We start from the raw sequence: 72089 nt of genomic DNA, 5'->3' as shown, positions 1-72089 counted from the left end.
GTAAGATGACATAGTACAAAGAACACTGTTTTTGAAATGAAGGGCCCTGGGTTTGAATCTCCATTTTGTCACTATGTGATCTTGGGACAGTCATTTAACTAACAGATAGCTTCAGTTTCTTCCTCTAGAAAATGAAGCAGTTGGATTAGACAACCACCAAGGTACATTTTCACTCTAAATTTAACAATTTTGTTTTAATTGCCAAGCATACATGGTAAGGTTTATGAGAGATTCTGAATTAAATTCTTAAAAGAAAAAAAAACTTTTTTGGACTCTGCTATACTTTTGACAATTGAATGCAATACTCATCAAATATCTTCTTGGGAGCTGTCAAATTATTTAAATGAGAGCACAGCTGACATTTTCAGATGATCGTGCTCAATAAATACTTGAAAAGAGTATTTTCAAGGTGTCTGCTTTGATGGACACCATTCAGACTTTTCAAAATAAAGGTTTTGAGTGCTTTAGTTTTGGAATGACTTCCCGTAGTTCAATATAGAGATTTAAAATGTGCTAAACTACTTGGAAGAAGAGTGTCAAAAAAAGTTTTGCACTTCACTACAAACAGACACACATACTCAACAAAGTACTCTCGTGACATTTGAAAGGCACTGATGGTGGATAATAACTATTCATAATATACTTAGAAACTTTCAGTTCTTCATTGTTCTTTATGTATCTAATTATTCTAGGTATTGTCATGTCAAAAAAAAGTTTCGTGTGACATATGTTGTTCCCTTTTTAAAACTACAAAGTCAGAACGTACTGTCGCTTCTTAAAATGCTCTCTACTTTTATTGTGAAATTGAGACTTGAAAAAGTTATTTTATCCAGCAATAGAAACTTCATCATCTCCAAACTGGAGGTGTTTTTTTAATCTTAATTTTTAGAATATAGCTATTATGTTTGTCTGCCCATCTATTCATCCATCCTTCCATCCATCCATCCATCCATTAACTCATTCAATACATTCAACAAACATTTACTGAGCAATTATACCACAGAAGTATGTGGAGGTATACACTATAGGAAATTATAAAGAAAAATAAAACAATCCTTGACCTCAGCTCACAATTTACTAAGATAAAAAGTTCAGTCAATTGTTTTCCAAATCTAATTATCTGTCAACATCAAACATAATAGTGAAATAATGGAGTGAACTTTGCAGTTTTCAATGTTTAGCTTAATGTAAACATTGCCAAAGACTATACTTTATTCAAAGAAAAAAAAAACCTTTATATGCTATACTCTTTTAAAAAAGTCAAAAACAAGAAGACTTTTTTTTTTTGCCTACTATAAGAAGATCCAAGGACCACATTAAATTAATAATTAATCATTTCATAAATCAATCTACCTGTGCAAGCTTAAACAATTTTTTTTTAATCTCAGAGTTTCAGTTTCTTCTACAGTATCCCAAAAAGTCTTAGGGCAAGTTTAAATTTTAGTATTATAAATCTGCACAAGAATTTTCTGAATACCCTGTATAATAGGAAGAAGTTGGATTAGGCGATATAAAAGGGTCTTTTCAACACTAACATCTATCATTCTAATACCCACACAGATGCACATCATTTGGAGAGATATCTAGACTTTAGTTCATGTCTTGCTCTAATCATCCTATAAAATTATATCTTCAAACATAAAATACTTTGGGGCTTAAATATTGAGATAGAATGGTACAAGATGATAAGATATGAAAAAAAAACTGAATTTAACCAACCTCAGATTATTTATCTGCTTTTACTATAAGTCATAACCTCTGTGAGTCTTAAGCTCCATCTATAAAATGGAGATAATAATTCTTGTATTACCTATTTCATAAGATTATTATAAGGATCAAATGAGTTATATCCATAAGGGGGCTTTATAAATTGTAAGGCACTACATAATATTAACCAATCAACAAGCTTTTTTTAAGTACCTAGTCTGTGTTAGGCACAGTAGGAACTAAGAATACAAAAAGAGTCTGCCCTTAAGGAGCTTTCATACTTTTAGCTATTACTGTTGTTTCCCTGATAAACTGTTCATGTATTAGATTCAAAGACTGAAAACCTAGACTGGGCTCTAGAGATCCTATCATTCAACCCCCTCATTTTACAGATGATACATTCACCCAAGGTCCAATAACACGACTAGTATTCCCACCCAAGCTTTCTATTCCATGTTTATCTTTTGAAAATGATAGAATTCGGTTATGGAATATTATTGTCCTATAAGAAATGATAAGGAGGATGATTTCAGAGATACCTGGGGAGACTTACATGAACTGATGCTAAGTGAAATGAGCAGAACCAGGAGATCATTATACATGACAACAAGATTATACAATGATCAATTCTGATGGACATGCCTGTCATAAACAATGAGGTGATTCAGACCAGTTCCAATGATCTTTTGATGAAAAAGAGCCATCTAAACCCAGAGAGAAGACCATGGGAACTGAGTGTGGGACTACAACATAACATTTTCACTCTTTTTGTTATTGTTTGCTAGCATTTTATTTTCTTTCTAATTTTTTTCCTTTTTGATCTGATCTTTGTTGTGCAGCAAGATAATTGTACAAATATGTTTACATATACTGGATTTAACACAAATTTTAACATGTATAACATATATTGGATTACTTGCCATCTAGGTGAGGGGATGGGTGGAAGGAGATGAAAAGTTGGAACACAAGGCTATGCAAGAGTCACTGTTGAAAAATTATCCGTGTATATGTTTTGAAAATAAAAAGCTTTAATAATAATAAAAAAGAAAATTATAGAATTCAGTGTGATGCCAAATTTGTGCCTTGTATATAACTGAATAGCTGTTTTCTAAATAAAATAGTAATAGTAATAGAGTAATAGTAATAGTAATCTCCTTCACTGTACCCAAAATGACTCAATATAACCAAATATCAGACAGCATAAAGAACAATGAATTTAGAGTCAGAAGCCCAAGTTCCAATTTCTGCTATGCACTACTTAATAAGTGGGCAAATAATATAATAACAATAATAATGATGGCACTGACAGCATTTACATAGCACCTTAGGATTTGCAAAGAACTTGTAAAATATTATTTAATTTGATTTTTATAACAACCTTGGGAGGTATATTAACCTTTCTAAATCTCAGTTTCCTCATCTGAAAAAAATGAAGGTGTTGTAGCAAATGACCTTTCAGATCCTTTCCATTTCCAAATCTATGATCCAGTGTTCCTATGAAACCCTAAACCCTGGTGAGTCAGGGAGGAGATAGTTTGGATAAAGTTCTTTATCAGTCAACATGAGCCAAGTTCCAACTATGTGTAGAGCCTACACCCATCTGTCCTGGGAGCCTCCCAGGAAGACTAGTAAAATAAAAATTAACTTTATTAGAAGAGAGATGAGAGTGTGTATGTTTGTATGTCTATGTGACAGAAGACTTGGGTTTGAATTACAGCTGAGCTACTTATTGTGTGGCTATGAACAAGTTACTTAATCACTTTCTGTTCTCCAGTTCCCTCATCTATTAAATAAGAATAATAATCTTTGTATATTATCTACTTCAAGGGGTTGTGAGGAAAATTGTAATGCACTACCCCAATGTGAACTATCAATTCCACTAAAAAAAATTGTTGTTATGTATTGAAAGTATAAAAGAATAAAAAGTTTTGTCAGAGATAAATTTCAACATATAATATACAACTACATTTTATCACTTTTCAGTGATGTAACTAATGAAAATATCCATTTAAATTTTTATTTAGTTTAATATTATTTCATTTTATATGGTTATGTAATTGTTATATAACAAAGTAAACTTCTACCAAAGTGTGACCATTATGCCAAGTGACAGGGTTTTCAGGTTTTCAAAGGGCTTTAATAGTATTGTCTCATCATCATAACAGCTTTGTAAGGTAGAGCTATTATTCCCTTATTATCAATGAGGAAACTGAGGCAGATAAAGAGTGAGTGAGTTGCCTAGGATCATAGATGACAAATGTCTGAAGCATTTCCTTCCCCCGAGTCAAGCTCTCTATCCCCTGTACCACTTACCTACCATTAGGAGAGCTAAACTCTGGGAAGATCTACAACCTTGGACAGTCTTTAAAGAGAGCCCCAGTGTTGGACTATTTGTCTAGGCCCCAGGAACCAGCCTCACTAATTTGGAAAGTGGGTTATCCCTCCTTGGAAATCCCCAAGCAGAGGCTTGCTGGACAAGCACTTGCCAGTTATGTTGCAGCAGGGACGCCTTTCTTCTTGAGTTAGATGGCTACTCGGGTCCCTTCTAACTCTCCAATTCTGAGATATTTTTACCAGGAATTTGGCCAGCATAGAATGTAGTTTCTCAGCCACTGCACCTCGTGACAATTTATGTGGTAGAATTGAAAAAGCCCTGGCTGTAAGTACAATTCCAATCTCTGATGCTTATTACCTATGTATGGGCGTTTGGGCACTTAATCTCCATGGGCCTCGGCTTCCTGATCTATAAAATTCAGGGATTGGACTGCATAGCCTGTATGGTCTCTTCTAAATTCTAAATCTGTAATTCTATGATTTATTACAGCATGAAGAATCTTGAAAACTATAATAATGGTTAGAATACCCAAACAGAGAAAATCATGGATCCCTGAAGTAGCAAAGTAAATACAACTCTTATCATTTCAGATGAAGAGAAATTAAGAATTACTGTGCAATACTGAAATCTAGTAGGATGTGCCTTCCTTGCCCTTCCTTTCCAACCAAGTCTTTCTTTTCTTTCACTCACGAATCTTCTTCAGATCTTACTAGTCTGGACAGTAAATAAACTTCTGGAGTGTTTGTTTTCTTTGTCACAAACTTTTTGTCTTCTCTAATTGGGATTTGGTAGGGAAAAAAACAGGAAACCAATTTCAATAAAATTAAAGGGGAATCTTGTACCCCCGATCTTGTTGACTCTAGAATTTCTATCACCTTTGGACTCCTAAAATGCTAGATCTGGAAAGAATCTTAGAGATCTATGCCAACTTACTTATTTTACCAAGGACACTGTGGCCCAGAGTTAGTAGCAGAACTGGAAATATCTGCCTCCCAGCTCAGAAACCATTTCACTATTTAAGGCTGACTTCTGATGTGATTTATTGTATAAACCTTTATACAATTGTTCGAAGAGAATTAGAATCATTTCCTAATTCTGGCTTGAGATTCAGGGTATTGTGGAGCTCTTTATTGAATTTCTTCCCCGATGCATTAATCGCACATTTTGTCTAGTTAATAAGTTCTCTTGGCCACTGGCATAAGGTAGCCATTGCCAAAAGGGTGGGGAGAAAGGCAAGTGAACCCTGAAGAGGACAACTTGTTCAGAGTTGTACAAATCATTTCACATTTGTGAGTGAAAACAACTGCTTCAGTTCTAAATGGTGTTGGGTCCTTGAAAACACCTTTCCCTCTCTGGAATTAGTTCTCAACTCATGACTAAGGGGAAGGCGCCTTTACCTCCTATTTCTAATAGTTACAAACTGGGTATGGTCAATTAGATCCTTTCTGACGAGCCTAAAGGGCAATAGCATCCTCAGCTTAGCATCCTCCTTCTGGCCCCTCCACTGAAAGGGTAGTTGAAAACTTAGACAAGTTCTGATTGCCACGTGGAGCCCTGTGAGCTGACTAATGGGACCCCCCAGTCCCTTTTCTCCCCATCCAGGAGCATAGGTTTCAGACTGTCTGGTTCATGTTTTTAAATGAAAATGCACTTATAATTTGTCTGGCTTCTTAATTTCTTCTCAGATGAAATGACAGCCTCCTCTGCTCTTCGCCTCTGTGTTCACTTTTATTATTTCTATTTCTTTATTTTTCCACCTCACCCACTCCTTTCTGTTCTTCAGCTTCCCGGCTGCATTCTATTGTCACTTAAGCATTCCCTTACTGTCTACTTGGCAACCCACCATTAGGCACTTATTTTATTACTTCGTTTCCTACTTTTGATTTTGTGATTCATTTCTAACCTTTATTGCCTGAAATCTAACCCCTCTGCTACCTATCCTTTCCTTTCTAACCCCCTCACCTGTTAACTTTTAGATTATTACTGTATTTCATTAAAACACGGAATTTATAATATCTATCATCAGTTTGAACATTTTCCTACTTTGAAGTATACACTCTTATTTTTTCCCCATGTAGCAAGAGAAAAGGGATTTGAGGGTGAGAGGAGAAAGACTGGATATGCAAGAGGGGAAAAAAATGCTAGAAATCTGTCCTACCGGCAGATATTGAACCCAATGTAGAAATTAACATTAGATTCTATTTGACTGCCCACAGGGACACAATCAATAGAAAGGTAATTATAGGTCACATTATTGGGGGTTCAAAGGAGACCCCCAAAAGGTTAGGGTTCCAGATAAGTGTCACAAGGTGTCGCAAAAGAATGTGCAGTCTCCCATCCATCTCCAAGTCAAGAGGTAAAGTTTATAATAACTGTAATGCCCATTAAAGTGGGATAAATTCCAAAAGAATTTAGCAAAGAACCAGGAGCAAGAAGATAAATTTATAGGAAAAAGAGAGATCAGATGCTTCATGTCACTGATATGCTAATTTTATGACTTAGAGGTACAAGTGGTCTGGTATGCACTTTTATTATTGTCTCAGAAACAAGTTCACATTGACCAAGGGATGGTTATCAGAAAGCTAGCATTGTTTGTGGAACTACAGCACTTCCAAAACCAGGTGATCTTAGGGTTAAGGTCAGATAGCCTTAGGGATATTGTTACTTGCTCCCAAGGAGCTACATACCATCAACATTTACATTTTCAAAGCATGACACAAGATGGCTTTCTTGATTTAGAATCTAACTGAAAAGTTGAGGAAGAATTAAAAACTTCATAATTTGCAGTTAACCTCACTTTAGAAAAACTCAGGATAAAAAAAAAGTTACATAAAAATTAAGGACTCCTTACTTATTATTGTGAAAAACTGACTGACTTGCCCCAAAGAGTTCCTGAAGGTGAAGAAATTCTTCCAAAGTTTATATATCACACTCTCCTGGTACGCTTACTTGTCAAAGGTACCTGGAGGAAAGGAACATAGAGCGAAATAAATAATGTTTGTGACAAGAGGTTGACAATTGAAGCTCATACCTGTCTAAATTTATCTAATTGGATACAAAAATAAATATGATAGAATAGAGAAAAATTCTTTTTACTCTAAACCTTTTAAAAACACTATTATATAAGTGTGCCTTACTCAAATTGCAACTGGTCAGGGAAGCTCAAACTTAGTTTAAGATCCTGTGAAAAAACATTCTTGTATCTTTACCTAGGCATTATTATCTAGAATAGCTATTGTACCTTTAGTAATTATGCTGACAATTTAGTCATAAAAACCTTTCTTGGAACTGTTTCCATAGAACCAAGATGAACACTTTGATAATGATAAGGCACATGGACATACTTGAAGTGTGTTCCTTTCATCAGTTCTACTAGTTTAACTTCTACTGCCTGTCTCTTTCCTTGAACTAATTTCTTAGGAAACTAAATTCTGCACCATATTTTCCCTGCATTAGCAAAAGAAATGGAGAGCTAATTGTTTTTGTTAAGTTGGTAATTTAGGCACCTCATGGCAATGAATGCATAGCAACTGCAGAAGAGAATAGGATCCATTAGTCTTAAATAAAGGGGGTTTGGTCTTTTGGAAAATAACAGTAAATATAAAGTTATTATAATTCTATGCTCCAAAAAAAAAAACCCAATCTGGTATATGAATTTCTAAGAAAAAAAAAAAAGGCAAGCTATTAGGAAAAAGTCATAGAAAATTCTTAGCGAGATTTTAGGTGTCAGGTCATCCAACAAAGAGCCGAATATACAATAGCTACTGGCGCTTTCCCCTCTGTATCTGTGCAGATGATGTTCTGTGATGTGCATGGCTAATGGAGGTTTCATTTGCTACGGCTGAGCATTTGGCAAGCAGGCTGGGGTGTGTGGGAGGCGCAGTGGATAGAGCAGGCGGTTTGGAACAAGAAAGACTCACAGCCAGCCTCAGATACTCACTGCATGATCCTGTCAAGTCACTTAACCCTAATTTTTGGGGGTGGGGCTGAGGCATTTGGGGTTAAGTGATTTGTCCAGGGTCACACAGCCAGGCAGTGTTAAGTGTCTGAGGCACATTTGCACTCAAGTCCTCCTGACAGCAGGGCTGGTGCTCTGTCCACTGCACCATCTAGCGGCCCTTATAACTCTTCATTTGTTCTTGAGCTGGAGAAGGAAATGACGAATTACTCCCAGTATCTCTCTCAAGAAAACCCTAAGTGGGTTCATGCAGATCTGGACATGACTGGAAAAATGACTTAACAGCAATAATGATTTGGAAGATGAGGGATTAAGAATAATATGTGTGATGGTGATTATTCCTGGGGGCAGGGGCAGATACATTTTGGTAATAGCCTACTTAGTACTACTTGCTATAACAATTTCTAAGCTTTCATAGGATCGTAAGTTTAGAACTTTAAAAAGAACATGGGCTGGAATCTTAAATATGACTACATGATTAACATTACATTTTACTTTAAAAACAAAACTTTAAATATAAATATTATCTATAAATATGTATGCATACATGGACGTGGCTCTCTTCAACAATGAGATGATTGAGGCCAGTTCCCATGATCCTGTGATGAAGAGAGTCATCTGCACCCAGAGAGAGGCCTGTGGGAACTGAGCGTGGTTCACAACTTAGCATTTTCACTCTTTTTGTTGTTGTTTGCTTGCATTTTATTTTCTTTCTCATTTTTTTCCTGTTTGGTTTAATTTTTCTTGGGCAGAAAGATAATTGTATAAATATGTACGCATATAACATATATTTTTTTTTACCATGTCTAATATATATTGAATTACTTGCCATGGGGGGAGGTGGGAATTGGAACACAAGATTTTTCAAGGGTTATGTTGAAAACTTATCCATGCATATGTTTTGAAAATAAAAAGCTTTAATTAATAAAAAGAAAGTCTTCTGGCCTTAGAATAGTCCTACAAACATTACTGTCAGGTAGATAATCTGTGAGTCAGTAATAACCAAGTTCCTGAGACAATAGTGAATAAAACCACCTCTTAAACCTATCTGAAAGCCATAAAATTAGGAAATAAGTAACATGAAACTCTGACCAATTTTGCCCAATAAATCTATCTCATGATCGTAGGTCCCTTGTTAATTTCTTTAGGAATTTAGCCTACTGCAATTGGCATTATAATTACAATAAACTTTGCCCCCCCCCCCGATTAGGAAATGGGTTCAAACCTACAAATTCTTTTGAGACACCTCACGACACTGGTCTGTGAGCCCAAACTTTTGGGATCCCCTTCCCAACCTCACCAATAGTACACAGGAATCTCCTTCATAAGACCCTTGACCATCTAGTCTCCAAACACAGTAACAGGAGGCTCATCATCTCTAGAAGCAGCTCATCTATTGCTCAGCTGTTAGAGATAGAGTCCTTAGATCCTAGAATCACAGATTTAAAGCTGGAAGGAACAATTGCAAATGCTAAGACGTGAAAGAAATAAAGCCTAATGCATATCTGAGGTGTCAGCAGATAGACCAGTGTGTCAGAACAGGAAGATTCTAAGGAGGTGTATGTACCAGAGGGAAACAGAATCGGGGAAGTTAGCTTGGTAACAGATTGCCGAACATCCTGAATGACAAGTGCAGAAGTTTACACTTCACAGGCAATGGCTTGAAGGTTTCCTGGAGGAATGATAGAAGCAAAATGATGTTTAAGGAAGACTAACTACTAATGGATTTCAGAGGGAAGGAGTTGTGGGCAGGAATCACCTAAGAGTCATTTGCAGATTTTACTTGTGTATCTTACGGCAAGTTACTTTTTTTAAAAGCCCATTTAAAAGAAGCTCAGTGTCTCTGTGAATAAAGTGCTGGGCTTGGGGTCAGGAAGATACATCTTTCTACTGTGTGCCCTAAGCAAACCATTTAATCCTGCTTGCCTCAGTTTCCTCATCTGCAACATTGAGCTGGCAAAGGAAATGACAAATCACGCCACTATCTCTTTTTAGAAAGCTCCGAGTGTGGTGGGGAAGATTCATAAACAACTGAGCAGCAACAAATTTTCTCATCTGTAAATTAAAGGGGTTGGAGTTGATGTGAAAGTCCATTTCAGTTGTAGGTCTATGATGATATGGTTTAGAAAAGGGGAGAGTGGGAATAGAAAGAAAGGAAGGAAGAGAAGGAGGAAGGAAGGGAGGGAAGAAGGAAAGAAGGAAGAAAGGAAGAAGGAAGGGAGGGAAGGAGGGAGGGAGAAAAGAAGAAGGGAATAAAGGGAAGGAGGGAGGGAGGGAAAAAGGGAGGGAGAGAGGGAGGGAAGAAGGGAGAGAGAGAAAGGAAAGAAAGAAGGAAGGGAAGGAAGGAAGGAAGGAAGGAAGGAAGGAAGGAAGGAAGGAAGGAAGGAAGGAAGGAAGGAAGGAAGGAAGGAAGGAAGGAAGGAAAGGAAGGAAGGAAGGAAGGAGAGGAAGGAAGGAAGGAAAGGAAGGAAGGAAGGAAAGGAAGGAAGAAAGGAAGGAAAGGAAGAAAGGAAGGAAAAGGAAGGAAGGAAGGAAGGAAAGGAAGGAAGGAAGGAAGGAAGGAAGGAAGGAAGGAAGGAAGGAAGGAAGGAAGGAAGGAAAGAAGGGCTGTCTTCTTTGTACCATTTAGAATTTCTGCAATAAATGTTTTTTTCCCCACCCATAGAAGGATGATCTGATTTTACATGACTGGATCACAGTATTGAGAGGTGTGTTAATGCAGTGATCTGGCCTTGGGGTTCCTGTCCTACCTCTGATACATCTTGTCTATACTGATCAGATCAGTCTTGGGGCCCCTGACAATGTAGGCTCTTGTTGCTCCCAGGCCACTCTAGAAGCACAATCAATTGCACTATAGTTGCTAATCTTCAGAGGTTAAAGTCATTCCCTACACCAATAAAATCACATTTCTGGAAGATGTGATGATCAGTCCAGTATTTCCTGAGATCTTGATGAAGTTTGTGTTTTGGTAAAAATGGAATGATTCAGTGCTTAAAATAATGGTCAACTTGAAAAATAATGATCAAGTTAACAGTTGTTTGCCTTCTAATATTCAATTCTTCTATTTTGTTCTGTTATTCAGTTAAAATGACAATAGTATGCCATTTCAGGACAATTCAAGTATAGTAATTCATGGTTTGTCCCAAGTTTGGACATTCTGGAAAGTATACTATTATACCATGCAATTAATTACTGTTAGAAAGCCAAAAGAATAATAGAAGATGCAGCAGCAGCAGTAGTAACAGAACAGTAGTGGATAATATTTATATACCACTTTAAAATGCGCAAAGCACTCTACAAATATTATCTTATTTGATCTTTACAACAAATGTGGGGAGGAAGCTGCTATTATTAGGCCCGTTTTATACCTGGGAAAACTGAGGCAGAGAATATATGAATTTGTCCAGGGACACCTAGCTATTAAGAATCTAAGACTGAATTCGAACTCAAGTCTTCCTCATTTTGCATCTAGGGCTCCCTCCAAGGTGCCACCCTCCTCAGAAAGTAATGAATGTGTGATAAAAAGGGGAATCTTGCAGCCCAGCAAGATCTGATCATCATGATTCTTTTTATTAACCTTTTCCAAACTGTGGAATGCAATACAGTATGGTGGAAAGATCATTTGTAATCCCTGACTCAACTGTGGGACTTTATGTGAGTACTTTAATATTTCTGAACTTTAGTTTCTTCATATAAAAATAGATGTAAGGGAGATTATTTATATTCTCAAGTTCCTTAATTCGTTAAAAAATTTTATAATTCTACTATCCTCTCTTGGCTTATAGATACAAGCCAGCATCTTTACATTTTATTTTCCATCCCATCCTAGTTTAGCACAAAAAGATGATTTTAGTGCACATTTAGTGCCCACTATGTAATTTACTTTTGAACCTGTTCCATTTAGGGAGAGAAAACAGAGTTATTTTTTTCAAACTATTCTTTTAAAATGTCATGTTTACTCAATGGAGTAAATGAAGCCAAACTCTGGGAATTTTCTAATAGTGTTATAAACACACATGTATTTAACCAATTTCTTTAATAGTTACATAAGGTAAAAATGGAGCAGAAAAGTAAAATTATCAAATAATTTTTTCATGAATTAGCTGTGAAGAAAGTAATTTTTCCTTTCTGGGTCTGTTTCCTCATTTGTAAAATGAAGAGGTTAGACTACATTATTGTAAGGTACCTGACCAGCTCTAACTGTTCATGAAAATGTACTTGTTGGATATGTGCTTGGTGTTAGAGGATCCTGATGTCATAAAATAAGTTATGAACAAAGTAGAAATAAAAGAAAATGTTTTCATAGTTTCTCTTAAATCTCTTTATCTCTTTGTGCTTAAGTGAAAATGAGCTGCCCCCCCCATAAAGATACTAAATTCTTCACTGTTGTTCTGATACAACACAATCATTCTTGTGACACCAGAAACAGACTTTTAGCTATAGCTTTTAGATGTTCATTTATACTTTTATATAATTCTAAGTTTATTCTTTCTAAAAGTGGATATAAAATTTTTAATTAATATTGACTTCAAGCATATCTAGTTGAGAAAATTTGAATTTGCCCAACAAATAACATTAATTAACTAGACCTTTGGGGAATTCTGTTATAAAAAGCCAGTCAGTTATACTATGGTCCTGATCAAATCATTTAACTTCTTTGGGACTCAATTTCCTCATCTGTAAAATGGGAATAATAATGTCCATAGTAAGGAATTTACAGGGTTGCCATAGGGATAGTACTTGGTAAATTAAAAAGAACAATAAAAATGGATGTTATTATTGTTAGTAAATTTAAGATTATTTAGTTTCCACACATTTTATTTACACACATCTTTTCAAGGATATATCTGTGGAAAGCTTGCATGTTTTCAAATGCCCATCCTTCTCTTCCCCACAGGAAAATTAACATTGAAACTATTATTATTATTATTATTATTATTAATATTATTAATATTATATTATATAATTATATAATATTACATTGCACATAATATAATATATAATATTATTAATCTCATTGATATAGTGCTTTTCAGTTTAAAAAACATCTTCCTTACAATGCAATGAAATAGTATATTATCATCTCCATTTTCAGATTATAATATATTAAATTTCTATATTGGTTTTTAATATTAACAACATGCTTTCTTTCCAACTCTGTAAAAGATGATCATATATCATTATTCCCATTTTACAAATGAGCAAACTAAATAAGACTTATGCAAAGTTAGATGGTTAGTGAATGGTTAAAACAAGATTTGAACACATTTTCTAACTGAAAAAACAATGAGCTTTCCCCCCCTTCACTTCAATAATTCTCTATTTAGCAATAAATTAGATCTGATTTAGCAATTGTGCTTAATTTAGTCTTTCACCTAAAATAGAAAATTATGGCATTTTATCTGCTTTGTATGAGATTGAATTGTTTTATAAAAATAAAACTAGCCAGAATATTTCATTTTTTCCCTTTTGTCTGTCTAGTTATAAAAATATAGGTAAAATCCTAACATTCTAGATATAGCCCTTTAGATTTAGAGCTCATATTTTTGAGGGACCAGTTCCTATGGAATTTAATTTTGTTTTTAATAAATTGACTCCCACAAATAATAGGAAGATTATAGAGGATATAAATAAGCAATAAAGTTGGAAAGGATCCCATCCCACACCTCCAGCCCAGGTAATCCTTCTCTGCAGTCCTGATTCTCCCAGATTTAATCTCTCCAAAGAGAAGCTTCCATTTCTTTGCTCTGTCCCTTTCTCTGGAGTCCCTGGAGTCCCTTTACATCAGTTCTAATTCTCTCAACCTTGCTGAACTTTTGGTTAAATAAGATATGTTCTCTCTGTAACTCAAAGTTCAAAGTTTAATAATCAGTAGAATGAACTTGCCCAATGAGCAATTAGCACATTCTAAAATAAATCTTCCTTAGAGACCCACCCAATGGTTAAAAGGGTGATTCAAGAAGTAGTAAAATTTACGCATTAGTTTGGGTTAACTAGGGTAATTCTGTGGTCTCCCAAGAAATTAAACATCAACGAGGGTCAAGAAACAAACTATATTCACTTGTTTTAAACTTTGGTTTTTTTGTGAGGTTTTTTTTATTATGTCATCATGCCTTTTTCGTCACTGAGAATTTAAACAGTCACAAAGAAGGAAACATTGACTCAAGCAACAATATTTACTATCATTATTGAGATCCAATGTCCCATGCAAAATAGGCTTCTAATCCTACAACAATTCAAAAGCTACATGGGAAACAGTTTTTACACTTAGGAACAATTGAATGTTTAAGGAATTAGATTTTGGTTTAATATAAGAAATATTTCCCTAACAATCAGAACTACCCAAACTTGGAGGGCTACCTTGGAGAGGGAAATGAGTTCCCCATTATTGGAGTTATTCAAAAAACAGCAGGATTTTGGATTCCCAAAGATTCAACAGAAGGGATTCATTACCTAGGTAAGGACTTAAACTAAATGAGCTCCTCAATCCTTTCCAACTCTATGATCTCCAATGAGATCTCTAAGATTCTATGAATCTCTAAGATTCCAAGATACTTTTGTCCCTTTTGCTAGAATTAGAGAGTTGGCCTTAATAAGGAAAAATCTGGGCTCATACAACTTCTGGTGTGAGAAGCTTAAAAAAAAGAGTGCTTAAATCGTTGGCTGTTTTATGGTAACTTTTGACTTTTTAATTATAAGAGAAACAAGGCTGTCCCCCCCTTCCACTTTTGTAAAAAGATGCCTACAGAGTACTAAAACTGGAATCCCAAGAAGAAATTTCAGGAAATAATCTGCTAAATAAACAATGTCTCATCTCTACTTCAAGTAAAGAACATCTGTATTCTATATCTTTAAAGACAAAAGTGGATGATAGGAATCTGGAGAGAGTTGTTGCCCTGATCTTGAGTCTTGCTACTTCTCCATTATTTTTGATATTTTCTTCTGTGTGGATGTTAAGTATGGAAGATAATTGTCCTTCATCTTTACAGAAACTGGAACCAAGAGAGTTTAAACATTTTGCTAAATGGCTTTCTGTGAAGACTGATGAAGAGATTATTTTTAACTGACATCCACAAAATTTAAACATACTGATTACTTTGGGGAAATCTAACTTTAAAATTTATGCAAATCTATCAAAGAACTTCTTGGGGGAACTTAATTGTCATTAATAGTACATTCACACAAAACAGGTAGCATTTATATATAAAAATATATATGTATATATATATATATATACATGTTTACAAAATTTTTTACACATGTCATCTCATTTAATTCTAACAACAACCTTGTGGAGTAGATGCTATTACTATACAGAAATAAAAACAAATGAGAGACATCAGGTGACTTGGCCAGGATTATATAGCTATGGCTGAAGTAGGATTTGAATTTAAATTTTCCTGACTTCAGGACCTTCAACCCAGATGCTACCTAGGGAAAAAAAAATACATATTGCAAAGGATCAGCAAGGTTAGAACTTTCCATGTTCCCAAACTGGGCTGTTTTTGCAATCTGAGGTAAACTGAAGCAACCTGTTCAAGGAGAGGGAAAAATTTAAATGGACAGAAAAGAGCATTATAGAGATTAAACAAGGTTCAGAAAAGAAAAATGGGGAAAGACAAGATCTAGCTAGAAGAGAATAATAATGTAATACTAGTTACATAATCATGTCTCAGATATGCAGATGATACCACTTGGATGGCAGACAGTGAAGAGGAATTAAGAAGTCTCTTAAAAGAGGGTATAAAAGCTGCCTTGAAGCTTAACATAAAACAAACAAACAAAACTAAAATCCTATCAACCGATATTAGCACTTCCTGGAAAATATAGGAAGAAGAAATAGAAGTCTTTATATTTTTATATTCTTAGGATCAAAGTTCCCTGCAGCCATAAAATCAAAAGATGCTTGTTGCCTCTCTCTCTCTCTCTCTCTCTCTCTCTCTCTCTCTCTCTCTCTCTCTCTCTCTCTCTCTCTCTCTCTCTGAATAAAACAAAACTACAGCACATCTGGACAGAATACTAAAAAGCAGAGATATCACCTTGTATGTATGGTCAAAGCTACGGTTTTTCTAGTAGTAATACATGGCTATAAGAGGTGGGCTCAAGAGAAACCTGAGTGCTGCAGAATTGACATTTTTGAATTGTAGTGCTGGAGAAGGCTTTTAAGGGTCCCTTGGACAGTAAATCAGTCAAAACTTAAAGAAATTAATTCAGGCTATTCACTGGAACCTTTGGTCACATAATGAGAAGATGGGACTCACTAGAAAATATTCATGATGTCAGAGAATGAGAGGAATAGATAGTGTCATGGAAACAATGAACATGAACTTGGATAGACTTTGAGAAATGACAAAACACAGGAGGGCCTGGAGTGCTATAGTCCACAGGGTCATAAAACATCAGATATGACTGAACAATTGAACAAGAGTTGTAAAATCCCAGTTAGGCTAGGATTCCAATTCTACCAATTCCACCTTCTGGTTCAAAATATTATGGGCATTGTCTTGGCTCCTTTGTAAAGCAGGTAGAGCTAGAATGACTGATATGATGTCACCACTGGGCAAGAAGAAGACTTATAGAAAAACTGTGTATTTCAATAATTCCAAACTGCTTCCTGATAAACAAACACACCTCTTTAAAAATAATAGTCTTGAGTCTCTATGGGAAGAATATGATTTCTGAAGAATCAAAATTGTGGAATACCTAAAGGACGATAAAGCATTGGAAAACACAGTAACATTTCATCAACAATGACTTGCAGGCCTGAAGTGATGTAAAAAACATCCCAAAGGAAATGGTAGCACTCTGAAAGATTGATTAGAGAAGAGTCCTATTTAGGAGGACATTGCAATTGAGAAGGTGCTATTTGTCCAAGTGGAAAAAAGATTGATGGAAGAATTCGATGATCTGAAATAAAAATCTTTTTCTAAAGTATAGATTATCAAGAATCACCTAAAACTATTCAAAATCACTAACAAATAGGGGAAAATCAAATTGAAGCAATCTTGTGGTATCACCTAAGTTAGCAAAGATGAGAAAACTCATTGTGAGAGGAATTGTAAAAAAAAAAAAAAAAAAAAAAAAGAGGCAATTTCTAAAATTGTTCTTAACCTTTGATCTAGGGATTCTACTAGTAGAACTAAATTCTTAGGAGATCATCAAAAAACAAGAATATGCCTCATGTATAAAATATTCATGGTCACATTTTTAATATTTAAAAAAGAGCTAGAAATGAAATATCTGTCCATACTTGAGAAATGGTTGAGCTACCGATTTGAGTGTACTTTAATAATACTGTGCTCTAAAATATTATTAATATGAATTCAGAGAACTTAGGAAGACTTGTAGGAAGTAATACAGAACCAAGAAAGCAGAGCCAAAAGAACAACGTACATAATGATTACAACAATGTAAATAAAGTCATTGCTGAGAGCCAACAAAACCAGGATCAAGTACAAGGGTCAGTGATAGAATCACACTGTCAAATTTAAAGGACACACCAGTCCTTTCTGTTAATTATTGAAAAACTTTTTCAGGGAAATGTACTCCATAAAGGGGGGGGGGTAATTTGGGTGCTTTCTGTGAAGTGTCTGTTGGTATCAAAACAAAATTCATCCATATACCCTTTTTAACATAGGTGACAGTAACTGAATTAATAAAAATTATCTGTCAACTCTGAACTTATGTTAAATAAGGTATCTGATTTGGAATAAAAACTCCTACTAATGATCACATGATTCCATGAAGGATTTCTTGGATATGGACTGGAAATGCACAGAATGAGAAAGGATGGATGAACTAATTGAAGGAGAGCCCACCTGAGACTGAAGTAAATCAGGGTACTTTTATATATGAGAAAACAAGTCATTTATATTTGAAAGGCCACACAATTAGTGAAATTTGATCTCATCTCTTTTGGAATTCAAATCCAACATGCTATCAACTCTGTTCAATCATGCTATTTGTCTCAGCCAGAAAGGAACGAATTAAGTGCTCAGAATGTCCCAGGCAGCTGAGGAGCTCTGAGGATACAATCAAAAAAGCAAAGATAATTCCTGCTCTCAAATCTTTTATATTCTAATAAAACAGAATGATGACCATGGAGAAATATTTTGGTTTGGAAAATTATGGGGATGAGGGAAGGAGATTAACATGCCCTTTGCAGGAAAAATGGTAGGGATGATTTGATCAAGATAAGCAGAGTGAAATATCAAAAAATACCTCTCACCTTAAGAAGTCTGTTTCTTTATCCCATCACATTCTTTCTCAACACTTATGTTGGATTTTAATAAGGATATATAATATCATGATATCATATAGTTTTATATGATAATATATGAGATATAATATAATGAATAATTACAGTGATAGTTACCATGTCAAGATCTAATTGATATTTTCAATCTGAGGCTTATTGATCAAAGGGATTCCTCTCATGTCAAAAACTGAAGTGATTTTCCCCCCCTCCAAGTCATCATTAGAAATTCCAGAAAACATGTAAGTGTAAAATGTAAATACTGACAGAAATTTAACCACAAATGCATGACTGGTACAATAATAATGCCAGAATTGCATGGCAAGATAGCATTTGGGTGATGATGACTGTAAAATTGTAGAGATTATTATAATTTTTTTAATTGAAGCTTCCCACTTTTAAAAGATATGCAAGGACAATTTTTCACCCCCTCTCCTAGATGGCAAGCAACCCAATATATGTTAAACATGGTAAAAATATATGTTAAATCCAATATATGCATATATATTTATACAACCATTCTTCTGTACAAGAAAAGTCAGATCAAAAAGTAAAATAAAATGAAAGAAAATAAAATTTAAGCAAACCATAGCAAAAGAAGAGAAAATGCTATGTTGTGTTCCATACTCAGTTCCCACAGTGCTCCCTTGGGGTGTTAGATGGTTCTCTTCATCATATAGCACTTGGAACTGGCCTGAATCATCTCATTGTTGAAAAGAGCCATGTCCCTCAGAATTGATGTCTTGTTGCAATGTACTATGATCTCCTGGTTCTCCTCATTCACTCAGCATCAGTTCATGTAAATTTCTTCAGGCATCTCTGAAATCATCCTGCTGGTTCTTTCTTACACAACAATAATATTCCATAGCATTCATATACCACAACTTATTCAGCCATTCTCCAACTGATGGACATCCACTCACTTTCCATTTTCTGGCCACTACAAAAAGGGCTGCCACAAACATTTTTGCACATGTAGGTCCCTTTCCCTCCTTTAAGATCTCTTTGGGATCTTAGAAGGGACTGTAGAAACTATTGGATCAAAGGGTATGAACAGTTTGATAACTTTTTGAGCCTAGTTCCAAATTGCTCTCCAGAATGGTTGAATACATTCACAACTCTACCAACAATGCATCAATGTCCCAGTTTTCCCGCATCCCCTCCAACATTCATCATTATCTTTTCCTATCATCTTGGCCAATCTGAGAAGTGTGTAGTGGTATCCCAGAGTTGTCTTAATTTGCATTTCTCTGATTTAGTGATTTAGAGCACCTTTTCATATGACTAAAAATGGTTTTAATTTCTTCATCTGAAAATTTTTCATATCCTTTGACCATTTGTCAATTGGAGAATGGCTTGATTCTTACAAATTTGAGTCAATTCTCCATATATTTTAGAAATGAGGCTTTTATCAGAACCCATGAATGTAAAAATGTTTTCCCAGTTTATTGCTTCCCTTCTGATCTTGTCTGCATTAGTCTTGTTTCTACAAAAACTTTTTAACTTAATATAATCGAAATTGTCTATCTGGTGTTCAATTTTGAGTTCCAGTTCTTCTTTAATCACACATTCCTTCCTTTTCCACAGATCTGAGAGGTAAACTATCCTGTTCTTCTGATTTGCTTATAATATCACTCTTTATGTATAAATCATGAACCCATTTCAACTGTATCTTGGTATGTGCTGTTAGGTGTGGGTCAATGCCTAGTTTCTGCCATACCAGTTTCCAATTTCCCAGCAGTTTCTTGTCAAATAGTGAATTCTTATATCAAAATCTTGGGTCTTTGGATTTGTCAAACATTAGATTACTATAGTCAATGGCTATTTTGTCCTGTGATTCTAACCTATTCCACTGATCAACTACTCTATTTTTTAGCCAGTACCAAATGGTTTTGATGACCACTGCTTTATAATACAGTTTTAGGTCTGGTATAGCTAGGCCACTTTCATTTGCATTTTTTTTCATTAATTCCTTTGAAATTCTTGACCTTTTGCTCTTCCAGATGAACTTTGTTATTTTTTCTAGATCTGTAAAATCATTTCTTGGGAGTTTGATTGGTATGGTACTTAATAAGTAGATTTATTTAGATAGCATTGTCATTTTTTATTATATTAGCTCATCCTACCCATGAGCACTTGATATTTTTCCAATTGATTAGATCTGACTTTATTTGTATGAAAAGTGTTTTGTAGTTGTGTCATATAGTTCCTGACTTTGCCTTGGCAGATAGACTCCTAAATATTTTATATTATCAACAATTAATTTAAATGGAATTTTTCTCTGTATCTCTTGCTGCTGGACTTTGTTGGTAATATACAAAAATGCTGATGATTCATGTGGATTTATTTTGTATACTGCAACTCTGCTAAAGTTGTGAATTGTTTCTAGTAGTTGAAAAGCAAATAATTTGTTCAGGCCTGGCATTCCTCCTATACTTCAAACATCTCTTTTAAAATGAATGTGTGTACACTGAACTACTTCACTGTTCAGAACACATAATGTCATTCACTCCTGCAATTTCTGGTTGGTATAGAAGAATATTTCTTTTTCTTTCATATGTGAATGGTTTTTCCTGGTTATTTTCAGAATTTTTTGTTTGCCATTGTAACTGTTCGATTTAACCACAGTGTGTCTTAGAATTTATAGCACAGATTTTTTTATCTTTTGAAGGGAGGGCATTTTTTTCAACTGGTATTTTATTTTCTGTATTTAGAAGTTCTGGCAGCTTTTTTGCATTATTTCTTGTATTATATTGTTCAGGTTTTTTGACCTGTCATTTCTTCAACAATACTTATAATCCTGAAATTGTCTTTATATCTCCTGTCTTCAAGAACAATATGTTTTATTTGTATTGAGATCATGTTTTCTTTTAATCATTGGTGTGTTTTTTTTCCTTCTTTTCTGTCAGATTTTACTTTTGTGTATTTGCATTCTCTATCAATTATTTTCTCTTTCTTTTATGGTACTTACCACATGGGTTCAAGATTTCCTATTCTGATATTTGTTTTTGTTGTGCAGGACATAAATTCTGCTTTCACTATTCTTATTTCTCTTTTAAATGCTTTATTAAAATCTTGTGCTTCCCTGCTCTCTTGGGTGCCCAGAGGTTCATTTTCCTTTCTTGCCTGAGACAAGATTGTGGCAATGCTCTGGGCTGCAACAAGATCAGCCAGAGAACTAGGGAAAGAATCTTAGCTGTGTGTAGGGAGGTGTGGGACACACTGCCAAACCTGAAGGAAAGAGCCCACATCTTGTTAGGGCCAGTTCTGTCCCCTCAGAAGTCACTTGGGGCAGAACCTGAGACTGGTAAATTATGAATTGCCCAGCATGAGAGTTTTCTGAATCAGTTTTAGAGACCATCTCTCAGAGAAATTGTAATCAAAGGGGAAAAAAATAAGAAAGTGAACAACAGAGGAATATAAAGGAAAAAGCCAAATAATCAAAGACACCAGCAGGAAGAAAATCCCATTAAAAATATTCAGCATAAATATATGAACTAATAGGAAAGATATTATCAATCTAAATTTTGTTCACAAAAAACATTCCTGAAACATAAAATTTTATATAAAGTCAAAACAAGGAACTAGCAAAATCTGTTATACTCAAGTTGAACTCAAAAAAGCAGGGATAGCAATCGATCTAAGACAATGCAATTACAAAAAATAAATTATTAAAATAAATAAGAAGGTAAACTACACCAAGTTAAGAGGTACCATGTACAATAATATAAATATTTTTTCTTTAATATAAGTAATTTACATATATGCATCAAAAGGCAATGTGTATAAATACTTAAAGGAAAAGCTAAATAAGTTACAGGGAAAATAGGACATAAACTATAATATCTGGGGAAATGAATACACCCCTTTCTGACAGAAAAACAATAGAAAAATAAAGAAAGAAGGAAAGAAAGAAAGAAAAAAAGGAAAGGAAAGGAAAGGAAGGAAGGAAGGAAGGAAAGAAGGAAGGAAGGAAGGAAGGAAGAAAGGAAGGAAGGAAGGAAGGAAGGAAGGAAGGAAGGAAGGAAGGAAGGAAGAAAGGAAGGAAGGAAAGAAGGAAGGAAGGAAGGAAAGAAGATACTAAGGATCTGAATAAGATTTTGAAAAATTCAAATGCTGGCTGTCCAGTGGTTATTTTATAAAAATAGAAAGAAAGGTGCTTATTATCAGCAATTTTGGTAAATTTACAAAAAAATTAGGCATTAGTTAGGGCAGGCATTTTGACTCTGTGGACAGTAAAACAAATTTCATGATATTTAGCCTAAGCAGTCCTTAAGGAAAATTTACATATCTAAACATCATATCAACAAAAATATCAACAAAACAGAGAAAGAACAGATTAATGTATTGTGAATGAAACTAAAAAAGCTAGACCACCATAAAAACTCCACCAAGATAGAAACAATGAAAATCAAAGGAGACTAACAAAATGGAAAGCAAAACTCCATCAAACTAATGAATTAAAGTGGAGTTGCTTTGGGATAGGTTGTCAAAGGTAATGAATGGAATAGATCAATCATTAGCTAATTTGATTTTTAATTAAGAAAAACCACATTACCAATATCTAAAGTCAAAAAAAGGAGAATTCAGATGAAAGGAAGAAAAACTAAAGGAAATTAATGGAAATTATGTTGCCTGACTAAATGCAAATAAAACTGAAAACTTAAATGGATGAATCTTTTTAAAAATATAAAATGCTAAGATTATCAAAACAAGAAATAGTGAATATAAATAACCCAACTGCAGGAAAAAAACTGAATAATAAATAAAGTAAGTCTCAAGGAAGAAACTTGGACCTAGATAGATTTTCAAGGGCATTTTATTAAACATTTAGAGAATAGTTTCAGCACATAAACTGTTCACAAAAAAATAGGAAAAGAAAGGGTCCTATTTTTTTCCTTCTATGAAATATATATTGCTTTGATACTTAAACTAGAAAGTGTCAAAACAAAGAAAACCATAAAGCAATATTTCTAATGAATATTGATGCAAAAAATGTTAAATAAAATAAAGAGGCTAGAACATACCATAAAGAATGACAAGTTTAGTTCAATATTAGAAAACTTATAGACATAAAATACCATATTAATAATACAAAAATAATATGATTGTATTGACTGTTGCAGTAAAAGCTTTTAATAAAATATAAAATGCATTTCTATTTAAATAAACACTAGAAAATAAGAAGAGATTTTATTTAATATACTAAGTAGGAACTATATAAAAACAAGAGCTAGAATTTTATAAAGTGGGAATAAACTAGAAACCCTTTAACAAGATGAGGAATAAAGCAAGGGTATCCATTATCACTACTATTACTTGACATCATCTTAGAAATGTGAGCTAAAGAATAAGACAAGAAAAAACTGATGGAATCAACATAAAGCTCTCTCTTTTTTGCAGATGGCACCATGGTTTACTAAGAACTCTAATGAGTTAACCAAAATTATCTAAAACCTTAGCAAAACCTTTGGATTTAAGTAAATTCACAAAAATAATCAACATTTTTCTATATTAACAACAAAATTTAGGAGGAAGAAATAAAAATTCTATTTAAATTAAATAGAAAATATTTGAGAGTCTACTTATACTTCCTTAATTCATCTGGAAGAATGAAAGGTCAAAAAGCTGAAGGGAAATGATAAACAGAAAAGGTAACTATTAATACTATAGTTCAAACTTGAAAGCAGTTATTATCAAAATGATTCGGTGTAGTTTAAAAATAGAAAAATTTATCTGAGAACGGGACAGATTAATTAATGTGGAGAAGCAAACATTTCAGTGAGCTAGAAAAAAAGTATAATAAAATTTATCTGAGATACAAAAGGTTAAGTATCTTAAGGGAAATTTGTTTAAAAGTGGAAGGGAAAGAAATACTACTTACCAGATTTTAAACTGTACTGTGAAGAAATAATCAGAATGATTTTGGTAGTAGTACATAAGTCTATCAATGGGGTTACTTAATATGCTGAAAGATTGACCTACTACCTTAGTGTCTGATTAATTCAAAGACCCAAGTTACTAAGGTAAGTTTTTACTATTTGACAAAAACTGCTGGGCAAACTAGAAAGCATTCTGGCACAAAGTGGTCTCTGACCAATACCTCATATGAAATACCAAAATATGCTGCAAATGGTTACATGACTTGAATACAAAAAGCTACATCACAAACAAAGAAAAAAAAATTCTTTCCGCTGTAGAAGTAGAACAGTTAATAACCAAAGAATAAATAGGATCATCGAAAATAAAATGGAAGCCTTGAGAAAATAAAAAAATGTTTAAGTTTTGCATAAAATCAATGAGACTAAAATTAGAAATCATGAACTGAGGGAAAAACTAAACCTCTGCTGGATACTTCTCTCACAAAGGTCTCATTTTCAATATAAAGAATTGATCCAATAAGAACTAGTCCCCACTTGACAAACGATCAAAGGGTTTGAACAGGCACTTTTCAAAAGAAGCAAAAGATATCAACAACCATATGAAAAAAAGTGCTCCGAATTTCTAATAATTATATAAATGACAATGAAACTCTGAGATTTCACCTTAGATCTATCAAATCAGCAAAGATGATAACAGTAACAACAAAAAGGAAAATGAGAAATGTTGGAGGAGCTGTGGGAAAACCTGCATACTGACAGACTTTGATGGAGCTGTGAATTGGTAAAACATACTGGAAAACAATTTGGAATTAGGTCCTAAAGTCATTATATTCCCCATACACTCTGACTCAATGATACAATCATTAGGTGTATGCCCTCCAAAAATAAAAGGAAAATGACCCATGTGTACAAAAATTATCATAGCTGCTTCCTTTGTTATGTCAAATTACTAGAAAGGGGGGACAAAATCAAATGGGAAGAAGCTGGAGAAATTATGGCACACGAATATGGTAGGATCCTATTATTCTAAGACAAGCTTTTACAGATTTAAAGAGTTCTATGTCCAGCAGAAACAATCCATGATTCCAGATAACTAATAATAATGATGTCATATCCTGACAGAAATTATTGACTCAGTGCAGAATGAGACATATTTCTTAATGTGGACAACACAGGAATTTGTTTTGAGTGACCATGGTCTGTTAACAAAGTTTTTGTTTCATTTTTCTTTGCTTTTAATTAAGTAGGAATGACAGGAACAGATAAAGGCTTTTTAGTTGAAAAAAATTAAATAAAATCACCATTTGTGTAAGAATAGATTGGAAAAATGAAAGAATATGTTATTTATTTTTTATTCCAAACATAAGCAATTGCTTCAACTAAATTTACATGGGGATGACTGCAGGTTCCTTTAATCCAAAGCTTCTTTTTTTTTTTTTTTTTTTTTTATTTAATAGCCTTTTATTTACAGGATATATACATGGGTAACTTTACAGCATTAACAATTGCCAAACCTCTTGTTCCAATTTTTCACCTCTTACCCCCCCTACCCCCTCCCCTAAATGGCAGGATGACCAGTAGATGTTAAATATATTAAAATATAACTTAGATACACAATAAGTATACATGACCAAAACATTATTTTGCTGTACAAAAAGAATCAGACTCTGAATTATTGTACAATTAGCTTGTGAAGGAAATCAAAAATGCAGGTGTGCATAAATATAGGGATTGGGAATTCAATGTAATGGTTTTTAGTCATCTCCCAGAGTTCTTTTTCTGGGCATAGCTAGTTCAGTTCATTACTGCTCCATTAGAAATGATTTGGTTGATCTCGTTGCTGAGGATGGCCTGGTCCATCAGAACTGGTCATCATATAGTATTGTTGTTGAAGTATATAATGATCTCCTGGTCCTGCTCATTTCACTCAGCATCAGTTCGTGTAAGTCTCTCCAGGCCTTTCTGAAATCATCCTGTTGGTCATTTCTTACAGAACAGTAATATTCCATAATATTCATATACCACAATTTATTCAGCCATTCTCCAACTGATGGACATCCATTCAGTTTCCAGTTTCTAGCCACTACAAAAAGGGCTGCCACAAACATTCGTGCACATACAGGTCCCTTTCCCTTCTTTATAATCTCTTTGGGATATAATCCCAGTAGTAACACTGCTGGATCAAAGGGTATGCACAGTTTGATAACTTTTTGAGCATAGTTCCAAACTACTCTCCAAAATGGTTGGATTCGTTCACAACTCCACCAACAATGCATCAATGTCCCAGTTTTCCGCATCCCTCCAACAATCATCATTATTTTTCCTGTCATCTTAGCCAATCTGACAGGTGTGTAGTGGTATCTTAGAGTTGTCTTAATTTGCATTTCTCTGATTAATAATGACTTGGAGCATCTTTTCATATGACTAGAAATAGTTTCAATTTCTTCATCTGAGAATTGTCTGTTCATATCCTTTGACCATTTTTCAATTGGAGAATGGCTTGATTTTTATAAATTAGAGTTAATTCTCTATATATTTTGGAAATGAGGCCTTTATCAGAACCTTTGACTGTAAAAATATTTTCCCAGTTTATTGCTTCCCTTCTAATCTTGTCTGCATTAGTTTTGTTTGTACAAAAGCTTTTCAGTTTGGTATAATCGAAATTTTCTATTTTGTGATCAGTAATGATCTCTAGTTCTGTTTGGTCATAAAGACCTTCCCTTCCACAGGTCTGAGAGGTAAACTATCCTATGTTCCTCTAATTTATTAATAATTTCATTCTTTATGCCTAGGTCATGAACCCATTTTGACCTTTATCTTGGTGTACTGGCGTTAAGTATGGATCAATGCCTAGTTTCTGCCATATTAGTTTCCAATTTTCCAGCAATTTTTATCAAACAGTAAGTTCTTATCCCAAAAGCTGGGATCTTTGGGTTTGTCAAAGACTAGGTTGCTATATTTGTTGACTGTTTTATCCCTTGAACCTAATCTATTCCACTGATCAACTAATCTATTCCTTAGCCAATACCAAATAGTTTTGGTAACTGCTGCTCTATAATATAATTTTAGATCTGGTACAGCTAAGCCACCATCATTTGATTTTTTTTTCATTAATTCCCTTGAAATTCTTGACCTTTTGTTTTTCCATATGAACTTTGTTGTTATTTTTTCTAGGTCATTAAAATAGTTTTTTGGGAGTCTGATTGGTATAGCGCTAAATAAATAGATTAGTTTAGGTAATATTGTCATCTTTATTATATTTGCTCGCCCTATCCAAGAGCATTTAATATTTTTCCAATTGGTTAGATCAGACTTAATTTGTGTGACAAGTGGTCTGTAATTTTGCTCATAAAGTTTCTGATTTTCCCTTGGCAGATAGATTCCTAAATATTTTATATTATCAGTAGTTACTTTAAATGGAATTTCTCTTTGTAACTCTGACTGTTGGATTTTGTTAGTGATATATAAGAATGCTGATGACTTATGTGGGTTTATTTTATAACCAGCAACTTTGCTAAAGTTGTGGATTATTTCTAATAACTTTTTAGCAGAATCTCTGGGGTTCTCTAAGTATACCATCATGTCATCGGCAAAGAGTGATAATTTGGCTTCCTCATTGCCTATTCTTATTCCTTTAATCTCTTTCTCAGCTCTTATTGCTATAGCTAGCGTTTCTAATACAATATTTAATAGTAACAGTGATAATGGAAATCCAAAGCTTCTTAAACTGTAGGTAGTGATCCCATAAAGGGTCACCTGACTGAAATGTGGGTGACAAAATTAGGATTTATTATCAGGACATATTTGATATATATGCCTATTTTATTTATATATTTAGGGTGACACAAAAATTTCTTGGATGAAGAGGGGTCATGAGTGGAAAAAGTTTAAGAAGCTCTGTCTTAAATCAGCTTTCTCTAGGCTCTTTTTTGCTTGTAAATTTTCTCTTAAACATGTTGTCCAGATCTAAACATAACATTTCTAATGTAACCTCTCCTTCATTTTGGATTCTGCTTCTATTAAAGAAGAATATAATTGCAGTAGCTTTTTTTTAGATGTCATGCCATTGCTTCAAATAAAGCTCTCTATCCAGTAAATTCCTCCAACGTTTTCACATGAACTTTGTCTATCTTAGTTTCTCCAGATCAGTAATTGTGTGCTTGATTTTTTAATCCAAATACCATGTGACATTTGTTTTTGTCCCAATTCACCTTATTCAGTTTGAGTCTGTTGAAATTTTTTTTAGAACCAGTATCTTTATTCTTACTGATTTCTTCCTATGTTGTGAAAGATTGGGGCCATAAATCTGTTCTAAAGCTCTTAAACTATCTTACTGTGTTTTAATATTAAAAATTACTTTAAGAGCACCAAGAATATTTAGTTTACTGGCTATCTAAATCCGTGAATTGTATTAACAAAGCTATATTAGAACATAATTGTCAAATAATCAAAATAGTAATCAAAAGATCAATAAATTCTGACTTTGCATTTTTATGGCGTATTTAGTAAATAGGAATACTTCTCTGTGGAAATATTCTATCATTTTGTATTTTATGGCAATCTGAGGCCCTTTAAAATTATGTAGCTGCACCTCTTTATAGGCCAGAAACTGGAAACTGAGTGGATGCCCATCAGTTGGAGAATGGCTGAATAAATTGTGGTATATGAATATTATGGAGTATTATTGTTCTGTAAGAAATGACCAACAGGATGATTTCAGAAAGGCCTGGAGAGACTACATGAACTGATGTTGAGAGAAATGAGCAGGACCAGGAGATCATTATATACTTCAACAACAATACTATATGATGACCAGTTCTGATGGACCTGGCCATCCTCAGCAATGAGATGAACCAAATCAGTTCCATTTGTTCAATAATGAATAGAACTAGCTACACCCAGCGAAAGAACTCAGAGAAATGAGTAAGAACCATTACATAGAATTCCCAATCCCTGTATTTTTGTCTGCCTGCATTTTTGATTTCCTTCACAGGCTAATTGCGCACTATTTCAAAGTCCGGCTCTTTTTGTACAGCAAAATAACTGTATGGACATGTATACATATATTGTATTTAAACTTATACTTTAGCATATTTAACATGTATTGGTCAACCTGCCATCTGGGGGAGGGGGTGTGGGGAAGGAGGGGAAAAATTGGAACAAAAGATATTGCAATTGTCAATGGTAAAAAATTACCCATGCATATATCTTGTAAATAAAAAGCTATAATAAAAAAGTTATGTAGCTGCTCACTTAAAACATTAAAATCTTAAGACAAAAAATTATAAAACTGAATACATAAGATATTAAAATCACCTTACGTAAGTGAGATGCAAATAGAGCCTTTGTGGTTCTGACCATATAACTTTAAGAGGAGAAATCTAGAGCTTCTCTTCAACAATGAGATGATTCAGGCCAGTACCAATGGTCTCGTGATAGAGAGAGCCATCTACACCCAGAGAGAGGACTGGGAGAACTGAGGGTGGTTCACAACATAGCATTCTTACTCTTTTTTATTATTTGCTTGCATTTTGTTTTCTTTTTTGATCTGATTTTTCTTTTGCAGCAAGATAATAGTATATATATATATATATATATATATATATAGAGAGAGAGAGAGAGAGAGAGAGAGAGAGAGAGAGGAATTAACATATTTTAACATGTTTAACATATATTGAATTATTTGCCATCTAGAGAAGGAGATGGTTGGAAAGGGGGAAAATTTTGAAATATGAGGTTTTTCAAGATTCAATGTTAAAAAATTATCCATGTATATGTTTTGAAAATAAAAAGCTTTAATTTTAAAAAAAAAAGGCGAAGAAGAAATCTAGAGCTAGAAAGAACTTCAGAAACTATCTAGTTCAGGGACAGCTAAGTGGTGCAGTGGATAGAATACCAACCCTGAAGTCAGGAGGATCTGAGTTCAAATCTGTTCTCAGATACTTAACACTTCCTAGCTGTAAGACCCTGGGCAAGTCACTTAACCCCAATTGCCCAGAAAAAAAGAAACTATTTAGCTTAAACATCATTTTACAGATGAAGAAACTGAGATAAAGTAATATGATATGACTTGCTCAATCCCACATACAGAAAAAAAGCTTCAGTTAAAGATGAGTTTTGAATCTACTTCCTGACCCCAGAGCCAACTTATTTTGCTCTGACTTCTCCATGTTTACCCAATTGAAAAATTCTAACAGCAATAAGAGAAGGAAAAGAAATTGAAAGAATAAAAACAGACGAGGAAACAAAACTCATTTTTGCACATGAATATGGTATACTTAGAGAATTAACTAAAAATAAAAAGTTGAAACAATTAACATCTTTAAGCAAAGTTGCAAGATATAAAATAAACCCACATAAACATCAGCATTTCTTTTTTTTCCACAGCAATTTATTATAGGATGACAAGAGTAAGAGAAGCACAGGATAAAGGAAGCATGCTACACAACTGCAGGAAATATCTACATCAATAAGGACACATACCATCAAAATATTGAGTCATGGAAAATTTAGAATACTGTTATTAGAAAAGACCAATCAGAAGATATAATGTAAAGATCAATCAGTCTTTAAATGTGGGAAATAGTAATAAATATAAGCCCTTTAATAATTGGAATCAGTTGGATTTGAAATTCTGTTGGATTAATTCTAACAATGATCTTCCACATTATTGGAAAAAAAGAAATAAAATTCCTAAGCAAGTCGGTTTCTCTAAAAGCTTTATGTTCAAATGTTCCCTTTTCATTCAATTGGAATTTTAAGTCATATTTGTTCTAAAAACTCTATTAACAGTTTAGCATAACCATCCATTTTTTATTGTCCTGTATTTTCCTAAAGTTAATTTCTTTCAGAGGTCTGATAATCAACAAAATTCAAATTCCAAATACAGTACAAGCATACTTCAGACTCTAAAGGGACAGTCTTCTTAATGCTGTTACTATCAAATAGTACCTCCTACAATGGAAGTACACCTTGGCTTTCATTATTCTCTACTACAAAACAAACTTGAGAAAGGCATAAATGTATCTTTTCCTGTGATAAAGCAGTTATTTATCTACTTGATAATCATATGAATTCTGACCTCTTACCAAAATTTTTAACTTAATTCTTTCCCCAATATCTTACCTATCCCTTTTCCTAATAAAGGGAAAGCTTTTAAACCAAAATCTCCGGGCAATTTGACCTTTTCTTGTATTAGAATCCCAATGTATGTGTGTGGGAGGGGAAAGGGGTGAAATATTCGCATTTCTGTATCTTTTTTTCTTCTGAACTCAAGAAATAAAACAAACATTTCTATAATATAATAAATTAGAAAAAAAAGATTGGCTTGAAACTGCAAATCTATTGTGTACAACTTGCTATTCCTTTTAAATACATAATAAAATTATTTTGTAACTTCCCCCCACCTTTTTTCCTCCTTCCTTCCCTACTCCCAGCCATAAAGATGGTTACTATTAGACATAAATGTATGTGTGTGTGTGTGTGTGTGTGTGTGTGTGTAAAATCATTCTATACATACTTCTATTTAATAGTTCTTTCTCTGAAAGCAGGTAGTGTCTTTCTTCATATGTCCTTTGTAGTTTATTTGGGTATTTATAATAGTCCAAATGATTTAGCTGCTCAAAATTTTTCTAAATAATATTGCTATTTCTGTATACAACCTTCTCTTGCTTCTGTTCATTTTCCTCTTCTTCAACTTGAAAGACAACCTATGTTTTTCTGAGATCATTGAATTTATTATTTTTTACAGCACAGTAGTTCCAAAATCATATATCTTTTGTTCAGCCACTCTCCAAATGATGGACATCCCTGCAATTTCCAGTTCTTTGCCACCACAAAGAGAGCTGCTTAATAAATATTTTAGAATATAATTTCTTTTTCTCTACTCATCTTTGGAAACAGACCTAGTAGTGCTATTGCTGAGCCAAAGAGGTTAAACAGTTTAAAAATTTGAGGGGTATAATTTTAGATTGCTTTCCAAAAAGATTGGATCAGTTCACATTTCCACCAATAATAAATCAGTGGCCTAATTTTTCTACATTCCCTCCAACATTTGTCACTTTCCCCTTCAATCATTTTAGCCAATCTGATAGGTATAAAATGATATCTCAAACTTTTTTAAATTTGCTTTTCTCTAATCAAAAGTGATTTAGAGCATTTTTCTAAAGATTATAAACTGTTTTGATTTCTTCATCAAAAAATTTGCCTGTTCATATCCTGTGACCATTTATTGATTAATCTCAGGGACATGACTGGGAATACTGACAGGGCATGGCAAGGTGAGACTGCTTGAGACCTCTACAGAGAGGGGCATCTCAGGGGCTTGACATAATTTGGATTTCAGACTGGACAACTTCCTCAGAGGGGACCCATGGAGCTGAACTGATTTCTATCAAAGCCTTTTCCTTGCCTGTCTCAGGGATCAATTCCTCTGCTAAGCACACTTAACATTGAAGACCCCATCACTAACTCTTTTTATTCACGAATTACTTGCCTATCCTTATGTCTAATAGGCAATAACTGCATGTTCCTCAAATTTTTTGTTAATATCTCTCTTTATATTCAAATTATGTTTTTTGATCTTATCTTGGTAAATGGTATAAGATATTGCTCTATGATCATTTTTTTTACTAAATTGCTTTCCAGCTCTTCCAATAATTTTTACCAAATAATGAATCAAATATATATATATATATTTGATTAATTGATTTGAAAATATATATATATATATATAAATATATAATATATTTACAAAGATTATACCTTATGACCAAGCAGGATTTATATCAGGAATGAAGGGATGGTTTAACATAAATAAAACTATTGATATAGTTGATTATACCAATAATAAAAGTAACAAAAATCAGTGATAATATTAATAGATGCAAGAAAAGCTTTTGACAAAGTACAACATTCATTTCTATTAAACACTGGAAGGTAAATGTAGAAATGGATTTTTCCTCAACTAAATAAAAGGTATTTACCTAAAATCGACAAGCATTATTTGTAATATGGATAAGCTTTCCCAGTAAAATCAGGTGTGAAAAAGATGTCCATTATCACCAAAATTATTCAATATCACATTGAAAATCCAAGCAAGAACAATAAAAGAAGAAAAAAGAAATGGAATCAGAATTTTAAAAATGAAGTAATAAAACTATCTCTTTTTACATAGTGATATACTCAGAAATATACTCAGAAAATCCTAAAGACTCGACTAAAAGGTTAGTTAAAAAAATAATTTTAGCAAAGTAGCAGGATATAATGTAAATCCACCTAATTCATCAGCATTTCTATATATCACAAATAAAATCCTAAAAGAAAAGATATATCCCACTTAAAAATAACTCAAGACAATATAAAATACCTGGGAATATACCTGCCAAAATAAATACAGGAACATATGAACAAAATTATCTTTTAAAAAATCTCATACAAATAAAATTTAATTTAATTAATTGAGGTTTATAGGTAGGTAGGGCTAATATAATAAAATGGCAATTTTGCCTAAACCATATATTCAATGCCATTCCAATTACATTCCAAAAAAAATTTTACTCAGAAAAGATAATAACAAAATCTATTTGGAATAATAAAAGTTCAAATATATCAAAGAACTAGTAAAAAAAATTGAAAAGGAAGGAGGCTAATTAATACCAGATTTTAAATTATATTATAAAGTAGTATCAAAACTATCTGGTACAGGCTAAAAAACAGAAGAGTAGATCAGAAGAATAGAGTTAAAATACAATTTATAGTAGCAAATATCTATAGTAATCTTGTGCTTGACAACTATAAAGTTTTAAGTTTTGGATATCTACACCTTACCAACAAAACCCAGCAGGAAAAAATAATAAAAGAAATTCCATTTAAAATAACTTTAGATAATATACAATACTTAGGAGTCTACCTGCTAAAACAAACTCAAAAAATGACATTTACAAAACACTTTTCACATAAAGATCTAAACACCTGGAGAAATATTAATTACTTACGGACAGACTAAACCAATATGAATAAAAATGACAATTCTATCAAATGTATTTATTTAGCATCATATCATTCAAACTACCAAAAATAATTTTATGGGGCTAGAAAAAATAAGAATATTCATCTGAAAGAACAAAATCTCAAGAATATCAAGGGCAAGCAATGAAAGAAAAAAGCCAAGCCGTAATCATTATAACAATCTGATATTCTTATTCAACTATTTTCAGGCCTGTCTGACTCATTATTGGGGTTTTCTTGGCAAAGATACTAGAAGGGTTTGCCATTTCCTTCTCTAGCTTATTTTACAGATGAGGAAACTGAAGAAGCCAGGGTTTAGTGACTTGATTAGAGCTGAACAAGTAAGAAGACCAGATTTGCACTTAGCCAAGTCTTTCCAGGTCCAATGCTCCATCCATTGCACTACCTACCTGTCCTAGTACAGTCGTTATTAGCTAAGAAATAAAGTGGTGGATCAGGATAATCAGGTATGCAATATACAGTAGTGAATGGCCATATTAATCTAGTATTTGATAACCCAAAGATACAAGTTTTGGGAATAAGAACTCAGCATTTGACAAAAATTGCAGGATTTGGAAAGTAGTTTGCCAGAAATTAGGTGTGGCTGACATTCCATACAATATAACAAAATGGATATCAAAATGGATAAATGATTTAGACCAGAAGTATGATATCATAAATAAATTAGAAGAGCATGGAAAAATATACCTCCCAAATCTATGGATAAGAAAACACCTTATAACCAAACAAAAGATAGGATTATGGGAAGAAATATAGATTTTAGTTAACATCACAGTAAAAAGCTTTCAAACAAACAAAATACAGGTAAAATTAGAAGGAAAACAAAAAACTGGGAAAAGATGTTGTAAGAAATTTCTCTTCATTTCTCCATTATATAGGGAACTGAGCCAAATTCTAAAAAAATAACTGCTTTTCAACTGATAAAGGGTTAAAAGATAAGAATAGGCAGTTTGAGAAAAAAAATCAAAGTTATTGAAAAAAATGTTCTAAGTCACTAATTGTTAAAGGAAAGCAAATTTTAAAAATTCTGAAGTACCACTTCCCACTTATCAGACTGAGAAAAAAAAATTAAAGTTATTGAAAAAAATGTTCTAAGTCACTAATTGTTAAAGGAAAGCAAATTTTAAAAATTCTGAAATACCACTTCCCACTTATCAGACTGAGAAAAAAAAATCAAAGTTATTGAAAAAAATGTTCTAAGTCACTAATTGTTAAAGGAAAGCAAATTTCAAAAATGGTGAAGTTTATCAGACTGACTAAAATGACTCAAAAAGAAAATGACAAATGCTGGAACGGATGGGCCAAACTTCGGACACGAATGCGTCATCCCTGGGGCTGCGAACTAGTTCAGCCATCCCGAAGCACAGTTTGAGAACACATCTCCAAAGATACAGAACTGCGCAAGCTTTGATGTAGCAGTGCCGCGGCTAGGTCCGCATCCCATGGAGATCAAAGGAAAGAGAAAGGAACTTGCTGGTGCAAACATTTTTATAACAGCTTTTACAATTTTGTTTTGTGATGGCAGAGAATTAGAAAGGGGGAGAGAGCTGAACAAGTTGTAGCCCGAGACCGGGACGCAACCCTATAGCGCTGTAAGAAATGAAGAGCGGGGCGGTTTCAGTAAGGCCTGGGAAGAGTTACACGGACTCATACAAAGCGAACTGATGATACTGTGTGATGATGGACTGAATGACGCAGCTATTCTCCACAGGACCCATAAGGAAAAAGGCTCCCCACCTGCAGAGGCAGCAGTGAGCCGCCGCGGATGTGCGTGGTCACATGCTTTTTCTCCGCCGTTATGGTTTTTGTTTGTAACCGGAAATATTTTGCATAATCTCACAGACAGTATCCGTATCAAACTGCTTGTCTTCTAAAAGGGGGGGGAGGGGCTGGGGGGGAGGGGCTGAGGGAGGGAGAGAATTCGGACTCAACTTTTAAAATGACTTTGACAATCCCCCACGTAACTAGGAAATATTGAAATAAAAATAACTGAAAGATAATAGAAATGGAGATTTTAAAGAGTTATAGAAGGCAAATTCGAGGTAAGCAGTAAGTGGGAGAAGGTGTACGGTGGTTAAATTGAGTCCTTGCGGAGAACACGCAAGACAAGAAGCGTTCTCCCGACTGGGGCCTTTTCTGGAGGCAGGGCTTCGCTTTTTCTCGCCTTCTCGCGCCTCGTGCATCCCCTCCTCCCTTCTCCTTCTCAGATGCCACTCAACGGCACACACACCCCATCACTTCCCCCGCTCCTCCCCTCCCCCTTGTCGCTCCTCCCCCGCACCGTTCCGCGACGCCCCCCGCCGGTTCCTCACCTCATGCTGGTGTCCCTGCTGAGTTTGCGCGAGCCCTCGTGCCCTGTTTCCAGCCCTCCCTCCTCCCCCGCCAACTCCCGGCCACACCCTTCCCTTCTCTCTCCCCCTCTCTTCTCCCAACCGGGCACGAGGCTGCGGAGCTGAGCTCGTGGCAGGAGGCTGGAGAAGGCCCGAGAAGGCCGGAGGAGGCCCGAGGAGGTTCGAGGCAAGTCGGAAGGAAAGCCGCAGAGGGGTGGGGGTGTGGGGAGGAGGGGGGAGAGCTCGTGGCTGGAAGCCCAAGGCCGCGGGTCAGCTTCTGACCTGAGCCGGAAAGAAGGCCGGTCCTGGAAGGCTAGCCGCAGGGTGAGGTGAGAAGGCTTGGGGCTCGCTCGTGCCGCAGCCTGCCCGAGGGCATTTAGTCAGCTCGGGTCAGGGGCGGGGGTGGGGGCCGGCCTCGAGGGCAGGCCGGGGGAGGTGGCCAGATCGATTAAAGGGCTTGGCCTGGGCTGGGGGGCTGGGGTCGAACTCGGAGTGGGGGTCGGGTGGGGGTGGGGAGGAAGGAAGGGCCGAGCGGAAAGGCCCAACTTGGGAGAAGGCACTCGTCCGGCCCCAGTTAGTGGAGGGCACTAGTGGCCGGCCCACCGTGGCTAGCAAAGGAAATCATGGCCTGGCGGGGGTTAGCCGGGGGTAATCGCCAGCCGCAGTTCCCGGAGGTTAATCCCCCGACTTGGGATAGCGCCAGGTAATGGAGGAGCACATGTGAACAAAAGGCCTCATGAAGGCGAGGGCCTGGTCGCGATAGCGGAGGGCCGTGAGAGAACCCCCCCCAAACCCATCGGAGTGAACCCCACTTAGCGGAAGGCAGTGCGCCCAAACCTATTAGCGGAAGGAAATGAGCGGACCCCTTTAGGGTGAACCCCGGTGAGTGGAAGGCAACGGGCCCAAATCTGTTAGATGGAGGCGGAGGGAGGGCGAGCCCCGGTTAGCGGAAGGAAGGGGGTCCCCAGCCCCGTTAGGGCGAACCCCCGTTAGCGGAAGACGGCGAGGGCCCCGGTTGCCCGAAAGCTGCTGACCAGTCCTTCTTGGTGTAAGGCAATGAGCCAGTGCTTTTTTGCGCAAGGAAGGCAGTTGACCTGCCTGGGTTAGCAGCCCAGTGAGCTAAAGGCCTGACCTGACCTGGTTTGAGCTGAAGGGCTGGCTCAGTTTTAAGAAAGTGATGGCTCCTATTTTAAGGCAGGCTCTGTGTGGGGGCGCAGAAATCAGGCCTGGGAAATTGCAAATGCAAGATCCCGGGGCGCCCCTGACACAGACTTCTTGGTTTCCCTGAAATAGGCCTCCAGAATGGGGACGGAAGCCTCCGCCTCACCGGAACAGTTCACTAAGATAAAAGGCACTGATGTGATCCAGGAAAAGGCCAAAGAAAATGATGTAGACAAGGTGTCTAAGCTAAAGGAGAGGCAGAGCAGCTGTGGCCTTGAGGTGGACTGCTCCTATGGAGTCCTTCAAGCCAAGATTGTGGAAGGGGAGTTGGAATTGGCTCCCTCAAATGAAGAGAATGAGAAGCACATACTTACCTTGCAAACTGTGCATTTTGCCACAGATGAAACCGACCACCAGGAGATGAGCCAGTTGACGGTGCAGCCAGCAGAAGGAATGCACGTCATGGTGCAGCAGGGAGAAAGTGGCTTACAATCCCTACTAGTGTTGCAGCAAGACATCAATGTTCAAGCGGAGTTAAATGAGATACCGCACCAGAATTTGCACCAGTGTGTTGCAATAAGCATTCAGGAAGAGGTCTTTTCGCTTCATGAAATGGAGGTGATGGAGATTAATGTTGTGGAAGAAAGTGTTGAAGTTTCCAGTGAAGAAGATAAATTGACAGTTAACTCACCACTAGATGAAAACACAGAATTAATAAAGGTAGAAAACTTTTATTATATACAGCTTTCTTAAGGGCAACAACTTTTAGTTATTCTCTGCAGAATTAGTGATGTGATTTTTTTTTCAATTAAAAAGCAAATCTACTTAAAGTGTCACATAAAGGGAAGTACATGTTACATATACTTGAGATGGGAGAGTGCATAAATTGCCTACTTGAATATTGTAGATGCATTTTAGCATTGAAAATATCATGTTTTTATTTATGTTTAAGATTGGGAAATACTAAGTTAATGTATTAAATCTGAACAAGTTTGATATTTTTGTAAATGATTGTATTTTTCTTTATTAGGATAAAGACAAAGGTATATATGGGGCTGAAGAAGGGGAGGTCCAGCAGTTATGTGAAGAAAGAGAATTTACTGATCAAAAGGAAGAAATATTTACTTTTGAAAAACTCAGAGAGGGAGAAAAGGAAGAAATCATTCTGTTACCAGCCAACTCAGAAATTGAAGAGCATGAGGATGTACATTCATCAGAACAAGACATTGATGAGGTCTCTGGAACTGCAAAAAATCAAGCAAAGTCAAAAGGTAGGCAAAATTAAAGTAATTTATATTATGTAAAGTGAGTGATTTTATAAGTAGGTAAATTTTAATTGTCTTCAAAATATTAAAAATAGATGACAAATGGATATTTGATCAACTCAAGAATTTTTTTCATTCATGCATAATCTATGGAAATTTCCAATATGGATAAAGATCATAACTCTTCTTTGATTTATTGTTATAGAGAATTGCCCAAGGCACTCAGAGGTTAAGTGGCTTGCTTGTCAAAAATAGCACTTGAACACAGTCTTCTAATTTCAAAGCTAGCTGCCAAGTTAACTTTTTGAATAAATTAATATTTTTTAAAAAGCTAAAAAGATGTTTTAACTGATTATAGATTTACTTTAAAATTGCAGCAGAAATGCAGGTATGATTTGTTCTCAGAGTAAACTTTCTATTTTACCCTGGCGCTTATTTGCACAGGATAGGTTTCACACGTTAACACCTTGAATGTTTCATGTATACATCAAAACAAAACAAATCCAATTTTTTGGATTTATCAATATTGATAGCTTTTTATTTGGAGTGCTATATAACTCCTTTGTTTAGATTTTTAGATCCTATTTAATTTGTTTTGTTTAGAGCAAAACATAGTGGATATATTCAATTCAGTTCCATTAGTATATGCTATTTAATGATATGTTTAGCTAAATTCTTTTTTTTTAAAGTGATTTACATATGCCACAGCAAAAGCAATTAATTTTGCTGTTCTCAACCTGAATAACAAGAGAGTCTACATTTCTGAATTATTAGTATCATCTGAAGAAATCAGTTATTTTTGTTATTTTATTTCACAGGTCATTAATCAAGAATTTTTATGGAGCAGTTGGATTGGAATTTAAGGAAAATTATTCTCTCAATTATTCACAGTTGAAAGAATTTTAAATAATAATTCCTTCTGAATATATTCACTTTAATATTTTATGTTACTTTAATTTCAATATTTTTTTAAAATTAAAAAATAACAATTTTAAAAATAAAAAAATTTTAAATAATTACTTTAATTTTTTTTGCTTTACTGTTTTAAAGATCCTCATTTTCACTTTTAGAGATACTCCTATGCTGAGCACAGCCCCTTCTGTGCCATAACAGATGATTTCATAAATTGGTTTGACCAAAAAAGTTTGTCAACAGATTGTCAACACTTTGGTGGTAAAAATCCATCTGAACTTAGCTATTCTGGTGTTTAGATAATACATGTGATCTCTTGTTGGACTTATATTTGGACCCATTTCAGCCTTGTACAGTCTGCCAGAGTTCACATTTTGCTGTTATGGCTATTGGAGCATTATCACCAAATCACGATAATAAACATTTGTTGATTATTTAATTGATTAGAAAGTAGTAAATACACATTAATTTTTTTGAGTACAAATTTTATAGTTCCATCTTAGTGTAAAAGGGATATTTTCTGAAAGATTATCCTGGCAGAATACTAATTTGACAAGTTGCAAAGGCTGTGAATAAATGCATATTTAGATCACCAATCAAATTATTGTTTTAAGAAATAGAAAACTAGCTTAAGACTGAAGATTTTATCACTGGAAAATTATCCTTCAACCAATGATTTTTTTTTTTAACCATAAAAACTGCTTATGCCACTACTGATGATAACTAGCCAATATAACCTTGACCAAGTCACTTAAACTGCCTGACATTAGGTGCCTCATATTTAAAATGTAAATATGAGGGTTGAATTAAATGGCTTCTGGAGTCCCTTCTAGTTTTAAAATTATGATCCTGTGATCAAATAAACTCTAAGGTATTGTGAGTTGCATCCCTCACTACAGACAGGGATTTAAAAGTATACATGTTGATGAAATCACATATATTTTAAAATAATAAATAAATTAATTTTATAATTAACTTGATGTTTGGTGCTTATAATGCAAGAGATTTTTTTTTCTCTCCCTAATTGTTTACATATAATTAATTTAATTTAATTTAATGGTAAGCACATTTTTCCAGAATAAAGAACATTTCTTTATAATTGAATGTAAGTGTAATATTTTTTATCTCATAGGAATGAAACGAACCTTCCATTGTGAAATCTGCATATTCACCTCTTCTAGAATCTCAAGTTTTAATCGTCACATGAAAACTCACTCTGATGAAAAACCTCATATGTGTCATCTCTGTCTGAAAGCCTTCCGTACTGTCACTCTTCTGCGGAATCACGTGAATACACATACAGGTAAGACAAGGGGGAAATGCATTGATGACTCTCTAAACCCAACAAACTTCATCTTCTCCACAGAATCTTATTACAGGAGGAGAGTAAGAATTGCATGTTACACTAGGATTAGAGCATCTCAAAGCCAAGAGATAAGTAGCATACTCAGGTTTGCAAATAAGTTCTTAAAATTATCCAAAAATAGAATACAAGTGAGTCATACTTACTGATTGATCAAAAATCCTACTTTTGAAAAGGAGTTGCAACTTAAGGCCATAGGAAAACTGATTTGAATAGCTGTTGATGCAAAGGAGACAAGAAGGAAAGAAGGGAAGACAGTTCCCAAGTGGATGAAAAAGTTTGAAGACCCCCAGGAATGGGATATTGCTCTCTTAAAGAGGAGTGTATATGTCAGAGGTTAATTATACATGTTCAGGAGAGAGAAAGTTAAAAAGGAGATTGGTCCTGGGAGAGGAAAGAATAGACGAATACCTATGTATGTTTGTGTAGGATGTCTAATAGTTTATGATTTTACACTCACAAAAGTGAATTAAATTTGGAGAATGTGCCAATGTACTGCATCAATATCAAATAAGGCTATAAACTAAATACTTTAAATCAAAGTGTTCAAGATACTCTTTTCTCATTGTGGAAATTAGGAAGGGGGAGGATTCAAGAGATAATAGTGCTATGTTTTTAAAATTTTCTCTTTTTAAGTATTAAAATCAGTAATCCCAGAATGAAATAACTTAGGGTTAGGGTTTAGATTCATCCAAAGAAAATGTTCTTTGTTCAGACCTGAAATATTATCCCATTTTATTGATGCCTTATGATTTAGCATTGTAAAATTTTTTGAGCTGTTTAAAATTCAGCATGCTCTCATATCTCCATATTACTGATTTATAGCTGGAAAACTTAATGAGTAAACTTCATTCACAAAATTTTAAAGTAGAAAAACATTTGTTTTTTACAGGCACTAGACCATATAAATGCAGCGACTGTGATATGGCATTCGTGACTAGTGGTGAACTTGTGCGACACAGACGTTACAAACATACTCATGAGAAGCCATTTAAATGTTCAATGTGCAAATATGCTAGTGTAGAAGTAAGTGCCATTATAGGTGCTTTATCATACTTTTCATATGCTTAAAGTTTACTATTATCTTGTAAGAAATTTTATAGCAGATATGCTTTTTAATTTTTAATAGTGATATAAACCAAAATGATGATTTATACAGCTTGACTAACTTTTAAAAAACAATACAATAAATAATAAACCATTTAAAATGTTTTATAAAGTTTAAATGGAACAGTAAAGAAGAGAAGTTGTACACAAATGCCATATTTATATACTTATGCTAACTAACTAAAATCTAGAAAAACTAACCTGTAATGGAATTTGAGACTATTTGCTTTGCTTTTGAAATGAGCGATTCTCTCAGTCTGAGATTTCAGTGTAATAAGACATGGTTTTAACATGTATCATGAATTTGTAGTTGTTTTTAATATATTTTCAGAATGAAACTATGTTTAAGAAATACAAGACATCACTTCATAGTGTTTTGCTAAATATTTTAAGGTAGAATTCCTTTGTATTCATTGTTAAGAAGTCTTCAAAATATATTTTATCTAATCTTTTGAAGTGTGTTTAGTCTGAATTTCTGAGCACAAATCAGTTATAATTGGAATTGACCATTTGCTTCTTTCAAATTAAGGACAAGTTTCCAAAAGCATAACATCAAGCAGAGCTATTTTCTACTTTCAGTTACAGGAATGTTGCCATTTTAACATTTAGCCTTGTATGTCACAATCATTTCACAAAAGAGAAATTACATTTCACTTATACATAGCAGCAGTCTCACTTTTCAAGTAAAATGACAGCAAAACAAAATTAAGCTTCATCTATTATCAGAAAAATATTTAGGGAAAAGTACATTGGAACAGTGTACTGAGACTGACAGAAAGAGAAGCATGCTACTTTAAAATGAACATAATTACATAGTGCTATAGTTTCCCAAGCATACATGTTACCAGAATCTAAAATAACTTTTTTTAAAAAATGTTTTGCAACCACACTAAAGACAGAAACTTTATAACTTTATCATAAAGTCAAAAACCTAAATTTTTTGAAATGTAACTACATGGGAATTTGGGGAATTAAAGAAAAGTGGGTAGTCACATGATCTTATCACTTTGCTTTCTGTCAGTTCTGCTCTTAAACCACGCCAGAAAGATGACAGTCTGTCCCCAGAGTCCCAGATCACATCTTGCATTCTATGTAGGTTTGGTTGCCATCATCTTGTTCCTTAGTGTATCTTACTCCTTGCCATGGACAACAACTTCAGAGTTGGTAGCTTCTCTGGGCTCCCATTTCCTTTTCCTCCTCTACCCTCAATATACCACAAGAAAAGAAGTCAAAAGCTTGATTGGATCTCATCCAGAAAAGGAGATTCTATACTCACTGTTAGGAAAATTGTCCTTATATTTAAGTGATACAATACCATACCGTAGATTAAACCAGTTTTCTCTTGTTCTACCACTTCATATACTTGAAAATATATAGAATTGTTATACAACTTTATCCTTCCTGAAGAAATTTAGTTGCTTTACTTTTTTTTAAAATTTTCTGCTCTTTTACATCTTTTGAATTTCTGCATGCTCACTTTTTGTCCCATAGATATCAGGTACTACAGATAGACCAGAGATGCTCAATATAGACAAAGATTATAGTACTTCTGTTGGTAATGACTACTGGAATTATGTATAACATAAAGACTGTTCCTAGCCTCTGGGTGAATTCTGAATAGACAACGATATATCTACAGTCTGGCATAAAGGTTCTTAAGGACCAAAGGAAATTAGCTAAATAATAACATATGGGATTTTTCCCTCCTTTATTACACTTTTGTTGCTATAGTACAATCAGAATATAATATTGCTAATTCTCTTTAAAATGTGTAACAGAGAAGGAGAAGTAAGAGCTCAAAAAGATTTAGAGATGCAGTAAAGCACAAAGAAAGATTATAGAAAGGGTTTTCAATTCATTTGCTTTAGGTGGTTCCTTAATAGAATAAATTTGTGTCAGTATATTCTTTTAATTATCTAATTTCAATTAATTATCCTTAGACTGTTTCATTTTTAAATTTATTGTTTTTATTTATTATTGTTATTTTTATTTAATTTTAATTTAATTTAGTTAATTCTGTTGATTTAATTTGTATAGAGGTCTCTGTGTGGAAATTTCCCCCACAGTGACTTCTACCTTGTTAGGTTTGGGATAGAAAATAAACCAGTGATTTCACTGGCACAGAAAACTATCAGGTGGGGGGGGGGCAAAAAACCTCTACTCAGTGCAAGTTATCTCTCTCCTTCTCTATAGTTACCTACATCTACTTGCCCTTGTCCCAGATCAAATGGAGAAGGAACTCTCATGGCTTAAGGGCCACACCACAACTGCCTCTTACATCCTTAAAACAAAAGTGTCTTTGAAATAGGGATGCAAGAAGTTGTGGATATAACGTTCTCTATATATTATTATCTTGTCCTATACAGGGTCTAATAATTTGAAAGATTAAAAAATTCTGATAACATTAAGGGAGTTAAAACTTGATGGCTTTTTGCCTTTGTGCTTCTATAATATAATATAAACTTTGCAAGTGTTTAAGCATATGCTACCATAGAAACAAAATAAAATGCAGGCAATTGAGTAGCTAAAACTGAAATTTTCCTTTATAAAGTGAAAGCGAATAATAAGGTTGGTTAGAAGTAGATTTTAATCTACTATTGTACATCTGCTGATTACAAAATAAAATGCCACATACAATGTATTATAGTTTTTAATTTACTTTTCAATTATTTATATTAAATGTTTTGATTGAAAGAAAAATAATTTACTTCAACACAAAAGTATTATTGGATATTTTAAAGACATAATTTTTTTTCCAATTTTTGGTTTTACAACAAAATTTCTCTTTTTGTGTCTTTCACTTGTATATTAGGCAAGCAAATTGAAACGTCACATACGTTCACATACTGGAGAACGCCCTTTTCACTGTTGTCTCTGTAGCTATGCTAGCAAAGATACCTATAAACTGAAAAGACACATGAGAACTCATTCAGGTAAAATGTTTTTCATATTTAAGTTCAATCAAGTAATATCATGTTCAAATGTAATAGGGATAACTATGGATTAATTCTAGAATAATTGTACTATTATAATAGAATTTAGAATTTATGTAGATATTTCATAGAATAATTATCTATACTAATTCTAGATTCAATTATAATTATAGAATAATTATAGATCATATATTTGGAGCTGAAAGTGTCTCATAAATGATTTAGTGCAATCTTTTAATTTTACAAAAGAACTAAAGAAGGCCCAGAGAATTTAAAAGACTCATCAAAGGTCACACAGTAACAAGAACTGAGATTTAAACACAAATCTTCTGTCTACCAATTCTGATTCCAAATCTAATGTTAGTTCTGCTAAAAAATTATTTCCAGAATCTTAAATTTTGAGATTTAGATTTTAATGTTTAATAAGTTTATTATATAATTATATATTTATTAATTAATAATTTAATTAAGTGACATTTGTATATGTAATTATATATAAATGTGTAATTATAATTAATATGTAATAATAGTATGTGTTTAAACATCAAGAATAGTCACATGTCCCTATTAATTTGAGCTTAAAGTATACTCATGTAAGACTACAAAATGTTTTTTCTGAATTTTTGTTTCTTTTTTTGAAGTTTGCTTTTTTGAATTCTTGTAATACTTAAAACAAAACTTCCAAAATGAATCTGTAAAGTTTACTTTTCAAGTTTACTTAGGTAATTGTGCACCACTGAAATTACTGAATTATTATTTAGTGAATCAAAAACCATATAAATAGCTGCTTTTTTTTTTCAATAATCACCTATATCCTTTGTTTTATAGGGTTGGATTCTACTTCTTAAATCCCTTTCAACTCTAAATCTATATCCTTTTAATTTAACTGAAGGCAGCTGATTTAATTAGGTATCTAGCACATCAAAAAGATATTCAAATAAACAGGCTAAGGAATGGAAGGATAAACAAATGCTGGCTAGAAACTAGTATCTTATCTTCCATTTATCCCTCCCATTTATTAGAATGTTTCCCCCCCCCCTAATATTATCCTGAATTTACTTATGTTGAATCCCTCACAATAGCTTATGGGTATGGGTTCCTTGAGATCTGGGGTTTAAAATTATATTGGTTTTTTATTCTCAGTGCCTTGCATATTTAGCAGAAATACAATTTTATTAGCTCTTTGTTTAAATTAGTTGGACTGCATTGGACCACAATGTGTCTTACTAGAGCCATTTATTTATTTAAAAAATATTTTGTTTTTTCCCCAATTACACATTAAAACAATTTCAAACTTTTTTAAGTTTTGAGTTCCAGATTCTGTTTCTTTTCCTTCCCTTCCCTCCTTTCTGAGATGGTTAGAAGTCACACTGGACACATGTAACCCTGACATTTTATCTGTCACATTGAATCATAGGTGAAAAACCTTACGAATGCTACGTCTGCCATGCCAGATTCACCCAGAGTGGTACCATGAAAATACACATACTGCAGAAGCACAGTGAAAATGTCCCCAAACATCAATGTCCACACTGCTCTACAGTCATTGCAAGAAAGAGCGACCTTCGTGAGTAGCTGATGGTTTCAGTCAGATTTACATTCATTTTCCTTCTCACATGTGTTAAGTCTTTTTTCACAAAGTGATCTGGTGCCACCTGGTGGCCAGAGTGACAAGTACATGCTTTTTCCAATCCTCACATCTACAGAGCTGAGTTTGCTCTTCCTGGTGTGTTGTTTTATGGATCTTTGCAAGGAGCATTGAAGGGCAGCAGGAGCGTGACTGCCTCCATTTCACACAGATGGAGATGCTGAGCCTAGAAGCAGACTTCCCAAGGCTGGGGAAAAGGAGACCAGAAGGCTGGTCTCGACCTCTGAACCAGTAGCCTCCATAGTAGCGTCTTTCTCGTTGGCTTTTGAGATTTTTGAATTAATATTCAAAGTCATTTAATCAGTTTGGTTAAATTTAAAGTATTAATTTGAATTATTAAATTATTAACATGATTCAGTTGTGGAAATTGGAGTTCATAAGGATCAAGATTGGGTACTTTTATAATTAATACTGAAAAATAATTAACTAATGATATTCAGGGGTTTTAGAATTATTTACATCTTTCTTAAAAGATTCAAGTATATGACGATCATGATTCTTTGAATTAGAAAGGATCTTAGAGAACAGCTCATACAAGTCCCTTGGCATAAGCAGGAAATGATGGCCTTTGCACTAAACTGCTGCTCAACCATTTCCAGTAATGACAAACTTATTACCTCACAAGCCTGTGCCATTTTTGGATGGTGACAATTATTTTAAACAATCTCCTATCAGGTAGTGTCTACCTCACTAACTCCCACCTAGGAATTCTAGTTCAGCCCTCTGCTATAGAGAGTCATTTTCCCACAACATCCCTTGAAGACAGCTATTTTTTTCCCCTAAGTCTTCTGTTCTTCAGACTGCACATCTTCAGTCATTCAGCATTTCTTATATGGAGACTTTCTAGACCCTTCAAGTCATGGCTGCCTTTGCAAAGTGAACTTCCTTTTGTCATTGCCTTGGAACCCCCAGAGCAGTATGTAGGATCTCCGATTTGTTCTGATCAGTGGATGTTGGGTTTCTGTTAATGCGGCCTAAGTTTGCACAATGTCTGCCACAGCCCTGCACCTAGTTGTATCCACAGAGCTGTCAGGAAGCTCAGACACCTCTTCTTTCCCCTCCTTGGGTAGTTTTTTTTTTTAAAGAAACTCTGGGCCCACATATTTAACTTTCCAAGAACTTTTTGAATATTTGCTTGTGATTCCTCTCGGGTTTATATGTTCCCTCTCCTGGCATTGCTCCCTGAAATCATTTATTCTGTGGCACAGGGATCTGTGAATCCATATAACAATACTTCCATCTAGCTCACATTTCTCTAACTTAGAGTTTATAAAACTTTATCTTTTTATATCTAAACAGAATGAGAGAAATCTAACCTTTGTGCTCTCCACTGACTCTTTGTTTTATATTATGAGAATGCGAAGGCCTAGAAGTCAAATATACCACAACATAAGTGACACCATCAGAACTAGAACCCCAGGTTTCTTGACTTCCAATTTAGGGATTGCCCACAAGTATCTCTTGGATGTCTTACAACAATCAGTATAATGACACTTCTCCCTGATCTAGTTGGCTCCTCCAAAAAAGGAAATTATTACGTTAGCTCATTATTAGATGAAGTGGACATTTACATTAAGTACCTTGAATTTATTTAACAATCTCTTGAAAAATTCATTCCAGGGGCAGCTAGATGGAGCAGTGAAAGAGTCCCGACCCTGGATTCAGAAGGACCTCCGTTCAAATCTGGCCTCAAGACATTTAATACTAGCTGTGTGATCCTGAGCAAGTCACTTAACCCCAGTTGTCTCACCAAAACAAACAAAAAAAATCCAATCTAGAAAATTTTGTTTGTTATTTTGAATCATGCTCACTAGTCTATTTCTAAAATCTACCTTTCTTTAGATTTTGAAAAGTTTGCTTCCAGTTTTTGTTTTCTGTGTCTCAAATATAAATAGAAGCTTTTGAACACATGGACAATTTTTTTTCAGTGCTTTAGATGTAATTTATTCAGTCCTGAAAAAATTAAACTTATTTCTTATTTTAATTAATACTGTATTTTAATTTACTTTGTGCTTCAGGTTTCTCATAATCACATTCTTTTGAAATGTTTGAGTCTTAGAAAGATTCCAACTGATGAAAAATATGGGCATCAAATAGGAGTAAGAGTAGTTCTCCATTCTCTTTGTTATCTGTTAACATCAGATCATCATTCCTCAAGCAGTACTGTTTCTTTATTACTGTTTTTCTTTGATAATTGTTAAATAATAGCCCTTCTCTACTGCCATTATAATTTTTATCAATTAGTTGGTCAGTGTTTAAAAGTTTAATCTTTGATGTCATAATGCTTCTAATAGATAAGCATTTCCAATGAGTTTTCATAAAATGTCTTTATCTCTCTTTGGTCTTTTTCTTCTTCCTCTTCAAAAATTCATGCTACAGAGACTTCTTATTAACATTTTACCAAACATTTAATATTTTATGTTATACAAATTGATCAGTTTAGTGGTCTAAGGTATCCTTAACTCCAAAGATAGAGAAGTATGTGCATAAATATGTGTGTATAATAATGTTACGTGTAAGCAGGCATACATATATGTATATAACACTTTTATGTTTAATTATGAACATTCTAACACAGTGAGTATGAAACTGTGTAATCATTTCCCAATGGAACTTTAAAAAGAACGTGAATTTTTAAAATTAGGTTACTGAGAAAACCCTAAGGATATTTTTCTCATGTTGTCTTAGGAAACAGGATTGTGTATATCACATTCCATTAATAGTTTATATGTGGAGTCCTAAAAGTTGGGACTTATTATATAGTTGTCCTTTCCATTTCATTAAGATTAAAGGGAACTTTATGCCCCCGTGATTTGGAAAATGTGAGTAAATTTTTGACTCTCCCTTTGTCCCAGAGAAAAATTGTGCATTTTTCCTTTTCCTTTTATGAGTTATTTCCAGTATTATAAAATTGTAAATTACTCTCAGATTTGGGTTAAGTATTTATTCATAGACTTTGTGTAATCTTTGCCTTCTTCAAAACTCCCAGACAATTCCCAATTCATTTCTTATGCCAACCCATGACATATACAAACCAAGATGGAGACAGTTGCAATGTGGAAGGAATACTCGTATTCCATATTTCCCAAGTTAAGTTGGTTGTTTAACCTAGTAAATTGGCATGCAAATTACTTTATAGGAAACAGAAGCTATTTGAATAAGTATGAGTCAGCATAAGTGGGACGTATCAAAGCTATGCAATTATCAGCTTTTTGTTTGGCTTCTTACACAAAGTAGAACAGAATTGTCATGCCTAAAAGCCTGATTCAATTGAGCAAAAATCACAATACAGCATGCTTAATCAGATCTTGATAAACATATCAATGAGAAGAGACACATGAAGTGACATTTGGTTGTAGCTTACATAGTATTTTTAGTGCTTGAATCTTGAGAATATAAACTAACAATTTTCAAACATAATCTTAAATTTTAAAATAAAAGAAAGCAACCTCATTTTCCTAGAAGGTGGAGAATGTATATGAAAAACTTAGTTTTTAAAACTATCCTGATTCTATAGGCAATGAACATGTGAAAAATAACTATTCTAATACTAAATTCCATGCTCAAGAGATGAATGTTACTGAAATGAGATTCTAGTAGATGGTTAAATTAGAGAAAAATCTTCCAATCTTACCGGGACACTTGTGACATTTTTAGGTGTCCATTTGCGAAACCTGCACTCCTACAAAGCTACTGAGATGAAGTGCCGTTACTGCCCCGCTGTATTTCACGAGCGCTATGCCCTCATCCAGCACCAGAAAACTCACAGAAATGAGAAGAGGTTCAAATGTGACGACTGCAACTATGCCTGCAAGCAGGTACGTTGTGTGCGGGGGTAAGTTGGGGCACATGGCAGGCGTGCTCTGGCCTTTGGCTCCCAGTGACTCGCTTCTATTTGTAAGGGCTATTTCAGGATTACCCATAGAATATTGAATTGACCTCCCCCCGACCACCTGCCCTCCCCTCCATGGTGAACTTAGGGGAGGAGGATACACGCAGGGTGGGGGCATCATTGGAAAGAATATCCATTTGGAGGAGATCCTCAATCCACTTAAATATTTCAGAATAATGAGAAACCTTCCACAAACTGGTACTTTAAAATGGATCTCCTATTAAAGATATTTTTGCCATTGATTGTGAAGTTAAAAAAGGATCATAAAATATTAATTAGTGCCCACCTTTATCCCACCTCCAAAAGATCCACTTTTTCTGATTCCTGCCAATGTTACCATCTTTCTAAGCCTCCTATAAGCCTGATGCTTTGGAGTCACCTTAGAGTCCTTCCTCTGCCTTGATTTCCACATTCTGTTAGTAGCTGAGTCCTATAGATTCACAATATCTCTTTTATTCAGATCCTCATTCCCATTCTTACTTAGATTGCCACACTAATTAAGGCACTTTTTTCTGTTAGCTTAGATTATTATAATACCTTTGCCTCCGGTTTCTTTGTCCCCTCTAGCCTCAATCCATCCTGCTTTCCAAATCTCTGTAGTCTGCTGCTGAAAAAACTCTCTGCAGTTTCCCATTACTAGCTAAATGAAACTTTAATTTCTTAGCATGAAATTTAAGATGTCCACTACTCAAGGTAACTGGATATTGAGTTGTAATTCAAAAAAATTCATGAATTCCTTTCAAATTTTTACCAGATGTATTAGGTAGAATTTACTTTTTAGGATGTTTTAAAAATTATTTATAGTAATCTTTGAGAGAATATGCCATTTTTGGTACAATGCTAGAGGTCTTCTGATTTTAAAGTTAAATAAATTTAACAAACTCAGCATCACTATATAATTTATTAAGTTGCATATTTACTTTAGCAATATAAATTCATATAAGTATAAATACAGTAATTAGTATCCAAAACCAGTTTTTTTTTTAAGGGAAAGACATTAATGTGAGGTTCAATTACAGGACTGCATAGAAAATTAGAAAATCAACAAGTAATGAAACTACAAGATATACTATATAACTTGTGTGGTTAGCTCCTAAAGGGCAAGGAGAAAATAAATTCTTAAAAAAAAAACAAACAAACATTATCTTGTGTGCAAGTCTTTAATCAGTCTTTTTGGGGAAGATTTTTCTGAGATCATTCACAATTGGAATCAACCAAGTACTTATTGAGGATATATTATTTACTGATTACTATTCTAACTTCTTTGAGAGAAAATAATCCAAGTATATATAATACATGGAATGACTACTGTTTTAGGATTTTTTGCTTACTTGGATTTTTTCCTTGTAGGAGCGGCACATGACAGTGCATAAACGTACCCACACAGGAGAGAAACCATTCACCTGCCTTTCCTGCAATAAATGTTTCAGGCAGAAACAACTTCTGAATGTTCATTTCAAGAAATACCATGATAAAAATTTCATACCAACTGTTTATGAATGCCCCAAATGTGGCAAAGGTTTTTCACGATGGGTAAGATAATTTAAGGAAAGATTCTGTTATGACAAAGATGAGTACCATACTTTTCTCTATCAGAAAAGTTTTGGAGGGCACTAATCACATCTACTATACCTATATTATTCTAAGGCACACAGTTTAGATACTTTTAATATTATAAAATGTAATTATAAAATGCTTTTTTGCTCTAGCTTTGTTGGTTTTAAGGTTTGGAATTTTTTTTATTTTATTGATCCTTTTTGTTTTTTACAAGTTACTTCTCAGTAATTACCTTCTTCCCTTATAACAAAGAAAAACAGTCGATCAGAACCAACGGATGTAGTAATTGAGTCAAACAATACATGCAATATTTCCCATTCATAGTCTGTCACCTTTTTACTGACAGGAGGGAAATGTCCCATCAATGACCCTTTGGAATGAGTATTAGTAATTGCATTTAATCTAATTTCTAAGTCTTTTAGTGTTGTTTTCGTTTATATTATTATTGTAGTTGTATGTATTGTTTTCCTGGTTCTAAAGTCTTCATTCTGCAGCAATTTATCTTATTCTTAGTTTCTTCCAACACAATATTCCATTATATTCATACACGATAATTTGTTCAACCACTTCCCCAAATTATGGGCACCTACTTTGTTTTTTCAGTTGTTTTGCTACTTCCAAAGGTTGCTATGGATTTTTGTAGTATATGGTTTTTTTTTCTGTAATTGATACTTAGTGGTGGGAACACTAGGTCAAAAGGTATGAACATCTTAATGTTTAGATAAAAATGGAAATTTTACATGTATTATCAAAGTACATACATAGCACTCTAAAACTTGATAACAAGTAAGTCATGCACAAAGATAAAGCTGTTGAAAAGCTTTCCCCAAATCATAACTTTTTATTTAAATATTTTACATACTTTATGGGACTGTACTAACCGCTAGGAAGTCTGACTCCATCAAGACCTACCCCATGCTTTTTTCTCATTTTTTCTTAAAGCAATTTTGGATGGAAATCCCAGTGTTAGAAGAATCATCTCACATTAAAATTGATATATCTGGCTGGGTTCAGAAGAAAATTAGAAAAGGGTACTAGTACTTCTATTACATCTTACCTGGTAGCTAAAATTGAATATGCATAGTTTTTTTTATATATAATTTTATCATGCAATAACAGAGCACTGGACCAGGAGTCCAGAGAACTGGATTTAAATAATGGTCCTCCTAGTAACAAACTGCAATATTGAGCAGGTCATTCTTTGTGGGGGTCTCATTTTCTCACCTGTAAATTCAGAGGGTTAGAGAGAGTTGTCTCTAAGGTGTTCTGACCCAGTGCAGAGAAAGTCTGAAGGAAGCCTGAGGTTTGCATTCGTGTCTCACTAACGGGAGGAGGGCTGTGGAACACTGTCTGTAGCATCCCCTCTGTCCTTCATCTCTGACAGGATGTTGTCATCCTGCTTTAACCACAGGCTGTAATCTTTGAGATCAGGAATTAGTTTAATGCTATCTTTTGTTTTATGGAATAGACACATTCCAGAAAATCTGGCTGCAAAGTGACTCTTAATGAAGTATTTACTTCTGTTGTAAAACAAGACCCATGTTCCTCATGAAAATGATTCCCCTTTACTGAAGTACTTTGTCTTGAATATTCCCCCTGGTATGTTGAATGTTTTGGGTTTTTGTTTTTTTTTTTTTGGAGAATTCTCTTGCCACACTTTGAATAAATCTGCTCCACTTTTTTAGCAACAAAAATCTTTTCTATCTTGCTACACCATATGTTGTTTTATCAAATGATAGGAATTTCTTCTTATTCCTCCTACACATTCATAGCTCTTTAAGTTTAACTTCACTTTCTTGTTTTCATAACAGTATTTATTAAGCAATGGTATGATAGACCATTTCAGCAAATGCTATTTTATGTGAGTTGAAAATTCCTTATAGGCAAAGTTTTGGGGTTTTTATTCATTTTTACAGAATCTTCATAATTCTGTAAATTCTACAAAACAAAACTATTCAGCTACATGAATAAAAATATCTATAGTAATAAATAGTATCATCTTTATTTGTACAAATGGTTAAAGGTTGATATGACCCAGTTTTCTCAGTATTTATGTCTTAGATCATAAATATTTTACTAAAAAGTCAGAAAATAATGTTGCTTTCATTATGCTAACTGAATTATTTTTACCAACAGAATAATATGCGCAAACATTCTGAGCATTGTGAAGCAGTGAAAGGAAAGTCTATTCCATCAGCAAAAGGAAGGAAAAATAAAAAGAAAAAACAAAAGGACCCAAAACAGGATGCAAAGGAAGAAGGTAAACACTATTTCATGAGCCATAGGAAATTCATGAGATCAAATATAGCAATATAGATCTTCTGGCATTATAGGGTAAAGGCTGGTTTTTATATTTTCCCAGATAAGTTGGACCATTCCTGTTTGCTTTTAGGAACAGCTTAAATCATGCTTTTATATATTTAGTTTCTTCAGTTATTAAATACATCACTAGAAGTATAAATATGCATGATTTTAAATTAAATTATATAAAAAATTCTGTGATTTTTCTGAATCATTTCAGTCAACCTGATGAATATTTTAAATTTTCATGTAAGAGATTATTAAATGATGATATTCTAGAGATAATCAATAAATTATGTAGAGTACTCTTATTTAATATAATTCATATTCTAAGCAGAATAATGCCTAAAAGCATCTACAGTAAGTATTTAATTGTTTATACTCAAAGACTATATATATATATATATATATTTTTTTTTTTTTTTTTTTTTTTTTTTTTTTTTTTTTTTTTGGCTGAGACAGTTGGAGTTAAGTGACTTGCCCAGGTTCATACAACTAGGAAGTATTAAGTGTCTATGACTAGATTTGAACTCAGGTCTTCCTCACTTCAGGGCTCTATCCACTGTGCCCTAGATGCCCAAGACTATAAATTATTACAATTGCATATGTATTTTTATATTTTTTTCTTTTATTTAAAAAATGAGTGTATTACACAATTTTTTACTAAAAAATTTCTTGGGATTTTATTATGAGTAATAAACGTATGTTTAGTTATAATAGAAATTTTGATACAATAAGCAAATTTGGAAATGTAAGCATCTGTTGGTAATCTCTTACAACTAAAATTCTTAATACAAATAAAAATTAGAGAAACATTTAAAGTTCAAAAATTAATGTAAATTTTAAATGCTTTTAAATTGTTATTATTATGCCTTAGACACTTGGTAACAACACATCTTTGTTAAAGGTCAAAGTTAACAGTTACTAACTGCTTATCTTGATTGTTGATGCTGATTAAGGTCAAAAATATTTTATAAATAGACAAAAGATGCATCTCACTTCATATTTATTTTCCTATTTTCAGACTTCCTTTGAATCCCCAAAATTTCTTCAGATGGAGACAAATAAAAGACAAAAAATTGGAGACAATTATGATAGGAATGTTATGACAGAATTAGCTAACTTTGAATAGATATTTAAGGATTTAATTGAAATTTAATCTCTTTTATTATGATGAAAAGTTAAAAGGTAATTCATGTAAAAGATGAATTTCAGTATTATATGTATTTCCAGCTGCCCAATATTTTAAAAAAATTCATGAAACTGAGACTCAGGAAAGCTAAATTGTTTGACTAAAGTTGCACAGTTAACAAGTGTCATGGATTCTGAATTTAGCTTTTCATGCCTCCAAATCTAGAACACTCTCTACTATGCCAAAAGCCTGTCTTCCTATTTTGGCTACTTTTCACTGTAGTCAAAGCAGAACTCTAATAACCATGATAATTTTATGGTGGCCTTCACTATCAGAACAAAGCATAAAATTGATAAAATTATTATGAACAATGCAATTGAGATGCTTCATTTTGTTGTTGATGCTTTTTCTCATTTTATTCAGATTATTATCTAATATTTTTACTTTATTCCACTGGTGAGAACAGAATATTTTCCTTTTCGGCATACTAGTCTTAAATAGTCTAACTATTGATAGACCTCTTTTGAACGTTAAGTTGAGTGTCATTTTTTAAACAGAAAGTAGAAATGACTTTAAAACCCCCTCATTGATATAGATTAATAGCATTTTTTAAAAAGCCCCTTTTGATACTTTAAATTGAAGCTGTTCTTCCTTCTCATGTTTGTAGCAGGAAAGCAGAGTAGTCCCTTGAACATTCTTGGCCAATAAGAAAGTTTATCGAATGGTATGAATAACAGTTACTAGTGCTGCAAATATTTAGAATGATTTTTTTTTTGGCAATCCTCATTGCAAGGTTTAAGGTTCCTAAGATTGTGAACAAAAATCTGATACTTCATATGCTTCATAACACCTAGCCCAATGCCTTGGATATGACAGGCACTCAATAAAATTTGTTGATTGAGCAGACAAACTAGAAGTAATAGATAATGTAACGTAACAGCTTTTTTGATTACAGTATCTGTGTCCTGTTTCTAATAGAAATATAACTTTGGGAAAAAATAACTTGAATTGTTAAACTGTTATGAAATAAATGAAATAAAATACTGGTTTGCTAGACTATATTTCTTATTTAGAGCAAAAAGATGCAATCCAATACTCAACTGATGTTTGAAGTGTATCATTTTGGGGCCTGAAACTAATACACAAATTTTAAGGGCACAGAAATAAAAGTATTTATCATCATCGAGGATTAATGCTTTAAAATACTTGATTTTATATTTTAGATCAGGTTACTTTTCAGTGTAAACTTACACATTTGCAGTTTGGAAATTCTGATTTTACATATCATTTTACATTTTACATTACATATCATTGCTAATGTCAAATATGGTCTCTTTTTTCATATAAAGTTGTTGAGCAGATGCCAATTGAAGATACTTCCATTGTAAACATAGAGCATCATCCAAATGAAATTGTTCCTGTCGTATATGGAATGGCAGCAGATGTTGAAGAACCAAAAACAGAAGTGACTTGTGAAATGATCCTCAACATGATGGATAAGTGATGCAGATAAAAATTTTGCATTTTCTTTTAGTACCTCATTTTTAATTAAAGGTTTTTTTTAGTGTCTAAATTCTAAACACAGCATGAATACACATTTAAGAAAATTAATTTTAAAGAACTTTTCAAAAGTTCATAGTGGTGCCTAGATTTGCCTACTTACGAGGGTAGAATAAGGTGTTTAGAAATCTACTGAAGTTAATGTTATTCATATCAATTTTGTAAAGGGCTTACAATTCTGAGTCAGAGCATTTTAACTTCAAAGACATTAAACTTATCCAGGTTAGGACCTTAGCAATTTATAGTTAATAAAGAATGATATTAAAGTTACTCTTTTGATGGTAGACTAAATTGAGTGTGATCTTATGGTAGCGGGTAGTCATGAATCCATAGTATTTCCAGATAATCCATGCTGTTTAAAATGTATAGCACTTAGAAAAATTTATAGACCTCCTCTGTAAAAGCTGACACTGCCATAAACCTTAAATTACTATTTTTAGTAATGATGCTTTTATTTAACTTACTGTTATGAAATAACTTGAAAAATGACTCCATAAGAAATGAAAAATGATAAAAAGAATTAGTCTAAAAAACAATGAAGAATATATATGGAGGTTTAAAAGAGATTTATTTACCTTTTAGAATTTTTATTATCTGTTAATTATGTTTTAGGCAGATGTAAAATTCCCTTAAATTTAATATCAGATAGCTAAGCTATCAGCTACTTGTACATCAATCCATATCTATTGTTACCCATATTGTTATTTAAGCAAGTTTATATTTCTAAAGATAATTGGCAAAGTGAAAAATATTATATTCATGAAGTTACATGTTTTTGAGGAATTTATCTTATTTTTAACTTGTCTTTTTGACATGGGAATATTTGACCTACTTTCTCATTGCATGGGACATGTTATTTCAATTTCAAATTAACTATTACATTTCTGTATGATGAGCCAAATTTTTCTTTTTTCCTTTATTGAACAGTTACTTTTGGTAAATTTAAGCATGTCTTTTCAGTGTTTCAGAATCATTGATAAGTCAATTCAGGTTCTCAAGATTTTGATGTGTTCTTTAAAATGTTCCAAATATAGAAGCTCTATACCTTTTAATTTATGTTGGTAAATTAATTAACAAGATGTAAATTTTGCAATCTGGTCTATGCTATTATTATAACCTTTGTTATGTTAGAAACTTGTCACATTTTACTATTATTTCAAATAACTCCAATGAAATGCCTTTTTAAAAAAAATTCATGAATTATGACCCTTTAAATGGTTCATTTTGCTTCAAAGCTATGACGCTTCCTTTTGACAATATGAATGTTGACTTTAGGAAAACTTGTTTAGACAGTAAAGTTAGCCATGTTATTAATAGTTTCAGAATGTATGTCTTAATACATTTCATATTATTATAAAGTTTAAAATGTTTTGTGCTGAAAAATGTTCAAGTGATATTTTGAGTCCACAGAAGACAGGTTAAGAAGCAGATAATGAAAGAAAGTTTTGAGTCTGAAAACCACTAAAACACTAAGAAAAACATTTTAAATAAAAAATTTTGAATAATATGAATATTTTGAATACATACATATCTTCTGCCTGCATAGAAAATATCCAGATGATAAACTTTCACTTTCCATCCAGATATTTTGATGTTCTAGAGACCTCCCAAATTTGTTTTTATCATTATATACTGAATATGGAGTAGAAAACAATGACAGATCTTTCCCAAAAAGGAAAGTCTCTTTTTTAGATCAATAAAATGTACCCAATTGATAAGTCTGACTTATTTTGCTGTCGAGGATGGAAAGTTTACAGAAAAATCTTAGCAGTTTGTATCATTAATTTGTACTAACCGGAAAAGATAAAGTAAAACCCTTGTTTGTCTTCAGTAGTAACAGTAAGGCTAGTTATATATGAAGAAGCAAAAAGAAAATAACATCTATATTAATTTGAAAGAGAAATATTTATTGAGCTTTACTGTGATTGAGTTTTGAATGTTTGGTTAATGACCTGCCTCTGCAATGATTGGGCTTAAAATACTTTTGATGTCTAGCACTAAATAACTCTAGACAATAGACAAATCTTGCATAATTTAACGTCTCTTTTTAAGTCACATTACAAGTGTTTGACAACAGTTTAATTGAATAAAGGTTGCTTTTAAAACTGACTTGATATCTTGCGATTTTATTTTGTTAACAACCTGTTATACACATGGTTTGAGGTTTGTTACTGAAGTAGTTTGTTTCCCCAAAAATTTAGCAGCCCATTTATTTGAAAATTACAAGAATTTCCTCCTTTACTGTCAATTGACTCAGTCTATGAATGTTTTCCATTTAACATGCTTAGCTTCCCTCAAAATGATTCATTATATTGAATGCCCAATAATTTTTTCACTTTATCTATGCTATATGTATATGCACCATAATGAAGCTTTTAGAATATTTTCTTTAACATTTGACACACATTAGCAGTGATTTTTGATAATTTGCTTTTTTTTTCTTTTTTTACATAATTATAAAATGTCAGAATTAGAAGAAATTTAGTCCAGCTCTTTCTTTTTTAAAATGTTTTTTATTTTCCCCAGTTATAGGTAAAAACAATATTTTTTGTCAGACATTCATATACATTCATTTTTAAATTTCTTTATGAATCATGTTGCAAGGGAAAAATCAGAAAAGGGAAAAAACATGAGAGAGGAAAAAAACGAAGAAAATGAGGAAATGGTGAACATAGCACATGTTGATTTATATTTAGTTTCCATAGTTCTCTCTGGATGCAGATAGCATTTTCCATCCATAGTTTATTGGGATTGCCTTGGATCACTGAACCACTGAGAAGAATCAAGCCTTGCTGTTATACACAATGCATTCCTGGTTCTCTTTGTTTCACTCAATACCAGTTCATGTAAATTTTTATAGGTCTTTCTAAAATCAGTTTGTTCATCATTTTTATAGAATAATAATATTCCATTACTTTCACATACCATAACTTAATCAGCCATTCTCCAACTGATGGGCATCCATTCAGTTTTTAGTTCCTTGCCACCACAAAAGGGCTGCCACAAACATTTTTGTATCTGTGGGTCTTTTTTCCTTTTTTATGACCTTTTTGGAATATAGATCCAGTAGAGACACTGCTGGATCAGTCAAATCAAATGAGGGAACTGAGGTCTTGAGAGATTACATGACTTAGCAGATGCCATATATAAATGGCAGAGATGGAATTTGAATATAAGTTTTTCTCTTCCTAATCCAGTGATTTTTTTCCTGTTGCACTGCTTATTCCTTAATTCATTTTTTTGTATTGAATCCCACCTGAGACATACACATTTTGAGTAATGATCAGTTTGTAACATAGCCTTTATTTGCTTCCTATAATAAACAAAATATAATTATAAAATAACTGCTCTGCAACTCACATAAGAAACTATTACCTCTTCAATGCAGCAGCTGAAGGTTAGGGAGGATATGTTTACTATGTGTAGCACACAGCATCCAGAGTCATTACCATTCTTAGCTAGATGTAGCCAGCACTAGTAAGAATCCTTTATTTGTTCGGTTGCTTACATCCCTGTCTGGCTGCATGCAAGAGGTCATGTATATCGAGACAGAAGACAACACTCATATGAAAGTATTCCTCTTAGGAACAGATGAATGAATTGAAACAATGCATAGCTGTCACTGCCTAATGATGGATGACAGTTTTTAGGAGATGAGTCAAAAGGTTATTGATGAGAAGATCCATCCTGATAATCACTATAATTATACCCTGAGGCCTGATCAAAAACAGTTAAGTAATAACCAAAAATAACATACTTGACAATGAATTACTTCACCTTAAATCAGTCAGGTTCTCACATCACATTTGACAGAATGAGCTTTGTTTTTACCTTCCTTTTCCATAGTAGTCCCTTGGTTGATGGCTACTGAAAATATAAAAATATTTCATTTTCCTTAAAAACAAGTTAATAGCTAGTATGTCCTGCTTATTTTTAACAGGTAGATTTAAGTGCTTGTGCCAATTATGCAGCACTGGAACAATCAGTAAATAGTGATAAAAACAATTTTATAAATCACTTTGGGTTCTTTAGGTGAAATAGTTTACATCTTAGTTTAATGAATTGTCTAAAATGCATTACAGAAAGAAGCTTTGTAACCTAATAGCTAACATTTGTATAGTGCTTTATGGTTTACAAAGCATTTTATGTATATTACGTCATTTGTTCCCTATAACCAACACATTAACGTTGAGGACACTTACCTATCTATTATTTTTTCCCAATTACATTCAAAAACCCCTTTTTTTACATGTTTTTAAGATTTTTGAGTTCTAGATTCTCTCCCTAATCTCCACTCTCAATTAAGAAACTACATATAAAGTTATGGAAAACATTTCTATGAAAGTCAAGTTGTGAAAAAAAAATAACTCTCCCACCCTAGTAAATATAAAACCCTCAAGAAAAATTAAATTTAAAAAAGACAAAGGGAGAAAGAGAGAATGTTTCATTCTGTATTCAGACACATAAGTTCCTTCTCTGGGTATGGATAGGATTTTTTATTGTAAGTCCTTCAGAGTAATCATAGATAATTGTTATTACCTTGTTTATAGTACTTTCCATTTTGTTTGGTTTCCAGGTTTTTTTTTTTTTCCTGAGAGCATCCTGCTGATCATTTCCCATAGAACAATAATAGTCCACAACAAACATATCACAGTTTATTGAGCCATTCCCCAATTGATGGGCATCCCTTCAATTTCCATTTATTTTTTGCTCTGAGAAGACAGTTGCTATGAATATTTTTGTACATATAGGCCATTTTTCTTTTTTTTTAATTGTTGGTATTCATAACTAGTAGTGGTGTTGTTAGGTCAAAGATATGGATGAATTTATAGCATTTTGGGCACAGATATCTTTTGATCATTTATCAATTGGGCATGGCTCTTATTTTTTTTATAAATTTGACTCATTGCCCTCTATGTTCGAGAAATGAGGTTTTATCAGAGAAACTTGTTTAAAAATATTTTTAAAAAATTACTATTGCTAACTGTAATCTCTCCCCCACTTCCATTTATTTTCTCTCTCTTTCCTTTTACTCTCTCCCTCCTCAGAGGTGTTTTGGTACTGACCATTCCCCCAATATGCCCTTTTTTTAATCACCCATCCACTTCCCCTCCTATTCTTCTGCAGGATTGATTTCTATACCCATATTGAGTATGTATGTTATTTCCTATTTGAGCCATTTCTGATGAGAGTAAGGTTCACTCACTCCCCGCTCCTCTCTCCCTCATTCCCTCCGCTGTAAAAGCTTTTTCTTGCCTTCTTTTTAATAGAAGGTAATTTGCACCATTTCACTTCTTTTCCCTTTCTCCCAGTACATTCCTCTTTCACCTCTCACTTTCATCATTTTTTGAAAAAGACATCATCCCTTAATATTCAACTCACACCTTGCCTTATCTCTTTCTCTGTACACACACACACACACACCTAACTGCCATAATAATGAGAAAGTTCTAATGAGTTATAAATCTTATCCTTCCATGTATGAATATAAACAGATAAACCTTATTAAGTCCCTTATTATAGATCTTTCTTGATTACCTCCTTATGCTTCTTAAGAATCCTGTATTTGAAAATCAAATTTTCCATGCAATTCTGCTCTTTTCATCAGGAATGCTTGAAAATCCTCTATTTTGTTGAATAGCCACCATTTCCTCTGAAGGATTATACTCATAGGTGGCTCTTTCTTGTAATCCTAGCTCCCTTGCTCTCCAGCATATCACATTCCAAGCCCGATGAAGACACTTGTTAATCACCTACTATGTACCTGACTATGTTAAACCCTGAGGATTTAAAGGTAAAATGAAAGCATTTCTGCCCCTTAGGAGCTTATATTGAATTGGAGGATTCTGTATAAACAAAATAAGATAATTTGAGGAGTAAGGAAAGAGCACTAATAGTTTTGTTGATGGGAAAGACTTTCTATCCCCTCAAACATAGAACCAATTTTATTTGCATAGTAAAATACACAGCTATTTCTTTTGGCTGCCACAAGGACTCTCTGATCTCACTCCTTAGACCCTATACAATCCTAGTGATTCTCAGTTCTCTCTCAAGTGGGGTGCTGGCAAAAGTGGAAGAGGACTTGGGGGTCTATCCTTTATAATACGTGCTCTGATAGATATCACACAAGCTCTGCTTCCCATTCCTTCTACTTTTGGGGATTGCTGGTGCCCCATTCCCAATAGAAAAGACTTAACATGTCAGGAAGAACTCTAATTTTTGAAGCTAAAAAGGCAGAGGTGGAGAGTGTATGCATTATAGATGTGGGGAACAGGTTAGACAGAAACACAGGTAGAAAACAGAATGCCAGGTTTGGGGGACAGGCGACCATTTGGGCTGGGACATCAAATACATTAAAAGCAGTAAGGTGAAATGAATCTGGAAAGACAGACTGAAGCCAGATGGAGAGATCTCAAATATTAACCAATTCCTAATTTATTCTCAAGGCAATAAGAAGCCACTGAAGACGAGGATTCTGGAGACAGAGGTTTATATGGATTAGCTAGTATATGAGGAAGATAATTTTTGGCATATAGGTGGAGGATGGGTTGGAAAGGGGTTAAAGAAGCTGAAAAATTAGTTAATATGTAACTGTGACAGTACAAGCATGAATTCAGAGGGCCTGAAGTAGGATGGTAGCCACATGAGTGGAGAAAAGGCTATTAAAAAGATATCATCAGTACATGTTTGAAGTTGTATAGCCTGTGAATGGTAACTCCAATATTCAGCCCCAGGTCTCTTGACTTTCCATTATACTTCACAATATCCCAGGTTTTCTAGTTCACAGTAGTGATGAAGGACATCCCTAAGTCACATTCATTCAAGAAATAAACTATTTAAACATAAATTTCTGATTTTAATCAAAAGTGATTTGTGTCCAGTAATGAGAAACAAAAGTTAACATACACCTATATATAATTACAATTCAACTAAAAGCAATAAAAATTTATCCCCCTCAAGGAACTGCCATTTTATTGGCCACAGAAAACTTATTGAGTTCATAGAACTCGATGTAAACTGTAACAACAAAAGGAAGGAAACATTATTTGGAAATGAAGGTCTTTGGGAGAAATTGAGAAGATACTCCCTTGTAAACTGTTATTCCGTCTCTCTGGGGGGTAGCAGATGCAGGTATCCTACTGACAAGATAAAGTCCAAATCCCTTTGCATAGTATTCAAGATCTTTTATCATTGGATACCAATCTGCTGCTTCAATTTTATTTTCTATCCTTTCTATGACAAATGGCTTTCACCAGATTTTTTCATTTCTCCATCAGGAGGAAGTCTCCCTCATGGCCTGAAATAGGAACAGCTAACACGAAAACATCTAGACAATTACCCACTGACTAAAAGACATACGAAGAAGATTCTTTCCTAGCAAATAAATAGGTCAAGTGCTATCTTACCTCCCCTATTGTTAGTTCACTGACCTAAGACAGCTGCCAAAATGTTAGCTCAGAAACGTTTATTAAATACATACTACAGGATTCTCAGAAGATGGCAGAGTAGGTAAGAAACTTCCACCCTCTTCAAATTTCCTCCACAGACAGGATTTCCTCAAAATGAACGTACAGGGGAAAAATAAAGGCGGGAAGCAATTGTCTGGAGACAGCATGAGAAAACCTCAGGAAAGCCCCGCCTTTCAGGAGTTTTGCTTTTGTGAAAAACCTGGGGAAGGGAAAATTGAAAGACTCTTCACTGTCTCTGGAGGCCGGGCCAGGCTGCCCTGTACCCATGTGGGCCTGCCGTGGCTGTGGGCAGGAAAACCCCCTGCTCAGTGAGCCTGGTAGGGCAGGGAGCCAGAGCCTTTTCAGGACAGCATGTTTGAGGGCCCAGACATGGTTAGGGGAGGGCCGACCTTGGGTCCAAGCTCAGAATTCAGAAAATATCAATCAGAAAGCCCTGAGACCTGGGGTGCCATTACTCACAATTTGGTATTAAAGCTTGAATACAATAATCAGATGCTAGAACCAGGAAAGCACTGTACATAGTAACAGCAAGATTGTGTGAAGATCAGCAATCAGCTGATCCAAGGCAATTCCAATAGATTTGGGAAGGAAAATGCCATATGCTTACAGAGAGAGTACTGGAAACTGAATGAGGATGACAACATAATATTTTCACTTTTTTTTCTTACAGTTTTCTTCTTTTGTTCTGATTTTTTTCACAACATGACTCATATAGAAATGTTAAAAATGGTTGTATATGTATAATGTATATTGAATTGCTTGCTATTTGGGGGAGGGGGAAGTAAGGGAGGAAGGAGGAAAAATCTGGAACTCAAAATCTTACAAAGATAAATGTGAAAAACTATCTTTACATGTAATTAGAAAAAATATTAAAAAATAAAAATAAATTGCTAAAAAAAAAACCCACCAAATTTTTAAAATCAGAATTATAGATAGGTGAACAATTTGTGAATTAGGAAGACATTGCAGTGTGAGCTATAAAATGAATAATTTAGATTACATTAAATAAAAAAAGTTTTGTATACATAAAACATATTTTTTCCAAAGATCAGACCAAGCCTAGCTCAAAAGGAAAATAGAAAATAGACAAGAGGATAAAACACAAACTTCAATAACAATTCTTTACCATTTCAATGGTTCTGTAATCTCATAGACTGTTACTACTTGTCTAACACCATAGATCACAGCCCATTTACTCCTCATTCTATATGGCCTTTACTTGTTTTTATCTTTAAATTCTCTACAAAGTGTTTGGGATCTTCCTCTAAATTTCTTAATATTGTACAGATAACAGTCAAACCTTTTTTAAAAGAAGTTTTGCTATCCCCTTCTTCCTTTTCTCCCTTTTTTTTTTCTTTTTCTCCCTTTTTCTTTTCTTTCTCCCCTTTCTCCCACAAAGCAATCCCCTATGATAATAATGATTTTTAGAGAGGAAAAAATAAATTATAAGTATATTTAAAAAGTTCAAAAACATGCAATTTATTATAATACCTTTCAATACCCTCACAAAAAAGATTGGTTGGGGGTTATCTTTTCATGTCTCTTAATTTGAGTCACATGATCTTTATAATTTTGTTACATTTACTTTTAATGTTTTGGTAGATAGCATTTTCATTTTACATTTTTTATAGTTACTGTATATATTGTTTTCTTGGTTCTGTTCCACTCTGCATCAGTTATAAATCTTTCCATGTTTCTCTTTATTCATCATATACATCCTTTCTTACAGCACAAAAATATTTCATTTTATTCATGTAGGTTAATTTATTTAACCTTTTCTCAGTATATGAACATACTTTGTTTCTAATTCTTAGCTATCACAAAAAAGTTCTACTATAAATATTTTGGAATATCTAGGGATTTTTTTTCTTATTAATGATTTCTTGGGATATAAATCCAGTAACAAGTCTCTGGTTCAAAAAATATAGACATAGCAATTCCAAACAGCTTTCCAAAGTGGTTGTACCATTTCACAATTCCGCCAATAATGTATAAGTGTATCTTTCTTTCTACAACCCCTGCACATTGACTGTTGCCATTTTTGGTCATCCCCCACCCCCCTGCCATGGCCAATTTGCAGAATATGAAGTGAAACCCCTCAGGGTTGTTTTAATTCAGAATCTTTCAAACAACTGTGTAATTATGAAGTGTCAATATACCATAGAACATCTTTTGTGAAAGGACTATTTTTCTTCTCTTTTGCCAAAGATGCCTTTATGTAAAGACTATTTTCACACAGTTTTATAGAGATAGGAAAGTAGGCATATAGGTCAGTAATTATTGATACCTTCTGTTTTTATGTCATCTACAAAGACATTTCCTTTGTATTCCTCTTCTCTCATCTCAGAGATCTATATCTCTAAAACATAAAAATAAATAAAGGGAGAAAAGAACAAAATCAGCAAAATCAATTAAGTCATTAAAAAATGGACATGATATGGCCACTTCTGCAAAAGAATGAAGATGTTTTCTCATATTTCTTCCTTGGGACCAGGCTTAGTGACTGTTATTTCACAACATTCATTTTCAGTTGATTTTTGGTGGTTATTTTTTCCATTTACTTTGTTGTAGTCGTCTGTTTGGTTTTCTTGGTACTGGTTGTGTCACTTTGCATCAATTTCTATGTCTTTTCATGCTTCTTTTGTATTTATCATGTTTGTCATTTCTTAGCAGCATAATAATGTCCCATTATATTCATGGACCACAATTTATTTAGCCACTCCTCAGTTTATGGGCATTATTTTATTTCAAATTCTTTATTCTCACAAAAAGTACTACTATAAATGTTTTGGGATATATGAGATCTTTCTTTTTTGGATTACAAAGAGAGTGAAATCTCTATGTCAAAAGAGATGGACATTTTATCCATTTTATTTGCACAATTCCAAATTTCTAAGAATGATTTACCAATTCCCAACTCCACTTGTCTTTCCATTTACTTTCCAACATTAGCTATTCCCATTTTTTTTGTTTGACAATTTTCTGGATATGAGGTGATACCTCAGTGTTGTTCTGATCTATATTTCTCTTAAGTGAAAGAATATTTTTTCTTATGGCTGTTAATAGTTTACAATTCTTTTCTAAGGAACTGCTTTGACCACCATTTTTTGACCACTTCTTTGGGTATTGCTTTTAGTCCTATAAAATCCTTATAGATGACTATATATTTTAAATATCAAGCTCTTATTTGAGATATTTGATTAAAAGATTTTTCCCAATTATCCATTTCCTTTCTTATCACAAATGTGTTCGTTTTATTTTCCCCCAATTACATGTTAAAACAAAATTGTTTTTGTTAAGTTTTGAGTTCCAAATTCTATCCTACCTCCCTCTTTGCTCCCCCAAAAGAGTAAGCAGTCAGATATAGATTATATATGTGCAATCAGTTCATTTTATTTTTGCAAAAACTTTTCAGTTTAATCAAAATTAGCCATTTTACCATTTGTAGTTGCCACTAATCCTTGTTTTGTTAAGAATTTACTTCCTACCCCTAATTGTGAAAAGTGTGATTCTAGTCCCTTCTAATTTTTTTAAAATAGTAATATCTTTACTATCCTAATCATATATCCATTTTAAGTTATGATTCTTCCTTGTCTAGTCTGTTCTATCAAGCCACTTTTAGTTAATTAAATACCAAATAGTTTTGATAATTGTTGCTTTATAATTTAGCTTAAGGTCTGAAATTAAATTATTTTAAGCCACTTTTAATCCTTAATATTTTATTACCTATTCTCCTCTCTTGTTTTTCTTTATTTCTAAAGTTAAAAATTCTCCTTAATTTTTCAACACAGGCAACATTTTATGGGTTTTTTTCTGATTCCTTTCTAAACACGTCTGTAGCTCTTTGAACTTTTCCAGAAAATCCTGTTGATTTAAACTTTTTAATCCAAAAGTTGGTAAAATGCTGAAGCCTACTTAACTTAGTGTCTTGTGACTTTTCATCGCCCTTTGGGTCACCCGCAGTTTGGATCCTTCTAAAACCACAGCATTTGAGGATTTATTGCCACATAGCATCATATGAAAAAGATGATTTTTGTGGCTTGATCATTGAAACAAAAGCCCTGCTTGGTTTTCATAAATATTTCCTAACCAACTCTTCACTATTTTAATTTTAGGACCAGATGTATTGGACAGTCCATGATACACACACACGTAAATGTGTATATGCTCATGTGTATCTATGTGTACATGTGAGCATAAATAAATGTATAGCTAGATATAGGGGAGTTGCAGGGAGGGAGAGGCAGAGATTACATGTGTGTATGGGTATGGCAGCTTGATGACCAGTGGATAAATCACTGGGCCTAGAGTCAGGAAGATCTGAGTTCAAGTTTGACTTCAGATGCTTAATAGCTTGTGACCTGGGCAAGTCACTTAATCCCTGTTTTTCAGTTCTTCATCTATAAAATATAATATAATATATAAAATATAATATAAAATATATATATAAAATATAATATAAAATATATATATATAAAATATAAAAATATATATATAAATATATATATATAAATATATATATAAAATATAAAAAAATATAAAAAATATAAAAAAAATGGGAGCACCCTGGAGAAGAAAATGACAAAATACTTTGCCAAGAAAAGCCCACAGACATGGGATCCTGTAGAGAAGGACACTCCTGAACAATTAAGCAGCAACAACAATCTCCAACATCAAACTTACTTGTTGATGTTTGCTGAATTGATGAATTAATTCAGTTGTCCATTTAACTGCACATTGCACTTAGAAGAGGAACAGTTTTTATCACCTTATTTTTTTCCCCCTGTGGGAACTGCTATGGTCTTTTATTTTTAGAGATTGGGTCTCATGAAGAAGTTCTGAGGGTTAGCACTATCAACATAATATTAATCCAAAAATAAGAGTATATAGGAACTCTCACAATTTCTGAGCATGAAACATCAAGACCATTTGGTACTAGCTAAGAAATAGAGTATTGGATTAATAGAATAGATTAGGTACACAGACACAATAATCAATGACTATTATAATCTACTATCTGAAAAACCCAAAGACTCCAGCTCCTGGGGTAAGAACTCATCTGATAAAAATTGTTGGAAAAATTGGAAAATAGCATAGCAGAAACTAGGCATAGATCAACATCTCACACCCAATATCAAAATAAGGTTGAAATGGATTCATGATTTAGATTTAAAAGGTGATACTATAAACAAATTAGGAGAGTAAGGGTAGTTTACCTATCAGATCTTTGGAAAAGGGAGAAATTTATGATAAAAAAAAAAGAACTAGAGAACATCATGAAATAAAATATGGATAATTTTGATTACATTAGATTAAAAAGATTTTGTGCAAGCAAAAATCAAGGCAGGCAAGATTCGAAGGTAAGCAGAAAGTTGGAAACAATTTTTAGTCATGCTTCTGATGAAGGCCTCATTTCTAAAAACAAAAAACAAAAAACAGAACTAAGTAAAACTTATAAGAATACAAATCATGGGTCATCTAATTGGTGTAGTGGATAGAGCACCAGGCCTGAAGTCAGGAGGACCTGAGTTCAAATCTGATCTCAGACACTTAACACTTCCTAGCTGTGTGACCCTGGGCAAGTCACTTAACCCCAATTGCCTCAGCAAAAAAAAAAAAAAAAAATACAAGTCATTATCCAATTGATAAATGATCAAAATGAAAAAATTATCAAATGAAAAAGCTAAAGCCATTTATAGTCATATAAAAATATTCTAAATCACTATTGATTAGAGAAATGCAAATTAAAACATCTCTGAGGTACCATCTCAAATCTACCAGAGAAGCTAAGATGACAGGGAAAGATAATGATAAATGTTGAATGCACTGTGAGAAAATTGTAACATCAATGCATTATTGGTGGAGTCATTCTGGAAAACAATTTGGAACCATGCCCAAAGGGTTATAAAACTATGCACATTTTTTGATCCAGCAGTGTCACTACTGAGTCTGTATCCCAAAGAAACCATAAAAGACCCACATGTTCAAAAATGTTTGTGGCAGTCTTTTTTGTAGTTTCAAAGAATTGGAAATGGAGCAAGTGATGCCCATTAATTGGGGAATGGATGAATTAGTTATGGTATATGGATGTAATGGAATATTATTGTTCTATGAGAAATGATAAATAGGATGATTTTTTTAAAAAAAAAAGTCTTGAATGTCTTACATGAACTGATGCTAAATAAAGTAAGCAGATCCAGGAGAACATTGTGCATAGTTACAGCAATATTATGTGATGATCAACTAGGACAGACTTATCTCTTCTCAGCAATTCCAAGTGATCCAAGACAATTCCAATAGACTTGGGATGGAAAATGTCATCTGCATCCAGAAAGGGAATTATGGAGACTGAATGAAGATCACAGCATACTATTTTTGCCTTTTTTTTCTTTCTTGTGATTTTTTTCTTTTTCTTTTGATTTTTCTTTCACAACATGACAAATATGGAAATATGTTTTTAAAAAATTGTACATGGATAACCTATATCAGATTGCTTGTTGTCTTGGAGAGAAGGTGGGTAAGGATAGAGGGAGAAAAAATTTGGAACTCAAAATCTTATAGAAATGAATGTTGAAAATTATATTTACTTATAATTTGAAAAATAAAATACTATTGAATACATATATAAGCATATATATAGATATGTAATTAAATATTTTCCAATTACATTTACAATTTTTTAACATTCACTTTTGCTAATTTTGAGTTCAAAACTCTTCCTCTACCTCTCAGCCCTTTCCCACCTCTTGAGAAGATAAGCAATGGATTAAACCTGCATATTCATGTAAAATATATTTCCATATTAGCCATGTTGGAAAACATAAAAAAAAAAGAAATATAAAGTAAGAAAATTATACTTCAATTTATTTTTTAAAATATTCTTTTTTGAAGGCAGCTTGAGTGCTGGCCCTGAAGTCAGGAGGACCTGAGTTCAAATCCTGCCTCAGACACTTAATACTTCCTAGTTATGTGACCCTGGGTAACTCACTTAACCCCAATTGCCTCAGGGGAGAAAAAATATATATGTATATATGTATAATAAATATTTCCCTATCACATGTCAAAAATTTTAATAATCATAACATATGGGATCATGCAAAACATTTCCAACATTAGCTATGTTGCAAAAGAAGATATAAAGAAAATAAAATAATAAAAATGTAGAGAATTTTAAAAGTATGCTTCAGTATACATTTAAAGTTTATCATTTCTCTCTCTGGAAGTGAATAGCATTTTTCATCAAAATTTTTTTGGAATTGTCTTGGATTATTGTCAGCTAAGTCATTCACAGGT

At 33.7% G+C, this 72089-nt stretch overlaps 1 protein-coding gene across 1 annotated transcript; it reads left to right on the top strand.

The window, feature by feature from the left end:
- Positions 1-37793: 37793 nt before the first annotated feature.
- Positions 37794-59486, top strand: CTCFL (CCCTC-binding factor like). Its single transcript, XM_012539675.2, has 10 exons — positions 37794-38377; positions 38688-38928; positions 40967-41137; positions 42090-42223; positions 45117-45237; positions 46655-46804; positions 50543-50703; positions 52128-52310; positions 54471-54594; positions 57117-59486. The coding sequence occupies exons 1-10, from the start codon at positions 37799-37801 to the stop codon at positions 57269-57271; spliced, it is 2019 nt and encodes a 672-aa protein (XP_012395129.1). The 5' UTR covers positions 37794-37798; the 3' UTR covers positions 57272-59486.
- The last annotated feature ends 12603 nt before the right edge of the window (positions 59487-72089 follow it).

The sequence above is a fragment of the Sarcophilus harrisii genome, chromosome 2 (assembly GCF_902635505.1).
Source record: "Sarcophilus harrisii chromosome 2, mSarHar1.11, whole genome shotgun sequence".
Taxonomy (NCBI): domain Eukaryota; kingdom Metazoa; phylum Chordata; class Mammalia; order Dasyuromorphia; family Dasyuridae; genus Sarcophilus; species Sarcophilus harrisii.
The sequence above is the reverse complement of the archived record's forward strand: the minus strand, read 5'-3'. Positions and strand labels throughout refer to the sequence as shown.

Coding starts and splice junctions, on each gene's coding strand:
- CTCFL (XM_012539675.2), top strand. CDS start 37,799: ATGGGGACGGAAGCCTCCGCCTCACCGGAACAGTTCACTAAGATAAAA. Junction 38,929..40,966: donor AAATCAAGCAAAGTCAAAAG/GTAGGCAAAATT, acceptor TTTATCTCATAG/GAATGAAACGAACCTTCCAT. Junction 46,805..50,542: donor TGCAAGAAAGAGCGACCTTC/GTGAGTAGCTGA, acceptor TGACATTTTTAG/GTGTCCATTTGCGAAACCTG.